This window comes from Diceros bicornis, chromosome 4, assembly GCF_020826845.1.
Source record: "Diceros bicornis minor isolate mBicDic1 chromosome 4, mDicBic1.mat.cur, whole genome shotgun sequence".
Lineage (NCBI taxonomy): Eukaryota > Metazoa > Chordata > Mammalia > Perissodactyla > Rhinocerotidae > Diceros > Diceros bicornis.
The window spans coordinates 53,545,987-53,618,075 of record NC_080743.1 but is presented as its reverse complement, the minus strand read 5'-3'; the positions used below and the strand labels follow the sequence as shown (position 1 = coordinate 53,618,075).

General features: G+C 42.7%; 5 non-coding genes across 5 annotated transcripts; 2 read left to right on the top strand and 3 right to left on the bottom strand.

The window, feature by feature from the left end:
* Positions 1-3,582: 3,582 nt before the first annotated feature.
* On the bottom strand, positions 3,583-3,654 carry TRNAQ-CUG (transfer RNA glutamine (anticodon CUG)). The gene has a single exon. It is a non-coding gene; the product is annotated as a tRNA-Gln (tRNA).
* Positions 3,655-51,199: 47,545 nt separating this feature from the next.
* Positions 51,200-51,272, top strand: TRNAV-CAC (transfer RNA valine (anticodon CAC)). The gene has a single exon. It is a non-coding gene; the product is annotated as a tRNA-Val (tRNA).
* Positions 51,273-57,750: 6,478 nt separating this feature from the next.
* Positions 57,751-57,824, bottom strand: TRNAN-GUU (transfer RNA asparagine (anticodon GUU)). Its single transcript has one exon. It is a non-coding gene; the product is annotated as a tRNA-Asn (tRNA).
* Positions 57,825-62,328: 4,504 nt separating this feature from the next.
* TRNAE-UUC (transfer RNA glutamic acid (anticodon UUC)) lies at positions 62,329-62,400 on the top strand. Its single transcript has one exon. It is a non-coding gene; the product is annotated as a tRNA-Glu (tRNA).
* Positions 62,401-71,198: 8,798 nt separating this feature from the next.
* Positions 71,199-71,269, bottom strand: TRNAG-CCC (transfer RNA glycine (anticodon CCC)). The gene has a single exon. It is a non-coding gene; the product is annotated as a tRNA-Gly (tRNA).
* Between the last annotated feature and the right edge of the window lie 820 nt (positions 71,270-72,089).

The following is a 72,089-nucleotide window of genomic DNA, read 5'->3' as shown; positions in this document are numbered from 1 at the left end:
ATCCATTCACAAAATAAGTTGGCGTTGAGGAATAAAAAATTTAAAATGGAATTTGTAAAACACATGCCCACAAAGGGGACTCGTTCATACCAGCTTTGTTTATAACAGTCCCCAAACTGGAAGCAATTCAAACGTCCACCAAGAGGTGCATGAATATAATTGTGGCACTAGATCATTGACTGCCTGGGACAGGGAGTGGTGGGGGGATTGACTGCAAAGCGGGACAAGAGGACACTTTGGAGTCATGGAAACGTTCCTTCTTCTTGAACAGGGTAGTGGTTACATGGGTGCACCCATTTGTCAAAAGTCATCGAACTTGAAATGGATGCATTGTATTATTTACCAATTACACCCTAGGAAATATGATTTTAAAAAAGTAATAAGAAAAATCATTCCAAATTTTAATGTCTTACTTTAATTTAGCAATAATAATCATCATTATTATTGGCCTTGGAGTGTTCTTTTAGAAAAGTATCTCTCTTGTGGTGAACACTTTGATTGGAAGTTCAATTCCTTCATTTTTGTTTTTGTATCTTTTCCTTCAAATTCCTGCACTATTAAATTGAATAATTTTAAATAAAAAAATAGAATCTATAAGAGCTCAATTTTATAAAAGCATATTTATGTATAGTCTTCTCTCTGTAGTTATACCAAAAATGACTCCATCAATATTTACCTAATGTTAACAAAAGTTATTTTTGAATTTAAGATGTTTCAAAATTTTACACATTTTGTATTTTCTGTAGCATTTGAGTTTTGTATAATAAGCAGGTATAATTTTTGAAAAAACATAGACTAACATAAAAAATAGATTTGAAGAAAAATACGTAAAGACATTAACTAGTTAATCCAGGGGACTGCTTGTTAATTGCAGGTGACTGCTTATCTTCTTCTTTATGTATTTTTCATATTTTTAAATTTAAAAAGTGAATGAAGGAAAAGAACAGAATAGATATGGAAGAGGTGTGGGGTAGGTGAGAGGAAAGGTAAAGGGGAAGAAAAACCCAGTTCCGGCAGGAATTGTGTTTAAGTTGAAGATTTGGGGGGAGCAGCTGTTGGGATATGGAGGATGTTTGGGAGGCAGATGGGTCATGAGGATCTTTAGGACAGTTGTATGCCTGTTACATGATTCCTCCTCAGTGTTTGGTTTTCCCAAAAGAAATATACAGACTTAAATTTCTTGTCAAGCATTTTTACCATTTGTGATTCTCTTTTATTAGGAGCAGTATAAACACAGTGGTTCTGAGCATGTCTTCTGGGGCCAGGCTGCCTTGGGCTCAAATTCCCGCTTTCAAATACCGCTCAGTGGCCTGAGTGACTGGGCAGGTTACTCAACCTTTCCCTGTCTCAGTTTTCTCATACATAAAATGAGGGTGATAATACGATATAGGCCTGTTGTAAGGATTAAATGAGTAAACTACGTGTAACGCTTCTAGACATGCCTGGCACATGGCACTTTGCATATATATAGTCACTGAGCACTAGCTCTTGTATTTTGGGAGTGACACTGCATCAAGACTTGGTGTGATGAAACTGATTTTAAGTTACATCAGTGATACTTTTCAGTGGCTGTGGACCCTCCTAGGGAGAGTGAAGTAATCTTCTCCTTCCAGCTGGAATCTCCTGGGTGGGGAGGATCTGAAAGTTTATTAGCTCATCTCTTCAGCTCATTAAAAGGGGAATGATGATCCAACTCCTTACGTCAACACTGCCCCCAATAAAAATTTATAGTTTTATGGTGGAAGACATTTCTACACATGACACAAAACCCAGGATCTTTAGGGTGATACATACGGCTACATAAAAATTTAAATTCAAAATACCAGACGCACTTTAAAAAGATCATAGGTAGAAAGAAATCATTATTTTTTATTTAGTATAAATTTTTATCAAAGTTACATATGCCCAAAAGCTTGTTATGGAAAACAGTAGCCCCCAATCCCCTCTCACATTTCCTCTCTCCAGGGATAACCACTTCCAACTCCCGTAACCAACTATTTGGCTATCTCCTTATCTCTAAATCAATCCTGTCGCCGCCGGGTTTTCAAGTCTTCCACCCCAGGCCCTGCAGACCGGCCCGCAAAGGGAAAAGGAGCTGGCGCCTTTCCCTACCCGCCGCTCATCTCCGCGGGAGCCGGCGAGGCCCCTGACTCGGCTTCCGCCCACGTGCAAACCGACCTGGCCCTGCTCACCCCTCCGGACCCCACCGGGCAAGGAAACTTGGCGAGCACACAGGCCAGCCAGCAGCTTGGCGATTTCCGGCGGAGCCGGCGTCGCGGGCGGATCGGGACGGGGCGGCCGTCGCCCAAACCCAGCGACCGATGCCGCTGCTGGGGTCGCCCGGCTCCTCTCCCGCCCATGCCCTGCTTTCTCCCTTCTTCTGGGCCATTCTCCGCCCTGCCCTGCCTCTCGCCCTTCCTCGGCTCTCGTGTGCGGCCCCACGCCTCTTTCTTTTCACGTCCTCCGAAGTGGAGCCTCCAACAGACGGCCACGGTTTCCCGTCCCTTGTCACCGCCGAAAGTTCCAGAACAGAAACGCGGAGACGCCCCGCAGCGCCCGGAGGAGAGCGCCGTGGCTCGCCGAGCAGGCCCGTCGTCGCCCTGCCCCGCGCGTCCCCACGGAGCGGGAGGGCTCGGGCGTCTTCCCCGCGGAGCCGAGGCGCGGCGGGACGGAGGGGAGCCCGCGGGCCCGGGGCTCGGAGCTGCTCCGGCTCGGCTGACCTTCGGCCGCGGGCCAGGGAGCCCTGGTCTCCACGGGCGCGGGGATCCCGGGCGCGGAGTCCTGGTTCCCGCGGAGCCGGGGACGGAAGGAGGAGAGTCCCTGGAGTCAGGTTCCGAAGTCGAGTGTGACGGCGGCCTTGAGCGTCCGATGGAGACTTAGGAGCTAGAAATTCTGACCGAAATCTCAGTCAGTTAGGATAGAATAAATGAAAATTCTGACTGAAATAGGCCGTTGAAATAAATTACAGAGCTTCCAACTCAGGTCTCGAACCGCCGACCCCAGGACTCAGTCACCATCGCCAATGGCCGCGCCCGCCGCCGCCTCACAGCGCCTCCCGCGGACTCTTCCTCTCCCGGAGACGACGGGTCCGGCGACGAGACGGGCCGTGCGAAGACCCCTCGTGGTGCGGGACGGAGTGGACGCCGCCTCTGCCTTTTGCCCGCCCTCCCCGAGGCCCGAGGGTGACCCCCAGGAGGGGGTGGCACTGGCTCGGTCGCCGGGCCCCTTGGCGGCGGGGCCGGGGCCCCCGAGGCCCAGCGCCGTGCAGAGCTGCACGGGGCCAGCGGGGGCACCGCAGCCTCGGTCACCCGATACGCCTGCCCTGTCCCTGTGGACCCGGCCCTTCGCAGAACCCGGTGTCCAGGTCCCCGACTCCCGAGGAGGAGACGGGAGAGCGCGGGGGACACGGAGGCGAGGCGCGGCCGGCGGCGGGAGCAGGAGGGAGGCGCGACCGGAGCAGCGCGGGGCCGCGGGGCTGCCTTCCCGGGACCAGACCCTTCCTCTCCCGACAGCAGGACGCGAGGGGGGCGCCACACCTCGTTTGAGGAGTAAAAAACGGCCGTCGTCCTAAAGGGAAGGCCAAGGTCCCACCGAGATTTGAACTCGGATCGCTGGATTCAGAGTCCAGAGTGCTCACCATTACACCATGGAACCCGCACGGGGACCGCCCCTTGCGGCTCCCCACAGTGGGTGGATCAGCGCTCATTCAATGTCCCTAGTTCCTGCCGACAATCCCAAGACATTTCTTCTACTCATCGGACGAGACGAGTACGGTTGACCTGCGTGGGTGGTCGACCGTCTTGCTTCCTCTCGGCCCCTCTCCTTGGATTGACTTCCTGTCACCTCAGAAAATGATGTCAAATCCACTCTTGCGCTTAGGGCCAGGGAAGAGCCCTTGAAGCCTCCCTCATAAACCACATATTCTGCCTCAGTTTACCAGCCTCCTGTCCTGAGCTGAAATTTCTGCAAATAATAGCCTTACGTTCCTTTTCGTTGCCTTCACACTTTTCCCATTGCCCAGAGAGGGCAGATGAGGGCAGGGAAGTCCTCAGGGCAGGACTTGTGACTTCCTGGGTCCCTTGGCCACATAGCACCCATCACATCCCAAAGCCACCACCACCTACTACACATTCTACATGTATACTGGTGTGTCAGCCGTGGAGCGGGATTGGGAGGCAGGGGAAATTTCCTTTTCTTCTTTGTACACCTCTGGAGGTTTTTGTTGTAATTTTTTCTTACAGCAAACATAAATTTGTTAGATTTACTATACAAGATAATCAAGCATGTTTAACGTTCATATCAAACACTCAGAGAAGCCAGACCATACTCACCTGTAGCAACTCAAAATCAACGACATGCTGTGGAGGCCACAAGGCAGGGCTCTGACAGTTACACAGCCACAGACTGTTTTCTGAGAGCTTGGCCAAGTCAATTCCATTCCAACTCTCAACATATTATGACCCGGAAATTGCACGGATTTAAAAAAATGTACACATGTCGGGGTACCAAGACCACTCATTGCTGTGTCTTAGGGTATGTGTACCCAAGTTGTCTTAACAGTGTACGCTGTATTTATGTACACAAAATACCACCACACTAAATAGTTCCATGTATAATAGATATAAATTCATATTATGTCTCAAAATCATAATCTGTGTATTTCATTTCTCCTTTACTTCTTCATTGTGTCCCAAAGCCACCTCCTCCCTTATCCAATACACAGAACTGGAAAATCAGCATTAACAGGAAAAAAAGAAAAAAAAGAAGAAAGACGCTGCTGGCTAAAAAACAGAGTCAGAAAGACGCCCAGTGTCGCTGGAAGAGGTCTTTTGTCCCAAGAGACTGGATGAGGGTTGAATCAAGGAGGAAGGAGGCAGAGGGGCTACCCGTGTTATGGAAAGGAAGTCGTTCTCCTCAAAGTTTGGGGAGGCGGTGAAACTTCCTCCTGGGAAACCAAGAAGATGAGCGGTAACAAACAACACAAAGCATCCTCGGGGAGAACTTGAAGCTCAGTCGAGGTTCATGACTGCAAGGAACAGATATGGACTCTGGCCGAATTAAGAAGAAAAGGAATCTGTCTGAAAGGATGTTGTGAGAACACAGGAGGAACAGGCCAGGAAACCTGGAGAACCGGGCTGTGACAAGGGGCAGGGAGAGAATCGACTGAGGTCAGAACTAGGATGGGTGGAGAGACTGTCCTTGAGGGGCGAAAGCGCCTTGAGCCTGAGAGCCCAAGGGGAGAGGTGGGGATGCGGTGGTGGTGGTGGGAGCTGGAGTGAGGGGGGCCAGTGAACAGAACTACCCCGGGAATGTAACAACTCCTCCTCCTCTTCCCGCTCCTCCTCCTCCTCTTCCCTCTCCCTCCTTCGCCCGCTGTAGTCCTCCTCCCATTCCATTGCACACCCCTCTCTCGTCTCCTCTCCACCTTCCCCGCTCTCTTTCTTCTCGTCCCCTTTCCCCAGCCTTCCCGTCCTCCCAAAGTGGGGCGGCTGAGCGTCCACAGCCTGCTCCTCGGAGTCTGGGCAGCGCGGGCCTTAGGATGACCCAGGACGCCCCCGAGGCGGCAGTGACTCTGTTCCAGCACCACTCGCTTTTGACGTGCAAAGTTTGGGGAAATGTAATTCGGGTGACGTCCTTCCCTTCTGCCAACTCAAGTAAGGAAAAGGCGACCATTCTCGGGCGGGACCACGTCGCCTCCTCGTGGCCACCTCGGGAACGGCGCACAGGGATCCGCGCAGAGCCAGAAGCTGCAGGTACCGGGACTCCAGACAAGGTCAGGTCCAAAGACAACCAAACATGCACAGAGAAAAACATCCTGTAGCCGGAAGGCAAGTAGGAGGAAGCAGAAAGGAAAGGACATTTTTCAGGGGAAGCATTCTCCCACCCCGATCTGTTTCCTATTCCTTAAAATAAATTACTTGTTGAGGTGTAATAAGCGCACTATGGACTGCACATATTAAAAATGTATTTTTTCATAGGTTTTGACAAATATATACACCAGTGAAGCCATCACCACCATCAAGACGGTGAGCATGTCCATCACCCCCAGAAGCTACCTTGTGCCCCTTTGTAGTCCCTTCCTCTTCTCCCCAGGTTACCACTGATCTGCTTTCTGTCACTATAGATTAGTTTATAATCTTAATGGTTTTATATAAATGAAACAATACATTATGTACTTCATTATTTGGCTTATTTCACTCAGCACAATTATTTGGAAATTCGTTCATTTCGTTGCATGTATCAATAACACTTCATTCCTTTTAATTGCTAGAATTCCAGTGGATGGCTGTACTACAATTTGTTTATCCCTTCACTTGTTGATGGGCATTTGGGTTGTTTTCGGTTTTGGGCTATTAAAAATAAAGCTGCTATAAATATCCATGTACACGTCTTAGTATGGACATATGCTTTCTTTTCTCCATCCAGGAGTGGAATGGCTGGAGTCCAGCCATCATGTTAGGTGTATGATTAACTTTTAAAGAAACTGCCAAACTGTTATCCAAGGTGGTTATGCCATTCTACATTCCCATTAGTAGGGTTTGGAAGTTCTAGTTCATCGACAGCGTCGTCAACACTCAGTATGGTCGATCTTTTAAATGTCAGCCATTCTAGTAGGTTTGTAGTGGCATTTCACTGCAGTTTTAATTCTCAGTTCCCTAATGACTAATGATGTTGAGTGCCTTTACAAGTGCTTATGTGGCACATGTCTATCTACTTTGTGAAGTGTTTGCTGAAATCTTTTGCTCATTTTTAAACATTGTGGGTTTTTTTTTTCTTATTACAGAGTTTTAAGAGTTTTTAAAAAATATATTTTGGATACAAGTCTTTTGTCAGATACATGCTTTGAAAATCTTTTCTCCCAGTCTGTGGCTTGTCTTTTCATTCTGTTAATAATGTCTCTTAAAGAACAGAAGTTTTTAGTTTTGATGAAGTCCAGTTTACTGATTTGTTCTTGTATAGATCGTGTTTTTGGTGTAGGAGTTAAAAAAGATTTTTCTCCTATGCTTTCTTCTAGAAGTTTTATAATCTTAGAGTTTATATTTTTAGGTTTCTGATCCATCTTGAGTTAGTTTTTGTATATATTGAGAGATACGGATCAAAGTTCTTTTTATAGATAGACACATAGGTAGATGGATGGATAGGTAGGTAGGTAGATAGGTAGATAGATAGATGATAGATAGATAGATAGATAGATAGATAGATAGATAGATAGATAGTTTCAGCACCATTTGCTCTAAAGACTATCCTTTCTCTACTGAATTGCCTATGCACCTTTCTCAAAAATCAGTTGTCCATATACATGTGGGTCTATTTCTGGACACTCTATTCTTTTCCGGTGATCCATTTGTCCATTTTGATGCAAACATCACATTTTCTTGATTATTGTAGCTTTATAAGTCTTGAAATTCGGTCGTGTTAGCCTTCAAAATGTGTTCTCCCTGGTCAAAGTTGTTTTCCTATTATAAGTCCTTTGCATTTCCATATGAATTTTAGAATCAATTGGTCAATTTTTACAAACAATTTTTCTGGAATTTTGCTTGGGATTTCATTGAATCTATAGATCAATTTGAGGAGAATTGACATCTTAATAATATCGAGTCTTCTGGACCGTGAGCAAAGGATGTCTCTCCATTTATTTAAGTCTTCTTTAATTTCCCTCGGCGATGTTTTGTAGTTTTCAGCACATAGGTTTTTCACATATATTGATTCTGTTGTAACTGGCATTTAAAAAAATTCCATTTTCTGATTGTTTGTTACTAACATATAGAAGTACAATTAATTTTTGTATATTGATTGTGTATCCTGCAGCCTTGCTGAAACAAGTTACTAGTTGTAGTAGATTTTTGTTTTGTACATTCCATTGGATGGTCTGCATAGATGATCAGGTTGTCTGTGAATTAAGGCGGTTTTACTTCTTCCTTTCCAATCTAGATGCCTTTTATTTCTTGTTTCCTGCCTGATTGCACTGGCCAGAACTTCCAGTAAAATGTTGATTAAAAGTAGTGAGAGTAGACATCCCTGTGTTCCTCCTAATCTTAGGTAGAAAGCATTTAGTCTTTTACCATTAAGTAAAATATTAACTGTAGGTTTTTCGTAGATGTCCTTTATCAGGTTGAGGAATTTCTCTTCTCTTCCTAGTTTGCTGAAAGCTTTCATTAGGAATGGATGTTCTAATTTATCAACTGCTTCTTCTGTATTTGTTGAAATGATTATGTATATATATTATATATTTGAAATATATTTTGTATATCATATATATGTAATTATTTTTAGTTTGTCAGTATGTCAATGTCATATGACATTGTCAATTTCATTGATTGATTTTTAAATATTAAAACCATCTTGCATTCTTGAGATAAACCCCAGTTATGAATGAGGCATTATCCTTTTTATATATTGTTGGATTCAATTTGCTAAGATTTTGTTTAGAATTTTTGCATCTATGTTTACGAGGGATATTGGTCTACAGTTTTCTTTTCTTTTCTTTTCTTTTTTTGAGGAAGATCAGCCCTGAGCTAACATCCATGCTAATCCTCCTCTGTTTGCTGAGGAAGACCGGCTCTGAGCTAACATCTATTGCCAATCTTCCTCCTTCCCCCCACTCCAAAGCCCCAGTAGATAGTTGTATGTCATAGTTGCACATCCTTCTAGTTGCTGTATGTGGGACGCGGCCTCAGCATGGCCGGAGAAGCAGTGCATCGGTGCACGCCCGGGATCCGAGCCTGGGCCGCCAGCAGCGGAGCGCGCACACTCAACCGCTAAGCCACGGGGCCGGCCCATAGTTTTCTTTTCTTGTAATACCTTTGTCTGCTTGTGGTATCAGCAGAATGCTGGCCTCAAAGAATGAATTGGGAAGTATTTCTTCCTCTTCTAGTCTTGGAAGAGTTTGCATAGAATTGTTATTATTTATTTCCTGAATGTTTGATAGATTTCACTAGTGAAATAATCTGGGCCAGGAATTTTCTTTGTGGGAAGGCTTTTAACAGAAAATTCAATTTCTTTAATAAATATAGGACTATTTTTGTTTCCTATTTCTTCTTGAGTGAGCTTCGATAGCTTATGTCTTTCAACAAATTCGTCTGTCATGTTATTGATTTTATTGGCATAAAGTTGTTTATGATATTCCAGTATTATTCTTTTAAGGTCTATAACATCTCTGTCCAATATAAATATAATGTGAGCCACATATAATTTTTCTAGTAGCTACACTAAAACCCTTTTACAACCCAGATGAAACTAATTAATGATACAGTTTATTTAACCCAATACATCTAAAATATTATCATCTAGCAGGTAATCAATATAAAAATTATCAATGAGATATTTTACTTTTTTTTTTCATGTTAGCTCTTTAAAATTTGGTGTGTAGTTTACAGTTGAAGTACATTTCAACTCAGATTAACCACATTTCAAGTGCTTATTAGTCACACGTGGCTGCCAGTTACTGTATTGGCCGATGCAGTTCTGCAGGATCTCTATTAATGTACCATCTTTCACTCCTGGTATTGATTATTTGTACTATTTCTCTTTCTTTCTTGATAAGTCTAGCTAGATGTTGATCAATGTCATTGTTCTCATCAAAGAACAGGCTTTTAATTTTATCTTCATCATTTTTCTACATATCAGTTGAATTTTTTCTGCTCTCATGTTATTATTTTCTGCTTACTTTAGATTTAATTTGCTCTTCCTTTTCCAGTATCCTAGAGTGGACACCTAGATCTTTGATTGGAGACCTTCTTACTCCTCTCCCCCCTCAATAGAAGCACTTTGTGCTTTAATTTTCCTCTAAGACTGCTAGGGAATGTATCAGAAAAATTGGGCTTGTTTGTGCTTTCTTTTTCATTCACTTCAAAATATTTTAAAATTTTCCATGTAAACCACAAGGGAAATTCTTCTTTGACCACAGTTATTAAAGAATGTGTTGTTTAATTTACACATATTTGAAGATTTTCTAAAACCTTTTTGTCATTGGTTTCTGGTTATTTCCTTGTTGTCAGAGAACACACTTGGCACAATTTCAATCCTTTTAAAATTTTTGAGATTTTTATTGACAGCTCAGAGTACAGTCTATCGTGGTAAATGGTTCATGTGCAAAATGTATTATGTTGTAGCTGATGGAACATTCCAGAAGTCAAGATGGTTAACAGTGTTGTTCAGGTCTTCTATATGCTTCCTGACTTTTTTGATTATTTGTTATAGTCATTACTGAGATAGGAGCATTGATGTCTCCAATCATGATTTTGGGCTTACCTATTTCTCCTTTCTGTTCTATTAATTTTTTGCTTTATATAATCTGAAGCTCTGTTATTTGGTTAGATACCTACTTTAAATGGTTATATCTTCTTGAAAAATGATCCCTGTATCACAAAGTAATGTCCTTCTTTGTCTCTGTGCAGGGTAAGAATTTTACAACAGAATGCTTCCATTTTCTCCCTCTCATCCTTCTTGCTGTTGTTGTCATCATACATTTCATTTTTACATGCAACATAAACCCCACACTACACTTTAAAATTTTTTATTTTATCCAGTCAATTACTTTTATCTTTTCAAAGAGCCAGCTCTTGGTTTTATTAATTTTTTCTATTGTTTTTTTGGTTTCTATTTCATTTATTTCTGCTTTGATTTTTATTATTTCCCTTCTTCTACTGATTTTGGGCTTTGTTTGTTCCTCTTTTTCCAGTTCCTTTAGGTGCATTGTTAGATTGTTTATTTGAGATTTTTCTTGTTTGTTGAGATAGGCCTGTATTGCTATAAACTTCCCTCTTAGAACTGCTTTTGCTGTATCCCATAAATTCTGGCATGTCGTATTTTCATTTTCATTTGTCTCCAGGTATTTTTTGATTTCTTCTTTGATTTCTTCATTGACCCAGTCGTTGTTCAGTAGCATTTTGTTTAATCTCCACGTATTTGTGGCTTCTGATTTTCTTCCTATAGTTGATTTCTAGTTTCCTACCGTTGTGGTCAGAGAAGATGCTTGGTATTATTTCAATCTTCTTAAATTTATGGAGACTTGTTTTGTGGCCTAATATGTGATCAATCCTGGAGAATGTTCCATGTGAATTTGAAAAGAACGTGTATTCTTTGGTATTTGGATGGAATGCTCTGTATATATCTACTAGGTCCATCTGTTCTAGTGTGTCATTTAAGGCCAATGTTTCCTTACTGATCTTCTGTTTGGATGATCTATCCGTTGGTGTAAGTGGAGTGTTAAAGTTCTCTACTCTTATTGTGTTACTGTCTGTTTCTCTTTTTATGTCTATTAATAATTGCTTTATGTATTTAGGTGCATCTACATTGGGTGTGTAGATATTTACAAGTGTTATATCCTCTTGTTGGATTGTTCCCTTTATCATTATGTAATGCCCTTCTTTGTCTCTTTTTACAGTTTTCGTTTTAAAGTCTATTTTGTCTGATATGAGTACTGCTACCCCAGTTTTCTTTTCATTGCCATTTGCATGGAGTATCTTTTTCCATCCCTTCACTTTCAGTTTGTGAGTGTCTTTAGGTCTGAAGTGTGTCTCTTGTATGCAGCATATATATGGGTCTTGTTTTTTATCCAATCAGCCACCCTATGCCTTTTAATTGGAGAATTTAGTCCATTAACGTTTAAAGTAGCTATTTATAAGTATGTACTTACTGCCATTTTTTAACTTTTTTTTTCTCAGTGTTTTAGTAGTCCTCTATACAGAATTGATGGTCTCTTTAGTTTGACCTCTGTCTGAAAGCTCTACTCTTTAATTCCCCTCCTCCCTCCTTTTGTGTTTTTGATATCATATCTAACCTTCTTTTTGTGCATTTGTATCTATTACCCTCTTATCATGGAAATAGATAATTTTTCCTATTTGTGGTCTTCTCTTTTCCCCTTAAATCAGTCCCTTTAACATTCCTTGTAGCATTGGTTTCTTGGTGACAAACTCCTTTAATTTTTGCTTGTCGGGGAAATTTTTGATCTCTCCTTCCATTTTGAATTATAACCTTGCTGGGTAGAGTATTCTTGGATGTAGGTTTTTTCCTTTTAGCACTTTAAATATATCGTGCCACTCTCTTCTAGCCTGTAAGGTTTCTGCTGAGAAGTCAGCTGATAACCTTATGGGGTTTCCTTTGTATGTAACTTGACTTTCTCTTGTGGCTTTTAGGATTCTCTGTTTATCTTTAATTCTGGACATTTTAATTATGATATGTCTTAGTGTGGGCCTCTTTGGGTTTGTCTTGTTTGGTGCTCTCTGTGCTTCCTGTATCTGGATGTCTGTTTCCTTCCTTAGGTTAGGGAGGTTTTCATCTATTATTTCTTGAAATAGATTCTCTGCCCCTTTGTCTCGCTCTTCTCCTTCCGGGACACCTATAACATGGATGTTAGTGCGCTTGATGTTGTCCCAGAGGTCCCTTAGACTGTCCTCACTCTTTTTAATTCTTTTCTCTTTTACTTGTTCAGCTTGGGTAATTTCTTCTAGTCTTTCATCCAGCTCACAGATCCATTCTTCTGTATCCTCTACTCTGCTTTTGAGTCCCTCTAGTGAATTTTTCATTTCCAGTATTGTATTCTTCATTTCTGATTGTTTCTTTTTTATATCTTCCATTTCTTTGTTGTCATTCTCACTGAGTTCATCTATTCTTCTCCCCAGATCAGTGAGCATCCTTAACACTCTTTGTTTGAACTCTCTGTCAGGTAGGTTGCTCATTTCTGTTTCACTTAGTTCCTTTTCTGGGGTTTTGTCCTGTTCCCTTACTTGGAATGTATTCCTTTGCTTCCTCATTTTGCCTCTTTTCTTGTGCTTGTGTCTACGTATTAGGCAGGTCAGCTACGTCTCCTGCTCTTGGATAGGTGACCTTATGTAAGTGATGGCTTAGGAGGCCTGCAGTGTGCTTCCCTCAGTTCTCAATGTTCCAGGGGTGACCCCTATGTGAGCTACATGTGTCCTTCTGTTGTGGCCTGTTTGCTCTCCCTGTAGGTGCCCAGGGAGGCCGAGTTATGCCTCTGGCCAGCTGTTGTAATGCTCAGCTGCTTGTAGTTGTTGTGGGCCCTTCAGTCTCTTTATCAGGTGTGGGGATCCCCAGCACAGCTGGCTGCAAGTTCTAATACCACATTCCTGTTGCAGTATTTCTTTTAAGTGAGTAGGCCCCCAGTGTGGCAGGTTGTTAGGCTCAGGGCCATTACAATTGCTATAAGCCTCCAGCCTTTAGGTCTCTTGTCAGCTCTCTGAGGATTGCAGCTGGCTGGGGCTGGCCTCAGGCACAGGAGCACCCAATTGTTTCAGGCTTTGGAAGGTGGGGCAAACCCCCTATGTGGGGCTTTGAGAAGCACAAGTCTTCTGCAGCTGACAAGCCCTGCCGCCCAGAGGTCCACACACACAGTCAACACAGTCCTGCCCCGTGTGCATGCCCAGACCTCCTGAAGTGGACCCAGTCTCTCCACGGTGGGAGCCCCACACACTCCACCACCGCCCCACACTCTCCACCTGCTCCAGGGGCATGCCCTGCCCCACTGAAGTGGGCTCAGTTGCCAGGCTGCAGAGAATCCAGTCACCAATCTATGCGGGCCCACAAGTTGCCTGAGGGCTTGTTGTTGGGTGGGGCCAGCCTCTAGGGCGGGCTGCCTGCCCTGGCTGAGCTGGATTAAATCAGTGCTCTAGTGGGTGGGGCAGACCCTGGGCTAGCAGGCCTCAGGGAGAACTCCAATGGCGTCTGTGTCAGCACGCCCACACCAGGCCACAACAATGGGCGCTGCCAATGTCCCAGTCCCTGGAGACGTCTCACCAAGATGCACTCAGGGCCTATTAGGTGAGTTTCTTTTCACTAAAGCACTGTGCACCTTTCTTTCTGGTGATTTTGGGTTGCTTTCTGAAACGGGTGAGTTTGGGCGTGGGCCCTTTATGAGCTGGTTTTAATTTCTTTGTGAACCAGCTTTTCTGGGGGTACTCCCCAATGTTTTAGTATCAGGCAAAGTCAGATATTATGCCACGTGTCTCAATTGTGCTGGATCCACAAAATGCCCACAGCAGGGGCGCTCCTCGGCTCGTATCCCCGCTCCTCCAGGGAAGGCTACGTACCTTTGGGCTGCTCCCAGGCGGTGGTGAAGCTGGCGGCTTGTGAAGGCGGCATTTTTCCTCTCCAGAAGGGAGTTTCTGTCTTTTCTACCTCAATTAGGATTGTCCTTTGTTGCAGGAGTTCCTCTTATCCAGTTTTCAGTTCTGTCTCAGGGGTAATTTTTCCACGAGTAGTTGTGAATTGGCTGTGTCTGTGGGAGGAGGTGAGTTCAGAGTCTTCCTATGCCACCATCTCGACTTCGTCCTCCCAGTCAATTACTTTTAAAGAGATTAAAATTTTTAAAAAATGCCTTTTATGTTTATGGACTTTTTATGTTTACTATTTCTTGTGCTCATCATTTCCCTGGGTAAATCCATACTTCTATCTGGTATCGTGTTCCTTCTGGCTGATGAATTTTGATAGCATTTCTCATAATGAAGGTCTGATGGAAGTGGATTCCTTCAGCCTATGTTTGTCTGAAAATTTTTCATTTCATCCTCATTTATGAAAGATATTTTCACTGGGTATAGAGTTCTGGGTTGACATTATTTTTCTGTTCAGTATTTTCACAGTATTGCTCCAATGTCTTCCGGATTGCGTAGTTTTCAATGAGAAGTCTATCTTATTTTTGTTCAGCTACATGTTTCCTTTTCTCTGACTGTCTTCAAGATTTTCTATTTTTCTTTGGTGTTCAGCAGCTTTATTAGGACATATCTCAGTGTGTTTTCCTTTTATTTTCGTGCTTTGGGTTCTTTGTGCTTTCTAGATGTGGAATTTTTTTTGGTCTTTCATTAATTCTGCAGAATTCTTCAAATATTTCTTCTGTCCCATTCTCTTTCTTCTCTTCCTGGAACTCCATCATACAAATGTGGAACTAGAGAATATTGGTCAACATCTTTTGCACTCTCTATTTTTTTGGTGACTAATTTTTTTCCCTTGCATCTTAGTTTGGTCAATTTTTGTTGACCTATTTTCAGGGTAACTGATTCTTTCCTCTGCCATGTCCAGTCTGCGGGTAAGTCCAGTGAAGAAGTTTTTCATCTCAAAAGCCATTAAAAAATATTACTATCATTTGCCTCTTTTTAATATTTTCCATCTCTCTGATGAAATTCTTCATCTGTTCATGCATGTAGTCCACCTTTTCCACTCCATCGGCGTTTATAGTCGGTGGCATTTTTGGCATTCTGGATGGGACAATTCTTTGTTGCTGAGGACTGTCCTGTGCATTATAGGATGTTTTGCAGCATCCTTGGAGTCCACCTACTAAAGGCCAGTAGCACCCTTTCCAGTCGTGATGATTGAAAATGTCTCTAGACATTGCCAAATGTCCAGCTGGACAGCACAATCACCCTGGTTAAGAATTTCAGTATTAGATTCTTAAACATATTAATTTATAGTATTTTAAAATCCCTGTCCAACTTCTAGGCATCTCATTCTGATAGCTGCTTTATCTCATGACAATAGTAATTTCTGCCTCTGTGTGTGTGTGTGTGTGTGTGTGTGTGTGTGTATGTCTGTGTCTTATAAGGTTTTGTTTGTTTGTTTGTTTGTTTTGGTGAGGAAGATTAGCCATGAACTAACATCTGTTGCCAATCCTCCTCCTTTTGCTGAGGAAGATTGGCCCTGGGCTAACATCTGTAACCATCTTCCTCTACTTTATATGTGGGACGCCTGCCACAGCATGCCTTGATAAGCAGTGTGTAGGTCCGTGCCAGGCATCCAAACCTGCAAACCCCAGGCTGCTGAAGCAGAGCATGTGAACTTAACCACTACACCACTGGGCCAACACCTATAAGGTTTTGTTGAATGCTAGACACTGTGTGGAAAAAGGATAATTAAGAGTTATGTTAACAGTATTTATACCTGTAAGTACTGATGCCTGTTTTTCTGTCAGGCCACTAGTATAGGTGTTTGAGTCAATCAAGCAAGTAGTTGAGCTGGCATTGGATTTTATTGTTGCTCTAGTTAGCTGCTGTGCACCACAGGCTTCTAGTTCCTTCAGCAGCATATTGCTATTACTGTGTGCTGAGTGTGAGACCTGGGGTGCCACAGGGCTTTTTCTGAGTATTTCTGCCCCATTCTCAGCTCTAATATGCCTGCATCATAGAGGGGTCTCTTGCTGCACTCTTGCCTCTCCTCTAGAAGTACATTTGACTGCTTTTGCTTGTTTCTCAGTCCAAGGATCATGGAGGAAAGGGGAGGGTTCAGTTCTCCTGTTTTAGCCTCAGTCTTAGGAAGGCACTGTGTACCAAACCTAAGGACATTTGTGCCTTAACCCCAGTATTTCTGTGATCTCCCTCTTGTGGTAATGAACCTCTGTCTTTCCATGATGGGAAGACTTGGGCAAGAACAAGTCTCCTGCTCCTTATCGAGTAGTAGATAGCTTTTGCTTCTAACCCTGCCCCAGAAGCAGCTGACCTATACCTGGGACCAAGGCTTGGCAGGGTTTCTTGCTCCAATGTCAATGGTAGATGACTTTCGTGTCATATGGGAGAAGTGATCAGGTTTTGTACCTCTAACACAGTGGTGGCTGATCACGATCTGCATGCCTGCACCACTGAGGCAACCTCAAGAGAGTCTCTTGCCCTGTCCCCCCCCCACCACCTTTTTTTTGTGAACTCTTGGTGGAGGCCTGGGGAAAAGACCTGTCAAATGGGCAAAAACCTGCCGGGTATCTGGGCCTCTCAGAGATTGTGAACGGTCGGGATAGCCCACAGTTGGTCTTTAAGAAATGGTTAAAATTTCAGTTATTTTCTTCTTAACAACTTATATGGCTGCCATCTTTCCCTTCCATTATCTGCCAAAGATGAAATGGTTCATGCATGTGTCCCTTCTTGTAGGGCGTTTTCATCCTTTGGACTTCAGTTTACCCAGTGGCCTTGCAACCTCAGCTCTCTGGTGGGCTCAAAACAGGCATGATTTTGTAGATCGTCCAGCTTTTATCCTGTTGTAAGAGTGGAAACGACTTTTCCTTATAACTTTCTGTATCTTAAGCACATGTGGAATTACACTTCTGTTTTATAGAATCCTTATCTTTTCATCTACTTCGGGACTAATTCCCCCTCAGTACACCACATAAATCCCTTTAGCTGATGACAACTTCTTAGGAGGCCATTAGCTGGGGGTAAAGAGCACCTTGAAGATCCCTATCAATTAGCCTAGGCCTATACACTTAGTGCTGAAGAGAAACCTTGTACAGACCAGTTGACATTTATAATTATCATCCACAGCTCTAGTTGAGTTTTTGTAATGGGGATTTTTCTCCTTAATTACCATACTAATCTTTGTACAAGTTGGAGACTGGGGTTATGTTAGGCCAGATTTTCCAGAAGCAGTTAAGATTTGCTGGGATTCCAGTTTGTGGTCAAATGTGGACCAGCAGAGTGAAGAGGACACTCTAGGCACAGAAAAAAAGACAAAGAAACATAATATTACATGGACACACCACACCTTAATCATCTTCAAAACAGTGGTCTCAATGAAAATGGGACTGGGTAATTCAAATACCTGTTTCTCCAAGCACGTGATGGCGAAAATTGGAAAAATTGGCTTTGTTGTTTAAATGATTATGTACTCAGATGGAGTCTGAGGGTACACAGCATGCAGACTCCACTGAAAAATTTGCTAAGATCTGAAGGTGAGGAGAGGATGCAATTATGCAACTTTTTATCTTTGCTGCTTTCCAATTTTTTTTCATGTTGCCTGATCTTGTGGTCCCAGGCCCAGGCTTAATTATACATGTAACTAAGGAAGGCACTATCAGTGTGAAAGACACATGTTCGTACCCTTAAATTTGATAGTGCTTCCTCCAAAAGATATTTTAACTTCCCATTATGTAGCCAAATGAGGTGAATGCAGCCCAGTTACCAAGTATATTTGTCTACTTGGGCTGCCAGGACAAGACGCCACAGATTGGGCGGCTTAAACAACAGACGTTTATTTGCTCACTGTTTTGGAGGCCAGAAGTCCAAGATCAAGGTGCTGGTAGAGTCGGTTTTTGGTGAGACCTCTCTTTCTGGCATTTAGAGAAGTTTGACTTCTTGCAGTATCCTCACAGAGCCTTTTCTCTGTGTATGGAGAGAGATCTCTGGTGTCTCCTCCTCTTCGTATATGGACACCAGTCCTATTGGATTAGAGCCCCATCCTTATTACCTCATTGAACCATAATCACCTCTTTAAAGGCCCTACTTCCAAATAAAGTCACATTGTGGGTTAGGGCTTCAACATAAGAATTTGGGAGGGGACACAATTCAGTCCATAACACCAAGCAACAGAGACAGTCCTTTGATCCTTTACCTGTCAAATCCTATGACATTTGCCTGGTGATGGGTCCAAGTGTTGGCAAAAAGTGTCAGCAAGGCTCCTGTTATTGCTAGTTCTGTGATTAGAAAAGCACACCTGAGCTGGAAAGCATGGCCATACAGAAAAGAGTGTAGGTCACACAGGTAATAAATGGCAATAGGAAGATTATAGCCAACAAAAAGGCTGCTCATAAGTGGGTTGTGATTCCAGGGAAAATTGTCATCATGTGATTTCTGGAAAAGTGTATTTGAGCAAAGGAATAACGCTCTTAGATGATCTCTTTCAGATCTGGCACTGATTACTGCAGGGAGAAACCTAAGGACCTTTTTGTCCAAAAAGACGAATTTGATTCCTGGGGATTTAGGAACACTGCCTGAAATCTCCCAAAGGAGCAAGAGAAGCCCTGCCTAGTGAATCTTCCCCAGCCCTCTAGTTGGAGCTAGAGGATAGGCCTGGAAAGGCTGACTTTGAGCCAAAGAAAAGGTGCAGAGGTGGCCCAACCCAATGATCCTGCGATTAAGACTGTCAAACCCTAAAATCTAAGTGAATCCAGGGTCCTGGGTTAAGTTGATCTTGCCTTTATCAGAATTGTTTACCCAAGTTCAGAGAGCAGGAGAAAAGAGATTGCACAGATCAGAGTGGGTCTGATCAGAGTGGGACACCTGAGGGTCCAGGAAGACAGGAATTCCTGACTAATTGGATGTAGAGTGTGAGAGAAAGACCAGCAGTCAAGGAAAACACTAGGATTTGTTGGCCTGAGCATATGGAAGGGTGGAGTTGGCATCAAGTAAGGTGGGAAAATGCAGATGCAGCAGCTTGTAGGGAGAAATTCCAGAATCCAGTTAAGGGCCCCAGGAACCTTGCTTGAAAGTGTTCTCCCTCCAGCCACCTCTGTTTCTGTATCTGCCTGAATCCCTTTGGAGGCTGGAGATGCCTGGGTCTCAGTGCTTGGCCCCTTGCCACCCTTGACGCCTCCCCTCCCACTTCCTCCAGGCAACCTGGTCCACTCCCCGCCAGGCAACCTTCTCTCCACACGTGGGCGCCTTGCAAAGGAGCATCTCCTGGGCAGTTCTGAGGTGCTGCTGGGAGGAGACAACTCACTCCAGGACTGGGGCTGGTGCACTTGGCAAGCCTCTAGGTATGTCACTGTGTTGCAGAGCACTGGGCCTTTTGTGTGGGGCTCCTTTTTGCAGAAAGCAGGGAGGCAATGGCCTGTGGCAAAGGAAGAGAGGGCAGTTCCTGGGAGCCCAGGCAAGCGAGGCAGTGCCAGGTTCTCCTTGCAAAGGACTTGGTTTTTAGGATTAATTTTGAATTTCATCAATAAAAACTATATGGAATGTGTTTTCCTTCTTGCTATGTGAAGACTTACATAGTTCCTTGATTTTGTCTTAGCCCACAAGCCTGCACTGTTCACTATCTGGCCCCTACAAACAAGTTTGCTGAACTCTGCACTAAACAATGCCCAACACTTCCCAGAAAGGACACCCAGGAATCTCTTTTACACTTCCGCGTCTTGGACGATTGTGTCTTTCGCACTGATATTTTTCCCTTTCTTGGGAACCAATAAATTCCCTTTCCTGGCTTGAGATGATTAGTATTTGGTTTGTTGCCATTTGCAATAAAACATTAATATATAGTAAATAAAGTAAATATGTACTTAAAGTATTTAACTATTAGACATAAATGAAGGATAATATTGATATAGAAAATTGTACTAACTCTGAGCTGAGAAAGAACTTTTGTGATCTGGTGTAATCATCTACCTCTTCTGGGAATACACCAGCATTCCGGATAAAATGCTGATAGAGTGCAATAAGTTTAAGAGTTCCTTCTGGAAGCCCTGCTCAGTTGATTATTAATTTTGGATGGAACCAAATAAACTTGAAGCATTTTCACAAGAAATGTAATTGTCTTTCCCCAGACATTCTTCTTCTGTATTCAGTTTAACAATGATTAGCAACAAATCTTTTCATAGTCTCTATCCATTAAGACAGAAATATTTGAATTGGCTTAGGTATAAACTTCTTCTCTTCAGATAGGCTTGAAATAAACCTTTGACACATGCCCATAAACAAATTGTGGGTGAGACTTTTTAAGCAAAATATTTGACAAAATTGAAAATGAAAAATGAGGGCCGGCCCGGTGGCTTAGCGGTTAAGTGCGCGCGCTCCGCTGCTGGCGGCCCGGGTTCAGATCCCGGGCGCGCACCTACGCACCGCTTCTCTGGCCATGCTGAGGGCGCCGTCCCAAATACAGCAACTAGAATGAGGTGCAGCTATGACATACAACAATCTACTGGGGCTTTGGGGGGGGAATAAATAAAATAAAATCTTAAAAAAAAAAAAGAAAATGAAAAATGAGTCTATGCACGTATAAAACTGCATACCCAATTACAAGCAAAGTACAAAATTGGAGAAAGTACATGTAGCATGTAAAAGAAAAACTGATTCATATTTAGAATAAGTTTTTCAAACTCCAACAAATCAATAAAACCCAAAGGGTTACGTCCACCCAAACTGAAATTTAGGAGTTAGAGATGCTGGGTGACTTGATCTGTTGTTTGAAGTATTTTGTCTTCTGACATATGCAGAGGCTGTAGGTGCCAGAAGAGTCCCACATTGTTTTACTGATCCTCTGGTGATGTTGTTCCTTAAAGGCAAGCACGTTAAGGGCTAATTTTCAGTCAGGTATATATCATAGATTCCATTGCACACTGTGCACTGACAGATGGTGCCTCAAAACTTCAAATAAAAAGCCTCTTCAAGTTCTCTTGAAAGGCAGGAAACACACTCCACTTTCTCCTGCCTGCACAAGCGTACTTATTTCAGCAATTTCCAAGGACTCAAGAGTGTAAGAGAAAAAAATCCTGAAACTTGTTGTCCAAGACAAAATACAACACTTCTCTGTCTTCTCGCAGGTGTTGGGATTGGTTAACATTTCTGGAAATAACCCTTGGAAAATTATGGAGTGAAGGTGAAAATGAGCTTCTCTATCAGAATCCCTCCTTTGGTGTCTCATCAGAGTTTGGGCTCTTACTCTGTGTGCATATTTTGTAATTTGGTGTCTGGTAATTTCCATAGGACAGCAAATGAATATTTCTCATAAAAAAAAACGTGGTCTCTTGTGAAGAGGGTATAATAAACCACTACCAATGGAAACCGTTTATCTCACCTGCTGAGAAAACAAAAAAGAGGAAATTATGCAAAAATCATAATGAGAAAATACCCTGCACCTTAAAGACGTATAGTCTCTCATTGAAAGGCCAATGGTGAGCCCAACCAAAGCAGGAGAAAGGAACCACAGTAAGATACGTCAGATAGGACTGTCAGAACTCCAGGCATGAAGAAAAGATCCTAACAACTGCTAGTGGAAAAAAAGACTCCATAGATAAGGTTAGATCTCAGAATGTCATTGAAATCCTTGGTAACATTATGGTTGGGGAAAAAAAATCGAGGAAAATTACTTTAAAGTTACAAGTTTAGCCACAGCAAAATTGTCAAACATGTGTGAAGGCATATTACAGATGTTAACTTAGAGTAAAATGAGAGCAAAAACCAAGAAAAAGGAAGACATGACATCTAAGAAACAGGAGATTCAAAATAATAGAAGAGAGAAAGGAAGCCCCAGGATGACAGGTATGCAGTTAGCTTAGAGAGCAATCAGAGATGTGAGGAGGATGGAGAACTCCATGTGAGGGGTCTAGAAAAAATTAAAACTGAAGATTCATGTGATATATATGGACAGTTTGGAAAATAGAAATGACCCAGGAGTTCCAAACAGACGTATAAAGAGCTTAAAACTCATCGTTACCACCCTCACAACAAGAAAAGAGCTGAACAAACTGAAAGTCAACAACTCTTCTTAGTTCCAACAGAGAATTGAGGTCACAGGACATGCCAACACCCCCAAAACTGGAGAGACAGGTAACTACAGAGAATCACAAAGTGCCTGGACCAGAAACCACATCACTGGAGCCAGCAGCAGTGGGTCATAAAACTTAAAGAGTAATTGACCACTTGTGCTGGAGCTGAGTGGGACTGGTTGAGAGATAAAAATTCTTGGGAGACCAGCTTTAGTGAGGCTCCCACACTTTCATGAGTTTTATCTCTAGCAGCCTCAACAGGCTGTCAGGGTAAGGATCAGAGAAAAATTCCCTCGTGCTCCTGGAGGGGGTGCTTGGGAGTAACCATTTACAAATACGTCCTGTGCATTCTGTCCTTGAAGGCATGCCCTCAAGGAAAAGTAGTTTACCAGAGCCTAACCAATGTGGGAGAGAGGAAATACCCAATTCTAGACCCCTCTAACCATTCTGTTTGACCTAGGGGGAAAAAAACCTGAGAAGCACTTGTGAAGGTCACAGTCCAGGGGCACAAACCCACTAAAAGATCGAGACCTCAAACAGGACTACAGAACATTTCCCCTCCCCAACACCTGACCACTATATCATTAGGGCTCCTGTATAATAACAGGGATTGCAATGAAAAGAATGACAAGGCTCATATTCTATTAAAGCAGTCTCCAGGAAACCCAAAGACAACAGGGAAGGCAAAAACAAGGACACTAGAGGAAATTTTAGTCTCTGACACCTACAGCTATGACCAATAGCACACAGGCTAACTCCTAGCTAGATAAACATAATACCTCACGCTTAAGGCCTATATACCTCAGTTCCTTTTACCCAATACATCACGTCCAACTTTCAACAAAAAAATTACGGGGCATGCTGAAATGCAAGAAAAACAGTAGGAAGAGTCAAGCAAGCATCAGAACCAGACTCAGATATGAAAGAGACATGGAACTATCAACCAGGAATTTAAAATAACTATGATTAATATGATAAGGGCTCTGATGGAAAAAGTGGACAACATACAAGAACAGGTGGGTAATGTAAGCAGAGAGATGGAAACTTTAAGAAAGAATCAAAAGGAAATGATAGAAATCAGAAACAGATGAGAAGAATGCCTTTGATGGGCTAAACAGTACAGTGGATATGGCGAAGGAGAGAATCAGTGAGCTTGAAGATACATCAATAGAAACTCCCCAAAATGAAAAACAAAGAGAAAAAATAAATTAAAAAAATAGAACAGAATATCCAAGAACTGTGGTACAATTATAAAAGGTGTAACATACATGAAATGAGAATACCAGAAGGTGAAGAAAGGAAGGAAGGAAACAAGGAAGGAAGGGAGGGAGAGAGGGAGGGTGGAAGGGAGGGAGAAAGAAAGTGTATTAGTCAAGATTCTCCAGAGAAACAGATCCAATTGGACCTACCTATCTATGTAATAAAGGTTTGACTCATACAATTATGGAGGCTGGGAAGTCCAAACTCTGCAGTGTAGGCTAGCAGGCTGGAGAGCCAGGACAGCTGATGGTGCAGATGAAGTCTGAAGGCAACGTGCTGGAGAATTCCCTCTTGCTAGGGGAGGCCAGTCTATTTGTTCTATTCAGACCTTCAGCTGATTGGATGATGCCTACTCACATCATGGAGGGCAACCTGCTTCACCCAAAGTTCTCTGATTTAAATGTTAATCTCATCCAAAAAACACCTTCAGAGAAACATCCAGAAAAGTGTTTGACCAAACATCTGCACCTCAGGGCCCAGCCAAGTTGACACATAGAAGTAACCATCACAAGTCCACCCCTTGTCAATTTGACACCCATATGCATTTCCTAACGCCATACTAACATCCAAATAAAGATAATAACAAGGTCATACTGATGCCTAACATGATACAACTACCCTAGGTACAACTGAAAAGCACTCTTTTTCCCAGAAGAGGATGAGTAGTTCTTGGGTGATGTTTACTCTTCTCCTTGATATCCTGTAACTTAAATACTATGATATAAAGTTAACAACACTTAAATACTATGATAAATGGTCAATACATCTTATGTTACATGATGAGGAAATAAAAGAGAAAAGAAAACAGATATTTTATAAGGAAGAAAGAAGGAAGAAATTCTCATGACAATTATAGTCCTTGTTTCTGTAACTGGCCACGTGATCATAGCTGGTATTTATAATCATCTTCTTCCCCCTGCCCATTCTATATTCCCTTTCCCCTCAGCAAGCACTTCAGCTGGTTGTAGCTCTATACCTGGTGAGGTAACCCAAAACTTCACTCCCGAAGGGTCTGGGCCATTTGTATTGGATTGGGTTGTTGTAGTTTTCCATTGAATTTAATCACAGGGCATGGTAATACTAAGAGACACCCTAACAGGTCTCCTGTATTTCAGACATACTCCTCCTTACCTCCATTGTGGAGCAGCAGTTCAATTTCTCTTTGATAGTCGGGATCAATCAGCCAAGTCACACAGTAATTTCCTTCTTTGCCTGTTAATTTAGAGGCATGAGGAACTCAAAGTGGCCACGTGGCACTTCTAATTTCCAGTTCAATGGAATCATTGTGTCTCCTGGTGGAAGCATTCCCTTCTTTGGAACTAAGACTGCTACGCCAGTAGAGCATAAAGTTGTGGGGACAGGAAGGAAAAGGTTTGCTAGTGGGTCGAGAGAGGTAGTAGTGAGTGGTGCCACTCCTATTTCACTCCTTGCTTCCTGGACCAGTGAACCCTGGCGATGGGAAAAACAGCACCACGTAATGGATGCCAGTTCAGAGCATACACAACCTCTTGGAGAGTCTTGCCCAGCCCTGCAAGGTATTGCAACCTAGATGGCACTATAACTGAGTCTTCAATGGGTCATTCCAGTGGAATCTCCAGACAGCTGCTGCAAGATGGTGGTGAACATGGTAAGACTAGTGAATTCCATGAGCATGGGCTCACGGCCACACTTCACATTCTGTGAAGTCAGCTCCCTGATCAGAAGTGTATTAGTCTGCTGGGGCTGCCATAACAAAATGTCATTGACTGGGTGGCTTAAACAATAAGAATTTATTTTCTCACAGTTCTGGTGGCTAGAAGTCCAAGATCAAGGTGGCAGCAGGGTTGGTTTTGGTGAAGCCTCTCTTCCTGACCTATTGATGGCCGCCTTTTCTCTGTACCCTCACATGGCCTTTCCTCTGTGTGTACAGAGACAGAGCTCTGGTGTCTCTTCCTCTTAGTGTAAAGACACCAGTCCTATTGGATCAGGGCCCAGCCAACCTACTATAACCTTAGTCACCGCCTTCAAGTCCCTATCTCCAAATACGGTCACATTGGGGGTTAGATGCCAACATATGAATTTGGGTAGGGGGAGTAGCAGACATAGTTCAGTTTATAACAAAAAGCACTGCTGTGTGAAATACCATGAGGTTGAATAAGGCATTCTGTAACTACATGGATGGTAGTTTTGACAGAAGCATTGTGTGCAGGAAAGGCAAATCCATATTCAGAATAAGTGTGTATTCCAGTAAGAACAAAACACTGCCCCTTCCATGATGGAATTCGTCTAATGTGATCAACCTGCTACCAGGTAGCTGGCTGCTCACCCTGGGGAATGAGGCCATACTGGGGACTCAGTGTTCATCTCTGCCACTGGCAGATTGGGCACTCAGCAGGAACTGTAGCCAGGTCAACCTCGGAGAGTGAAAGCCCATGTTGCTGAGCCTATGCATAAACATGGACACTTTGCTCAAAAGCTCATTGGCTGATGACAAAGTGGCTGAGGAAACAGGCTGACTGGGTCATCCTATCCACATGGTTATTAAAATCCTCCTGTGCTGAGGTCAGAGCATTTTGGTGAGCACTCACATGGGACACAAATATCTTCATGTTTTTCACTCATTCTGAGAGGTCTATCCACATAGCTCTTCACCAGAATCCTTGTCACCAAGTTTCCCATCATGTTCCTTCCAAATAAAATGAACAACCAGGTACATTACTCAAAGCTATGCCTGCTGGGAGGTGTTCCCTTGACCACTGTCCTTCAGGGATGTCCCACAAAGCAGCTGTAGTGCTGTGGCTGTCCACTTTTGGGTGGTGCCTGCATATCATGCAGGACCATCTGTAAACCAGGACCCAGTCTTCTCTTTCTCTGCCCATTGTAGGGAACTCCCCATGAGACCATAGGTGCAGGCTGCGAGAGAGAAGGTAGTGTAGCAGGAGTGGGGACTATGGGCATTTGTGCCACTTCTTCATGGAACTTACTTGCACCTTCAGGGCCTACATGGACCCGATCTCATATATACCACTTCTATTTGGTGATGGACTGAGCCAATCTCATTATATTCATTAGTTTGACAAAAATGTTCTGGTGACATGGTCACCTAAATTCTTGCCTCTTATAAGTGTTGAGTAGGAGTATCCAGTGGTAATATTTTGCATATCTGTTGCCACATCGTGTCATGGACTATCAGTACTCTCTTTCCTACTGTAAATGGAGTCATTACTGTCTTTAAATCTAATCAGCTTAGAGAGGCAATTCCAGAAACTTCAGAACCAATTAAAAGACATTCTTAAGATTTTGTTCCTCTAGAACCACTCTTGATACCAAAAATCTGTGTTCATTAGGGTTATCCACAGAAACAGAATCAGCAGTATGTGTGCAAGGGTGTGTGTGTGTGTGCGTGTGTGTGTGTGTGTGTATAAGATGCAATACATATTACTTTGAGGAAAAGGCTCATGCACTCGTGGAGGTTTGATGAGTCCAAAATCTGATGGAGACTCAGGGAACAGTTGCAGTTTGAGTTCAAAAGCAGTCTGCTGGAAGAATTCCTTCTTGCTTGGAGGAGGTCACTCTTTGTTCTATTAAAGCCTTCAATTGATTGGGTGAGGCCTGCCCACATTATGGAGGGCAATCTGCTTTACTTAAAGTCCACCAATGTAAATGTTAATCTTGTCCCAGAAACACCTTCACAGAAGCATCCAGAGTAAAGTTTGACCAATATCTGGGCACCATGGCCCAGTCAAGTTGACACATAAAATTAACCATCACATCATATGATATTCACCCTGCACAAAATCAAAGACAAAGAGAACATCTTGAAAGAAGTCTGAGGGAAAAAACACCTTGTCTATAGAGGAAGAAGGGTAAGTTCTCTTCAGAAACCATGCAAGCAAGAAGAGAGTGCAGTGAAACATAAAATGTTGAAAGTAAAACCCCCACCAACTTAGAATTCTGTGTCCTGTGAAATTATCCTTCAAAGTGAAGGAGAGAAGAGAAGTCAAGATGGCGGCGTAGGCAGACTCTGAACTCCCCTCCTCCCACAGACACAGCCAATTTACAACTACTCTTGGAAAAATTACCCCTGAGAGAGAAATGAAAACTGGATATGAGGACCTCTTGCAACAAACGACAATCCTAATTGAGGTGGAAGAGGCAGAAATTCCCTTCTTGAGAGAAAAAACACCACCTTCACCAGCCGCAGCGCTTCACGGCCTGAGAGCAGCCCAAAGGTACGCAGCCCTCCCTGGAGGAGCGGGACCCTGACCAGGGTAGTGCCCCTGCTGTAGGTATTTTGTGGACCCAGCACAATCAAGACAAGTGGCATAATATCTGACTTTGCTTGCTACCAAAACATTGGGGAGTACCCCCAGAAAAGCTAGTTCACAAAGAAATTAAAACCAGCTCATAAAGGGCCCACACCCAAACTCACCTGTTTCAGAAAGCAACCTAAAATCAGCAGAAAGAAAGGTACACAGCCCTTTGGGAAAACGAGACTCACCTGATAGGCTCTGAGTGCATCTCAGTGAGAGGTGAGACCTCTCCAGGGACTGGGACATTGGGGGCAGCCATTGTTGTGATCTGGTGTGGGCATGCTGACACAGAGGCCGGCAGATGCCATTGGAGTTCTACCTGGGGCCTGCTAGCCCAGGGTCTGCCCCACCCACTAGAGCACCAATTTAATCCAGCTCAGCCAAGGCAAGCAGCCCACCCTAGGGACTGGCCCCACCCAACAACAAGCCCTCAGGCAACTTGTGGGCTTGTTAAGGGAACTGCCTGGATCCTCCACAGCCTGGTGACTGGGTCTGCCTCTGTAGGGCAGGGTGTGTGCAAGGAGTGGGAGGAGAGTGTGGGGGTGGTGGTGGAGAGTGTGGGACTCCCACCTTGGATAGATTGGGTCAACTTCAGGAGGTGGAGGCGTGCACACGGGGCCGGACTGTGTTGACCGTGTGTGTGGACCTGTAGGCGGTGGGGCTTGTCAGCTGCAGAAGACTTGTGCTTCTCAAAGCCCCACATAGGGGGTTTGCCCCACCTTCCAAAGCCTGAAACAATTGGGTGCTCCCATGCCTGAGGCCAGCCCCACCAGGCTGCAATCCTCAGGGAATTGACAAGGGACCTAAAGGCTAGAGGCTTACACCAATTGTAAGCCTCTGAGCCTAACAGCCTGCCACACTGGGGGCCTACTCACTTAGTAGAAATACAGCAACAGGAATGTGCTATTAGACCTTGCAGCCAACTGTACTAGGACACCCCACACACGATAAAGAGACTGAAGGGCCCACAACAACTACACGCAGCTGAGCATTACAACAGCTGGCCAGGGGCATAGCTCAGCCTCCCTGGGCACGTACAAGAAGAACACCCCACCACAACAGAAGGACACACGTAGCCCACACAGGGGTTACTCCTGGAACAATTGCGACTGGAGAGGAGAGGGAAGCACACTGCCAGGCCTCCTAAGGCATCGCTTATATAAGGTCATCTTTCTGATAGCAGGAGATGTAGCCAACCTACCTAATACATAGACACAAGCACAGGGAAAGAGACAAAATGAGGAAGCAAAGGAATACGTTCCAAGTAAGGGAACAGGACAAAACCCCAGAAAAGGAACTAAGCAAAACAGAAATGAGCAACCTACCTGACAGAGAGTTCAAACAAAGAGTGTCAACGATGCTCACTGAACTTGGGAGAAGAATGGATGAACTCAGTGAGAATGTCAACAAAGAAATGGAAGATATAAAAAAGAACCAATCAGAAATGAAGAATACAATACTGGAAATGAAAAATTCACTAGAGAGACTCAAAAGCAGAGTAGAGGATACAGAAGAATGGATCTGTGAGATGGATGAAAGACTAAAAGAAATCAATCAAGCTGAACAGATAAAAGAAAAAAGAATTAAAAAGAGTGAGGACAGTCTAAGGGACCTCCGGGACAACATCAAGCGCACTAACATCTGTGCTATAGGTGTCCCAGAAGGAGAAGAGTGAGACAAAGGGGCAGAGAATCTATTTGAATAAATAATTGCTGAAAACTTCCCTAATCTAAGGAAGGAAACAGACATCCAGGTACAGGAAGCACAGAGAGCACCAAACAAGACAAACCCAAAGAGGCCCACACCAAGACACATCATAATTAAAATGTCCAGAATTAAAGATAAACAGAGAATCCTAAAAGCCGCAAGAGAAAGTCAAGTTACATACAAAGGAAACCCCATAAGGTTATCAGCTGACTTCTCAGCAGAAACCTTACAGGCTACAAGAGAGTGGCACGATATATTTAAAGTGCTAAAAGGAAAAAACCTACAGCCAAGAATACTCTACCCAGCAAGGTTATAATTCAAAATGGAAGGAGAGATAAAAAGTTTCCCAGACAAGCAAAAATTAAAGGAGTTTGTCACCAAGAAACCAGTACTACAAGAAATGTTAAAGGGACTTATTTAAGGGGAAAAGAGAAGACCACAGATAGGAAAAATTATCTATTTCCATGATAAGAGGGTAATGGATACAAATGCACAAAAAAGAGGTTAGATATGATATCAAAAACATAAAATGTGGGAGAAGGGGAATTAAAGAGTAGAGCTTTCAGACAGAGGTCCAATTAAAGAGACTATCAACTTAATATAGACTGCTATATATGTAGGTTACTATATACGAACCCCATGGTAATCACAAACCAGAAACCTATAATAAATACACAAAAAACTAAGAGAAAGGAACCCAAACATATTACTAAATAAAGCCATCAAACCACAAGGGAAGAGAGCAAGAGAAGAAGAAAGCAACAGAGAAGAACTACTAAAACGCCAAGAAAAAAAGTTTAAAAATGGCAGTAAGTACATATTTATCAATAGCTATTTTAAACGCTAATGGACTAAATGCTCCAATTAAAAGGCATAGGGTGGCTGATTGGATAAAAAAACAAGACCCATATATATGCTGCATACAAGAGACACATTTCAGACCTAAAGACACTCACAAACTGAAAGTAAAGGGATGGAAAAAGATACTGCATGCTAATGGCAATGAAAAGAAAGCTGGGGTAGCAATACACATATCATACAAAATAGACCTTAAAACAAAAACTGTAAAAAGAGACAAAGAAGGGCACTACATAATGATCAAGGGAACAATCCAACAAGAGGACATAACACTTGTAAATATCTATGCACTCAACACAGGAGCACCTAAATATATAAAGCAATTACTAACAGACATAAAAAGAGAAATAGACAGTAACATAATAATTTTAGGGGACTTTAATACTCCACTTACACCAATGGATAGATCATCCAAACAGGAGATCAATATGGAAACATTGGCCTTAAATGACACACTAGAAGAGATGGACCTAGTAGATATATACAGAACATTTCATCCAAAAAGTGAAGAATACACTTCAATTCACATGGAACAGTCTCCAGGATTGATCACATATTAGGCCACAAAACAAGTCTCCATAAATTTAAGAAGATTGAAATAATACCAAGCATCTTTTCTGACCACAACGGTATGAAACTAGAAACCAACTATAGGAAGAAAATCAGAAAAGCCACAAGTATGTGGAGATTAAACAAAATGCTACTGAGCCACAATTGGCTCAATGAAGAAATCAAAGGAGAAAACAAAAAATACTTGGAGACAAATGAAAATGAAAATACAACATGCCAGAATTTATGGGATACAGCAAAAGCAGTTCTAAGAGGGAAGTTTATCACAATACAGGCCTATCTCAACAAACAAGAAAAATCTCAAATAAACAATTTAACAATGCACCTTGAGGAACTGGAAAAAGAAGAACAAACAAAGCCCAAAATCAGTAGAAGAAGGGAAATAATAAAAATAAGAGCAGAAATAAATGAAATAGAGACTAAAAAATAATAGAAAAAATTAATAAAACCAAGAGCTGGTTCTTTGAAAAGATAAACAAAATTGACAAACCTTTAGCTAGACTCACTAAGAAAAAAAGAGAGACGGCACAAATAAGTAAAATCAGAAATGAAAGGGGAAAAATTACAACAGACACCTCAGAAATACAAAAGATTATAAGAGAATACTATGAAAAGCTATATGCCAACAAATTTGACAATCTGGAAGAAATGGATAAATTTTTAGAATCATACAACCTTCCAAAACTGGATCAAGAAGAAACAAAGAATTTGAATAGACCAATCACCAGCAAGGAGATCAAAACGGTAATCAAAAACCTCCCCAAAAAATAAAAGTCCAGGACCAGAAGGCTTCCCTGGTGAATTCTACCAAACATTCAAAGAAGACTTAATACCTATCCTTCTCAAACTCTTCCAAAAAATTGAGGAGGGGAGGAAGCTCCCTAACTCATTCTATGAAGCTGACATTACCCTGATACCAAAACCAGACAAGGACAACATAAAAAAAGAAAATTACAGGCCAATATCACTGATGAACATCGATGCAAAAGTCCTCAACAAAATACTAGCAAATCGCATACAACAATATATTAAAAAGATTATACGCCATGATCAGGTGGGATTTATTCCAGGGATGCAGGAATGGTCCAACATTTGCAAATCAAGCAACGTGATACACCACATTAATAAAATGAAGAATAAAAATCACATGATCATCTCAATAGATGCTGAGAAAGCATTTGACAAGATACAGCATCCATTTATGATAAAAACTCTGAATAAAATGGGTAGAGAAGGAACGTACCTCAACATAATGAAGGCCAGGGCCGGCCCCGTGGCTTAGCGGTTAAGTGCGTGTGCTCCACTACCGGCGGCCCGGGTTCGGATCCCGGGCGCACAGTGACACACCACTTCTCTGGCCATGCTGAGGCCGCGTTCCGCATACAGCAACTAGAAGGATGTGCAACTATGACATGCAACTATCTGCTGGGGCTTTGGGGAGAAAAAAGGAGGAGGATTAGCACGGATGTTAGCTCAGGGCTGATCTTGCTCACAAAAAAAAATAATAAATAAATAAATAAACTCATTGCTTTAAAAAAATAATAATAATAATAATAATAAAGGCCATATATGACAAACCCATAGCTAATATCATCCTCAATGGTGAAAAACTGAAAGTATCCCTCTAAGAACAGGATGCCCACTCTCACCACTCCTATTTAACATAGTATTGGAAGTCCTAGCCAGAGCAATCAGGCAAGAAAAAGAAATAAAAGGGAACCAAATTGGAAAGGAAGAAGAGAAACTCACTATTTGCAGATGACATGATTTTATATGTAGAAAACCCTAAAGAATCCACCAAAAAACTTTTAGAAGTAATAAACAAATACAGTAAAGTTGCAGGATACAAAATCAACATACGAAAATCAGTGGCGTTTCTATATACTAACAACAAAGCAGCAGAAAGAGAAATTAAGAATACAATCCCATTTACAATTGCAACAAAAAGAATAAAATACCTAGGAATAAACTTAACCAACGAGGTGAAAGATCTGTACGCTGAAAACTATAAAACATCACTGAAAGAAATTGAAGAAGACACAAAGAAATGGAAAGATATTCCGTGCTCTTGGATTGGAAGAATTAACATAATTAAGATGTCCATACTTCCTAAAGCAATCTATAGATTCAATGCAATCCCTATCAAAGTTCCAACATTTTTCACAGAAATAGAACAAAGAATCCTAAAATTTATATGGAACAACAAAAGACCCCGAATAGCTATAGGAATCCTGAGAAAAAAGAACAAAGCTGGAGGTATCACACTCCCTGATTTCAAAATATACTACAAAGCTATAGTAACAAAACAGCTTGGTACTGGAACAAAAACAAACACACGGATCAATGGAATAGAATCAAAAGCCCAGAAATAAACCCACACATCTATTGACAGCTAATCTTCAACAAAGGAGCCAAGAACATACAATGGAGAAAGGAAAGTCTCTTCAATAAATGGTGTTGGGAAAACTGGACAGCCACATGCAAGAAAATGAAAATAGACCATTAACTTACACCATACACAAAAATTAACTCAAAATAGATTAAAGACTTGGATGTAAGACGTGAAACAATGAAACTTCTAGAAGAAAACATAGGCAGTACACTCTTCAACATCAGTCTTAGCAACATATTTTCAAGCACCATGCCTGACCAGGCAAGAGAAACGATAGAGGGGCCAGCCCCGTGGCTTAGTGGTTAAGTGCGCATGCTCTGCTACTGGCGGCCCGGGTTCTGATCCTGGGCCTGCACCGACGCACTGCTTCTCTGGCCATGCTGAGGCCACGTCCCACATAAAGCAACTGGAAGGATGTGCAACTATGACGTACAACTATCTACTGGGGCTTTGGGGAACAAAAGGAGGAGGATTGGCAATAGATGTTAGCTCTGAGACAGTCTTCCTCAGCAAAAAGAGGAGGATTAGCATGGATGTTAGCTCAGGGCTGATCTTCCTCACCAAAAAAAAAAGAGAGAGAAAAACGATAGAAAAAATAAACAAATGGGACTACATCAAACTAAAAAGCTTCTGCACAGCAAAGGAAACCATCAACAAAATGAAAAGACAACCTAACAATTGGGAGAAGATATTTGCAAACCATACATCTGATAAGGGGTTAATCTCAAAAATATATAAAGAACTCATGCATTTCAACAAGAAAAAAACTAACAATCCAATTAAAGAATGGGCAAAAGACATGAACAGACATTTCTCCAAAGAAGATATACAGATGGCCAACAGGCATGTGCAAAGATGTTCAGCATCATTAATTATCAGGGAAATGCAAATCAAAACTACAATGAGATATCACCACACGCCCATCAGAATAGCTATAATTAACAAGAAAGGAAACAACAAGTGTTGGAGAGGATGTGGAGAGAAGGGAAGTCTCATACACTGCTGGTGGGAGTGCAAACTGGTACAATCACTATGGAAAACAGTATGGAGATTCCTCAAAAAATTAAGGATACAACTACCATATGATCCAGCTATTCCACTGCTGGCTATTTATTCAAAGAATGTGAAAACATCAATGCATAAAGATACATGCACCACTCTGTTCATTGCAGCATTATTCACAATAGCCAAGACATGGAAGCAACCTAAGTGCCCATCAAGGGAAGAAAGGATAAAGAAGATGTGGTATTTATACACAGTGGAATACTACTCAGCCATAAGAAACTATGAAATCCAGCCATTTGTGACAACATGGATGGACATTGAGGGTATTATGCAAAGTGAAATAAGTCAGAGGGAGAAGGTCAAATACGATATGATCTCACTCATTAAGTAGTAGATAATAACAACAAACAGACACATAGAGACAGAGATTGAATTGGTTGTTACCAGCAAGGAAGGGGGGAGGGAGTAGGGTGAAAGGGATAATTAGGCACATGTGTGTGGTGATGGATTGTAATTAGTATTTGGGTGGTGAACATGAGAACATGATGTAATCCACGCAGAAATAGAAGTATAATGATGTACACCTGAAATTTCTACAATGTTATAAACCAATGTTACCACAATACACAAAAAAAAAAAGTGAAGGAGAAATAAAGATTTTCTCAGACAAATAAAAATTAAGGGAAGTGTTGCCAGTTAAGCTGCCTTGCAAGAAATGTTAAAAGAAGTTCTTCAGAGAGGAAAATGACGTAGGTTAGAAATTCATATCCACATAAAGAAAGAACATTAGAGAAGAAATAAATGAAGATAAAATAAAATCTTTTGTCTTATTTTTAATTGATACAACAGACAATAGTTTGTTGAAGGTAATTATAAAGCAACAATATTGGGTGATTACAGTGTATGGAGAAATTAAATGAATGACAGCAACATTATAAGGCATGGTTAAGGAGGAATTGAGAATAGTCTGTTATAAGAAACTGTACTAACTGTGAAGCATTATAGTGTTATTTGAAAGTTGACTTAGATTAACTGTAAATGTATATTGCAAACTATAGGGCAGCCACTAAACATTTTTTAAAAATAAATATAGTTGACATGCTAAGAAAGGAGAGAAAATAGAATCATGTAAAATACTCAGTTAAAACCAGAGAAGGTTGAAAAAGAGTTGAAGAAAAAAAAAGGGAACAAAGAACAAGGGCAATGAATAGAAACAGTTGGAAATATGGTAGATATTAATCCAACTATATCAATAACCACTTTAAATGTGAATGGTCTAAATACATCACTTAAAAAACAGGGACTATCAGGGGCCGGCCCCATGGCTTAGTGGTTAAGTGCGTGCGCTCTGCTACTGGCAGCCCGGGTTCAGATCCCTGGCGCGCACCAACGCACCGCTTCTCCAGCCATGCTGAGGCCGTGTCCCACGTACAGCAACTAGAAGGATGTGCAACTATGACATACAACTATCTACTGGGGCTTTGGGGAAAAAAAAGGAGGAGGATTGGCAATAGATGTTAGCTCAGAGCCAGTCTTCCTCAGCAAAAAGAGGAGGATTAGCACAGATGTCTGCTCAGGGCTGTTCTTCTTCACGAAAAAAAAAAAAAAAAAAAACAGAGACTATCAGAGTGGAAAACAAGACCCAACTACATGTTGCCTGTAAGAAATGTGTGCATGTTACATGCTGTCACGTCAGCTCTGATCCTGGCTACTCTGTGAATGAGTGATGTCCACATTGTCCTTTCCTCAACAGCCCTATTCAGCTCCTGCAGACTCATGCCTATGGCTTCCTTTATGGAGTCAATCCATAGTATATTTGGTCTTCATCTTTTCTTGCTGACTTCTACTTCTTGTAGCATTATTGTCTTTTACAAAGAATCGTGCCTTCTCATGATGTGCCCAAAGTGGGACAGCCTCAGTTTTATCATTTTTCCTCCAGCAATAGTTCAGGTTTAATTTGCCCTAGGACCCACTTGTTCTTCTTTCTCACAGTCCAGGGTATCCATAGAGCTCTCTTCCAATGCCATATTTCAAATAAGAAACTTACCTTAAATATGAAGATGCAGATGAATTAAAAGTAAAGAGATAGAGAAAGATATACCATGCTAATATTAATCGAAGGAAAACTGGAGTGTTAGTTATATTAATTTCAGACAGAGCAGACTTCAGAACAAGAAAAATGATCAGGAACAAAGAGGGGCATTACATAATGATAAAGGGGTCAATTCTCCAAAAGATATAACAATACTTGATGAGTAGGCGCCTAACAGCACAGTGTGAAAATACGTGAGGCAAAAACTGATAGAACTGCAAAGAGAAATAGACAAATTCGTTTTTATAGTTGGAGACTTCAACACCCATCTATCGGTAATTGACAAATCCAGTGGGCAGAAACTCAGGGAGGATATAGCTGAACTGAACAGCACCATCAATCAATTGGATCCAATTGACATTTATACATTACTTCATCCTACAACAGCAAAATACACTTTCTTTCCAAGCTTACGTGGAACATTCACCAAGATAGACCACATTCTGGACCATAAAACGCATCTCAATAAATTTAAAAGAAAAGAAATCATACAATGTGTGCTCTCAGATCACAATAGTATTAGACTTGAAATCAATAACAGAAAGATAGCAGGAAACCTCCAAACTTTGGAGATTATGCAACACACTTCAAGTGCCACATGGATCAAAGAAAAAGTGTCAAGAGAAATTAATTATTTTGAGCTCAATGAAAATGAAAATACAGCTTATAAAAATGTGTGGGATGCAGCAAAAGTAACGCTTAGAGGGAAATTCATTGCGTTGAATGCATACGTTAGCAAAAAAGAAAGGTCTAAAGTCAATAATCTAAGGTTTCACTTTAGGAAACTCCAAAAAAAAGAGAAAAAGAAAAAATTAAATACAAAGTAAGCATAAGAAAAGAAATAATGAAAACTAGAGCAGAAGTCAACAAAATTGAAAACAGGATGTTAACAGAGAAAAATCAATGAAACCCAAAGCTACTTATTTGAAATGATCAATAAAACTGATAAACTTCTAGCCAGGCTAAGCAAGAAATAAAGAGAGAAGATACAAATTACTAATAGCAGAATTGAATGAAGGACCCTCAGTACCGATCCCAGGGACATTAAACAATAATAAAGGAACATTATGAACACCTCTCTGCTCACAAATTTGGTACGTTAGACAAAATGGACCAAATCCTTGAAAACATAATTTACCAAAATTCACACAAGGAGAAACTGATAATCTAAATAGGCCTATATCTATTAAATTGTAGCAACAATTAATAACCTTCTGAAACAAAGCACCAGACTTAGATGGTTTGACTGGTAAATTCTACCAAACATTTAGGCAAGAAATGATACCAATTCTCTACAATCTCTTCCAGGAAATAGAAGCCAAGGGAACACTCCTTAACTCATTTTATGAGTCAGGCTTTACCTTAATACCAAAGCCAGACAAATGATCCAGGATGTTGAACTAGTCTGGGTTGCTGACCAGCTTCTCAAAATCAACCCTAGAAGATTTATAGAAGCAAGAAGGAAACATGGCTTACAGCAATTATGAAAGATTATAAACTTCCATAGAGATGGAAGGCTATTTTGAACTAGTGTGTGTGAAAGATTGGTGTTCAGAGGTAGCAGAGAGAGGACAAGATGGAGAAAAGCACTTTAAGTTCTGCTCTTGCATCTCCCTAACGTGGCTCTGGGTCAATCATTTCTTATCCCTTCAAGAAAGAAATTAGCAGGGGCACTTACTCAACGTGCCAACGTGGCACCTGCGATTTGATATCTGGGACCCACAAAAGCTTTGCTGAGGAAAGTAGTTGATGAAGACCATGTGGACAAACCAGATGATCCCTGGGCTTTCGCTTTCCAGAGTCTCCTGCTCCAAACCTCCAGAGCTAGTGATTGTCATGGTCTCTCCCAAGTGCTGCTTCCTCATAAGCATAAAAATGATCCTCTAAACAGAAGACTTCCCTGGTGGACTATAAAACAAACAGGGGTGATAAAAATGATTTTCTTGTATGTGCTTCTCTCTACTTAGAGCTCATCCTTAATTTTACAAGACCACCAAAAGACTGAGGCCTACCTCCACAGGAAGGCTTGAGGCCAGTCTACACAGTTCCTCTCATCTCTCTATGGATTCCTCCCACAAGTCTCTCCCTTCCCTGGGCCCCTTACCTCTTCCTCTCCACAGGGGTGTCTGCCCGGGCTTGTGGTTTCTCTCCTTTTGGCAATTTCATTTCTTGATCCCTACTGCATAGTGAGATGTGGCCCAGTGGTCTGTGCAAGATCCAGTACGTGAATAGTGACCAGATGGCTCTTTGGATTCCAGGGATCCAGCAGGAGAAAGAAAAAAGTAACACTGATTTTAGGCCTACATATGCAAAACCTCAGAGACCCATCAGACACACTTGCGCTTCAAAGACATAGTCCCTGCAAAGTTCCTCTTTACACAAATTCCTTGATGTCTTCTACTTGGAAATAACCCGAGGGGTTTTAGTTCCTATTTCCCCCCTTAATGTCGAGGCTGTTCCTGGGCTGTTCCTGGAGGTCAGAACCTTGAAACCACCTAAATTGCCTGAGCAATAGACTGTTCAAAGTAAGATTATTCTGCACACTGCATTGTGCTGGGAATCGAATCTGGGTCTCCAGCATGGGAGGCGAGAATACTATCACTGAACACCAACACTTCCCAGCAGCAGGGAACACTAGCTCAAATCAGAAAGAGTCACTGGAAGGACTTGGGAAAAATAGCTCCAAAATAGATGTTCTCAGTGTCGTTTTTGGAGGATATATCAACGAAAAAAAAGGACACCCACAGCAAAGCCTCGCATAGCAGATTTACGTCAGGCAACACCATAAAGTTTTGGCATTCAAAATACCAGATTTGAAAAAGCCTAATTTTGAAGTAGGCTCTTTACAAGTGGATGAAACATCCCTGTAGAAAAGCATCAGAAATCCATCCAGTTTCTTCTCTGCTCCATATCTGGGGTGGACCGATGGAAAATTCATTTCCTCACTTGCTGACACATTCTCTTTGCCCTCCCATTGCTTGGTGCCTTCCAAACCCTTTCCTCTCAACCTAGATAGGAACACCAGCTCTTTTCCCCAAGCAGGCATTCAAGACCCAGTGACAGTTCAAACAGCTGGACTAGTGGGAATATGTCTCAGTGACTCAAGAGGATCCGAGTGATGATTGAGTTTCTCTCCTTCCTATGCCCCTGTTGAGTCCCTGAAAAAGGGAAGGATAGAATGTTGCTTTTGAATTCTTAGGCCTTACAGAGACCTATACAAGAGTGAATAAATGAAAATTTCACTCCAGGATTTCTTCCCCTCACCACAGCTTCTGTAGCCACCTAGGGAGGCCGATTCAGGGAAAGACAATTAGAGTAGATTCCATGAAGATGCTAGGTTTTTCTCCTGTCCTTTAAAGCTTTCTTGGCTCTTTACCTTTGTCTGATATTCATGTTTTCACTCTTTTATTCTTTTGTTTACAATTAGTCTGGCACAGAGGTATACTGCTCTTAATATTTAACCCTTTTCTGTCTAATAAACTGCTGTATCTGGAATTTAGTTTTATATCCAATCTGAGAAGGTTGGGTCCATTACAATTAGCAGATATTAGTGTGTTGTGTCGGGGATTCCTGACGTAGTCTCATTTCCACCACTTCCCTTGTGGTTTCTTTCTTTTTGGTTTTTATTTTCTCTTTCTCTGGAGGGAATAGACAAATTACTAGTGTATATGTATTACATCTATTACTTGTCATTACTGCCCCAATTAGCTTAAGGATGGTGATAATCACTTATATAAATGTATATATTAATTTAAAATAAGAAAATCAATAATTTCTAGAAAAAATATTTCACTACACATGCCTTAATTGCGATATTTCCTTGAGGAAAAATTTTGCTGCTGAATTTGTAACATGTAAAAATAAAAGATTTAGCTGTAGATTAAATTAATGGTTTTTATTGCTTGGTACAAAAAAAAAGAAATGAAGTTGATAACAGAGAGGAATCTTAATACTTTTCAACAGTTTAAATAATTTAAATACTTGATAATGGCACTGAAAAGGTTTACGTCATGTTGTATTTTTTATTTATCAAGGTGACTCCTTACAGAAAGTAGAATGGTTTAATAATTTTGATTTAAAAACTATTACATATTTTCTTTCATATTTTCTCATAATGTAGAAAATAATGGTAGCATAATATTCTAGTATATTCAAGTCTTGGATTTATTTCAGCTTGAAAATGTTAACTAAGTTGGACTTCCTAAATTTCCTATATTGGTTGTATTGGTCAAATAAGGGAACATTACTTCCAATAAGCATTTCAACTGATAAAATTTTAAGGCTATGTGTTCAAGTAAATTAAATATACCAGACAGTATCTTTAAAAGTGGATAAATTCTTATAATTCTAGAAACCGGAGAACTCAATTATTCCACTTACAATTTTTGGTAAATATTTTTAGGCATTCCAATATATGATTCCAACATTCTCACGTTCCAACATGTCAGTTTAATTTACAATTTCGAGATCTATAGTTAACTTTAAACCTTTGATTCTTATTAAATTGATTTAGTTAATGAATAATCTTTGATTGCCTGCAAATTCTCTCTCTCTCTCTCTGTCTCTCTCTCTCTTTCTTGTTTGGCCTAATCTCTTGATTCATTGACTGACAACAAGAATATAACTTTACTTGGGGAGTGCTGTTGTTTGCTGAGTTCACATAGATTTCTATATTTTGTGGGTATGTGGCTGGTGCCATGGATATTCTCATGTGTTCTCTTGACTCTCTGCAAAAGTTCGTAGACAAGTTTGTTGTTTTCAGTGTTCTGACATTTCAAAATCGTATACTTTGGTGTTGTGCACTCCACAGCTTCTCAAACTGCCACCCTCATAGCCTGTTCAACATGGATTTTTTGCATGGTACTTGCTTCTTCTCACAGCAACCACCAAAATCCAGCTTTGTAAAGAAATTATATCACTGGAAAATATGTAGCATAATTTAATGTTGGCGAATTGTACTGTATGTAGCTATCACCTCAGTGAACCTGACCCAAAAAAAAAAAAAAGGACTAACAATTCCAAATGTTGGCAAGATGGGGAGCACTAAAACTCTCATTTGTTTCTGGTAAGAATATAAATAAGTTCAACAAGGTTGCAAAAATTTTTGGAAGTATCAGCTAAGGGTCATACATACACAGTTGTATGCTGTGGCCCAGAAATTCTACTTTTAGCTCTATTCCTTAGACCTGTGCTGTCCAATATAGTAGTTATAAGCCACTTGTAGCCATGAACAGTAGAAATGTTGCTAGTGTAACATGTTGCAATGATAATATTTTGATATAGTAGGTCTCATAAAATATTTTTAAAGTTAATTTCATCTCTTTCATTTTACTTTTTAAAATATATCTACTAGAAAATTTAAAATTCCTGTCACTGGCATTATATTTCTATTGGAATGGGCTGCCCTAGAGAAATGTGTGACTATGTCCACCAAAAGACATATCAAAGAATGTTTGTACTGATTCAAAATATCCTAAACTGGAAACAACTCACGTGTCCAACAACAGTGGAATAAATAAATATGTTGAGATATATTCATACAATGAAGACACACAGAAGCAAAGAACTACATGAAAAACATGGATAAATTTCACAGACATAATGTGGAGTGAAAGAAGTCAGACCCATGCCCCTCTCCCACAAAAAACCCAGCACATACTTTATGATTCCGTTTATATGAAAGTAAAGGGCAGGAAAAACTAACCTGTATTGGTAGAAGTCAGTGGGTGGTGAGGATGGAGATCACTCTGTGAGCTCTTGCGTGGAAACAGTCATGAGGAAGATTTCCAGGGTCTGGAAATGTTCTACACTTTAGTCTGGGTGCTACATCAGTAGTTATTCAGATGCGTTTACATTGGTAAAGGTTTGAACTGTACACTTTTTGTCCTTTATATTTATCATGCCTCAACAAAGAAAGTTGAAAGCCACGTGGTTATTGCTAAAGTGATGTTGATACTTATTCTTCTGGTTTAGCCTAGGCTAGGATGCAAAGTAAGTTCAAAATATTTATTGCTGTCCTCAGGTTTTTGACTTTCGTCCACCATCTGATATCTGATAACATATATGTTGTTCACAACCATTACTCTAAGCTGATATCCAACTGTTAACACTGTGTCAAAGAGAGACTGAAGTGTTCATGGTCAACTTTCCTCTTTTATGAATAATTATGACCCAAAGTGGGGAGAGATTAAATTGAGAAATCCTGGTGATGAAAATAGTACAATTAGGCTTAACCAACTCAGAGGTGCCAAAGGAAGGACACTGGCAGGTGTTACACAAAGAAAGTAGCCCCATTCACTCTGAAGCTAAACCTTCAAAAATTTTTGGACCATCTATAAATAGCCAAAATTGTTTACCTGATGAATTTGTCAGCTTTACTGGAGCAAGCTATGAGATTAGCTGTTTGATGGCTTTCAGCTCATCCGTTTACCAAGGAAAAGAAAAATAGAATTATGCATTCCCAAGCTATCTGTATTTTTTCTTTCTCCTCTCTTTTCTGTCCCTTTTACAAACTCTCTTTTTGTCTTTAAGGACAATATTCTAATAACTGTTTCCCATTTTTATGAGTAAATGTGTGACATAACTCATTCAAAGTCTCTTATTTACTACTAATATTTAAATATAATTTTCATATTAACGTCTGTATACACATCATAGGTAGCTTTGAAATATATTCCAGGGTGGACACACTTCCATGGAAAATTTAGACCTTGAACCATTGGAAGACAGGCCCTTCTAAGCTTTTAAATAAAGCCAGTTCCCCATTGGTGTATAGTTAACAAACCCATTGTAATTCTCTCTGTGTCTAACCCTCTTTGCTTCATCATTCTGGTTCTTGTGTCTCACCCTCCGCTTCTGGTGGATCTGGGAAACCTCTTGTGCTTTTGCTTTGCTCCAGGGTGCTCTTCTGCTCTCAGGAAGGACTTGGAAATGAAAGGTAATGGCATCCAGGTTGAAGCCCCTGAGGTACCACAGCTTTCCTGGGCTTGGCCATTTGCCTCCCACTGAGGGTCAAGACCTCTCCACCACTGTTCAAGTCCTACCTCAAAACTTTTTCCTTTCTTGTCCTCTAGGGCATTGTTTCTGTGACTTCCATTCTTATACTGCAGTCTTGTCTGTGCAATAGAGAAATTAGCCTTGCAAAATTCAGTAAAGTGTGGTTCTCGGGAATCAAACGCAGTGTCCTGGGGACGGGACAAAACTTCTACCACTGTCCTGCAATTGCTGACATGACCATGTTACTCCTACATCACGCAATCCACACAAAGATTGTATAGCTCTTTGTGGTCTCCCAACAACCAGAGCTTGGATACACTCACTTGCCCCATGTCTTCAAAAACATAGAAACTTCTCAGGGCACAACATTTGGACCAAGACAGTGCTACACCGATGTCAGTCAAACTTGGGAGGGAAGGTGTGAGGCCACCACTTGGGTAGAGCTCTGTGACCAGCCAAGACAGCCGAGACCCCATCTGTGAGAGAGCAGGACTGGCTGAGGCTCCCAAGCCCTTGGTGGAGGTGTGGGGATCTAATGAGGAGGCAAAGGCAGCAGGAGAGATGGCCCCCGGGCTGAACTGACATTCACCTGTATCTAAGCAGGTGGAGAAAGCCATTCAGAATTGTTAATTAAGTGTGAGATCTTATTAAATTTGTTTATTGCTACAAGGAAATAAAGCAGATGATTTTATAGTAAAACGGTTATTCTCTAGACTGCGCTGTCCTATACTGCAGCCACTAGCTAAATGTGGCCATTCAAAATCAAATTAGTTAAAATCAAGTAAAAAAATAAATAAATAAAAAACTCAATTTCTCAGTGCTGGCCACATTTCAAGCACTCAATTGCCACATGTGTCCATCGGACCCTGTCTTAGACGATGCAGATCTAGCTCATTCATCTATCCAGTCAGTTAAACATGAGATGTTTTATTTCAAGTTCCTGACTTCTTGCTCAGCATGAAATTCCTTGTAGGCCATTTATTTGATCCCCAGTGCCAGCAGCTCCTAGGTCTGTAGTGATGTCTAGGTGGTCCCTGAGCTTTGATTGAGAGGAGGACTTCAGTGTTTCCCCTTGCGGGGTAAAGAACTATTCCATGCCCTGGCTTTTGTGGGACCGTGGTACACTGGGCATAACAAGGGTTTTCTTACATTGATCACTCCAGCCCCGGAAATGCTCCAGGTTACTCCAAAGGCTGCCGCTGCCCAGCCCTCAAGGGAATTCTTGTGGAAGCTCATCTGCTCTGCTTATTAGCTCTGTTATTAACTATATCAACACTGTTTTTTCACCTTTGCCTAATTTTATAGTTGCATCCTGCTTGTGGCAATTCATACTGGTGTTTCTGTTGTAATAATGATAAATAATTAATTTTAAAAATAAATTTTCTACATAAAAATGTAAATCAATGCACAGAAAATATTAGGTAGTTAATGACATAGGCACATGGATATGGCTAAATGTTAAAGTGCTATGTTCATTAATGAACTTTGAAAAACATGATTTGGGCTCATTTTTATGGCACATTCCCACCCTCCCCCTTGCTACTCCAGGAGCAATCTGTCTTGCTCTAAGTCAAGAAGGTGGGAGTGCTCAGTTATCCCCTCTACACTTTGAACACAAAAGGCACTGTCACTTTTTTCTGTGAGCCCCTCTCGGGAACTCCCTTGTTCAGACCATTAAGAAGAGTCAAGGCCTTGATGTTGGTCTTAGAGATAATTTTTTGGATTTGACACCTAAAGCAAAGGCAACAAAAGTAAAAATAAACAAGTGGGACTACATCAAACTACAAAGCTTCTGTACAGAAAAGGAAACCATACACAAAATTAAAAGCCCACCTACTGAATGGGAGAAAATATTTGCACATCATATCTCTGATAAGGGGCCAACATCCCAAATATATAAAGAACTCATACAACTCAACAACAAAAAGACAAACAATCTGATTAAAAAATGGGCAGAGGATTTGAATAGCCATTTTTCCAAAGAAGACATACAGATGGCCAATAAGATATGTGAAAGGATGCTCAACATCACTAATCATCAGGGAAATGCAAATCAAAATCACTATGAGCTGTCACTTCACACCTGTTAAAATGGCTATTATGAAAAAGACAAGAAATAACAAATGTTGGTGAGGATGTGGAGAAAAGGGAACCTTTGTGCACTGTTGGTGGAAATGTAAATTGGTGCAGCCACTATGGAAAACTGTATGGAGGTTCTTCAAAAAAATTAAAACTGGAACTATCATATGATCTAGTAATTCCACTTCTGGGCATTTATCTGAAGAAAATGAAAACACCAAGTAGAAAAGATATAAGCAACCCCACATTCATTGAGGCATTATTTAGAATAGCCAAGATAGGGAAACTACCTAAGTGTCCATTGACAGATAGTGGATAAAGAAAATGTGCTTATATATATGATGGAATATTATTCAGCCATAAAATGGAATGAAATCTCGCCATTTTCAACAACATGGATGGACTTTGAGGACATTACACTAAGTGAAATACGTCAGACAAAGAAAGACATGATCTCACTTATATGTGAAATCTAAAAGAAAAAACAAAACCCCAATTCAAGCTCTTAGATACAGAGAACAGATTGATGGTTGCCAGAGTCAAAAGGTCCAAACTCCTAACTACAAAATCAATATCATGAAGACATAATGAACAGAATGGTGACTATAGTTAATAATTCTGTATTGCATATTTGAAAGTTGGTAAAAGAGTACATCTTAAAAGTCCTCATGACGAGAAAACGGAATTCTGTAACTATGTGCGGTGACAGATATTAACTAGACTTATTGTGGTGATCATTTTGCAATATATACAAATATCGAATCATTATGTCATACACCAGAAATTAATATAATTATGTGTGTCAATTACACGTTAAAAAAAGTTAAAATTATAAAAAAAGAAGAAGAATCAGGCCCACAAACACTTCTGGTTAGGAAGTGTGATTGCATCATCCCTGGAGCCTGAAGTCTGTTTCTGGGGAAGACTAAACGGTTTTGTTTGCTATTTCTCTTCTTCTCTATTTCATTAATTAGTCCTGAGTGTTTTTCAGGCCCTAGTTTTAATCTTCTTTTTCTCTTCAATATCTTGGAGGTAGAGCCAGAAGGAGGGGATGCCAATCTCAGTGAAGTCTTCCCAGTTACCACTGAGCATGATGGCCAAGAGCAAGGGCTCTGGAGGCACACTGCCCGGGTCTGAGTGCTAGCTCTCACCCTCACAGGGCTGGGACCCTTGGGAAGTAAGCTCAGCCTGTCAGTGCCTCAGTGTTCTCCTCTGCAACAAGGGATCTTAATAACCTACACTCTCTCAGGGTTGTTACGTGGACTAAATAAGTTATTAAACAGTAAAGCACTGAGGAACCATGCTGGTCACACAGCAGAGCTCCGAGGAAGCTGTTATTATTGTTATTACTATGTGCTTCGTTTCTACTTCTAACTGCACTGCTGCTGACTTTCAACATTCCCCAGAATAAATTAGGACCATATTAGCGACCAGCGTCTGAAAAACTGGTTACTTGGTGACTTTGATGGTGATTTAATTGACAGTGAAGACACTGCAGCAGGGGACTGGATCCAACTTCAGCAAATTCTTGGACCTTAGACAGATATGATGATTGTTTAAACACAGTAGACAATCCTTTGCACGTGCTTCTAGCAAGAGCTTTTAATATCCTGTCACACTTACCATGAGTATCATAAGAAACATCCAAGTACATCCAGTGATCCCATCATTTTGTTGTTTTATTTTTTTTGGTTTTGTGTTATTTTTAAGAAACCAAAGGAGGGAAATATAATTTCCCTGGAAGTGTAGAAGATGTCTTCTTTCAGTTATGATGGAGTGTTTGTAGCAAACCAGCATTCACCCTGAAGACAACTAGATAAGGTCAGGGTTAAAGAAATTCTGTTTGAAGTCTTTGGAGAAATACCAATGCAGCTAGGACCCACAGGATCAGCTCCAGAGAGAGAGAGGAGCTCATTGGAATGAAACTACCTCTCTACCTTTCTCCCTCAGGGCATTTGCCAGTTCTTGGTGAGGAACAAGAGACTGAGAAGCTGGGAAGAGGGCACTCGCTAAGAGTCAGAGAAAACAGCAGCACTTTAAGTAATCTCATGGATCTGGAGAGAAAAGAAGAAAAGAGACATGTGGAGCTGTCCAAGTATTCAGACTTGAGGAGTCGAGATCCTGGAGTGAGTTGGTAAGTGAGCTGGATGCTTGGTACAGGATTTCCCCTGAAGATATTTGCAAATTAAACAATGTGCATGCAAGAGACTACAAAAGCAAGGAGGGTGTGGCTGAAAGAGAGTGGAATTTTCAGCAGTATCGCGGTGCTCAGGGGATAAAAATTGAATTTCAGGACTCATAAAGAGGAGGGGCCAAGGAAACACCCCAAGGTCTCAGGTAGGAACCCTGGCGGTGTACAGCATAGTAGTGTGAGCAAACTAGCTGTAAACTGACACTTCCCATGAGTGCAAACAAGCTGCAAATCAGCTTATTCAAGGATTGGATTGGACTGAGGTGATCTGCTCATCTGCTGTCTGCTGGGGGAGAGGGTGAATAATCTTCCGAGAAAGCTGACATCATTCAAACTATCCATCATTTTTCACACAACAAGTTCTCCATTCAATCACTATATTCTAGGACTATAAAGGAACAGTTGCAAGAGGAAAAAAGCAAACCATAGAAATTGACTCATAGGTGATTGAGGTATTGAAGTTATCAGATAGAAGAATAAAATGATATGCTTTAGCTTTTTAGGAAATAGATAACATGATAAAAATTTTCACAAGAGAAAGAGAATCTATTTTAAAATTCATTGGAGGGCCCGTGGCTTGGCGATTAAGTGAGCGTGCTCCGCTACTGGCAGCCCGGGTTCAGATCCCGGCCATGCTGAGGCCGCATCCCACATACAGCAACTAGAAGGATGTGCAACTATGACATACAACTATCTACTGGGGCTTTGGGGAAAAAAAGGAGGATGCTTGGCAATAGATGTTAGCTCAGAACCGGTCTTCCCCAGCAAAAAAAAAAAAAGAGGAGGATTAGCACGGATGTTAGCTCAGGGCTGATCTTCCTCACAAAAAAAATATATAAATAAATAAAATAAAATAAAAATCATTGGAAATTATAGAAATAAAATATGTAATAGTTAGCACTTGAAAAAGTCAATAGATCAGTGTAATAGCAGTTTGGACCCACCTGAAGAGAGACGACTATCCTGAAAATATGTACGTAGCAAGAAACTCTCCGTAGAGTTTAAGCATAGAGAGCTAAAAGGAATAAAAAATAAGAAAAGAGTGTAAGAAAGACACGGTTACATCATAAAGTTCTAACATAAATGTAATTAAAGTCTCAGAGGTTGGAGGAGCCAGAAAATGGGACAGAAACAATATTGAAAGATATTGTGGATAATTAAGGAAAAACCAGGATGATCTATCAAACCACCTGTGCAAGAAGATCTATGAACTCCAAGCAAGGTAAGGACAAGCAAACCACACCCAAAACTGCTGAACACCAAAGACAGACGAAAAAAATCATAGCAGCACCCAGAGGGGGGAAATCCTCTTACGCCATCCAAAGGTTGGGAGCTGAATTCTCAGCAAAAACAATGAAAAAGATCACATTATTAAAGGGCTAAAGCAATATAATTTCCAACCCACTAACCACTGCTAATCTCTGACAGAATATCTCTCAAGGGAAAGTGAGCTGAAGACCTGACCAGATAAGCAGCAGACCCTAACCAAAGGAAATGCAAAAGGTAACTCTTTAGGCAGAAGTTAAATGATCCCGAGGGAAACGTGGAAAATGAAGGACGGAATGAAGAGCAATGGATAGGTTAAATATGTGGTTAAGCCAAATAAAATATTACTATTCAAACAATAATAATAACGTCTGTGTGATTTAAAATATATGTTGAAGTAAAATTAATGCCAATAACTCAAAAATCAGGAGGAGAGTAAATGGAATTAAGATGTTCTGAAGTTCTAGCATTGTCTAGGAGATGTAAAAAGTTCTAATTTATATCAGAGATTTTTGCACAGATTTTACAGAATACATACAAGTAATAATATATATGTGTATATCAAAGTAAAACCAAGAATTAAAACAATTATTCTTTTTGAGAATTCTCGAGTTTCAAAAAGATAAACTATTTTTGATGTTTACAAATATAAATGTAAAAAGTATACAGTGAAATGTGATAAACGTATAAACTTCTGTAACTATCAGCCGGACGAATGTACAGAACATTTCCCTCAACCCAGGAAGGTTCCCTTCAAATTTTCTCAAAGAGTGAACCACTCTTCTGTTCTGATACTTCCTGGAAGTGGACTTACACAGGAGTATCCGAAAGTTACATTAATAACAGATGTTTTAGGAGTTGAAAAGCATTTTATTGATAGGCATTTTTTGCTGAACGTACTGTTTGGGGGGGTTATCCATGTGATTGCCTCATCTATAGTTTGGTTGTTTTTGCCGCCGAGTGTTAATCCCTTAATATGAATATACTACGGTTTGTTTATCATTTCTCCTGTCCATGGACATTTGAGTTTTATCCAGTTTTTGCCTGGTGTAACTGATATTGCTATGAACATTTTTGTAGAAGACGTTTTGAATGTATGCATTCATTTCTCTTGGGAAGTAAATAGAGGTAACATTATTTGGTAACAGGGTAGGTATATTTTCAACTTCACAAGAAACTTCCAAATATTAGGAAAGTGGTTGTGCTAAATTACAGTCTAACCACTATCACACAGTCAGGTCATCCACACTCAGATGGGGGAGGAGAGAGAAAACAACTTTAAAAATCTATTTCTGGAGGTTTCTCTTCTTCACCTTGTTTCCAGATACTTAATGGCAGCTATGAAGGTGGCTGTGGTCACACCAAGTGTCATCACCAACCTACTCAAGTCTGGCAGCAGAGTCATGAGAGATACTCCAAGGCAGCCCAGCCAAGTCTCAGACTCACAAATGCCAGGCAGGAATAGATGCCCATGAAATGAGGAGGGTCAGGCCATCCCTCTCTCCCCCGTCATGGCTGTGCCACTCTTTCGCTCTGTGCCACTAAAAACGGTTTCTTGCGCTTGCTTTCCATCCCTCCATTCCATGGCCTAGATTTTACCGGCCTCTGTTAGATGGTCATGCCCACAGGCCTCTCTCGATGGCTTTAAAGCAACCCAGGCAGGAACTGGTGGGACTCCTTTTGCCCAGAGGATACCAAAGAGACCCTCTTTTGTCGAGAGGACAACAGAGAAGCGCTAAGGCGAAAGAGCTTGCGAGGAAAGAGCGCTCAGGTCCCGCGCATGGGAGCAGAGGGGAGGGCGAGGAGAGCGGGTCCTAGCGTTCCTGGGTGGATTCGAAGCACCGGTCATTTGCCCACAGCCGAGAGCACTGACCTCCGGGGCCGTGAAAAGGCCGCCGAAGCAAGGATCCGCAGCCCAGGAGGGACGGCGTCTACACTGCTGGGCCGCAGGGGGCGCTTGGGGCTCAGACGCCTAACCTAACCTAACCTAACCGCCGGCTGCTGCAGCTTCCGGGAGCCGGGATCAGCGGGGGCGGCTCCTGCACAAGGGCGCCTCGTTCTGGAAGTGGAAACCCTGCGTTTGATCTGGGATCCCGGAAGTCAAACTGTGGGGTCCCAGGGCCCTCGCTTCGGGGGTAGGCGCGGAACCCTGAGCCAGGGCCTCTCCGGAGCCGCAGTCTCCTTGCCTGAGGGGTCGCTGGTGCTTCCCCGGGCCTTTTTCAGTCAAAAAAGTGGGTGTCTAGAATGGTTGTGGCAGGACCTACGGTTGTCATGGACGTCGTCAACTATCAACACCAGTCGTGTTTCCGTAGTGTAGTGGCTATCACGTTCGCCTCACACGCGAAAGGTCCCCGGTTCGAGACCGGGCGGAAACAACCTGTTTTTCCTGAAAGCTACCTTCAAGTTTGAAAAAAGAAAGGGGGGAGAGGGGAGAGCGGAGGGGAGAGAGGAGAGGAGGGGAGGGGGGAGGGGGGAGGGGGGAGGGGGGGGGAGGTGCAGGCTCAGCTATATTTTCCCTTCACAAGAAACGTAGAACTTCAATTACAACGTGAAAGCCTACTCAGCACTAGAAAACAGGCCTTGTTTTTTGGTCTGCTCTGAGTCAGATTGGAAACTGGTACACAGTCAGTCCAAGGAGAGCACAGGACTAGGCTGACTTCAGCTTACCTTTAGATCCACAAATCCCCTAACGTTCTCGTCTATCGCCTAAATCTTCTCTACAGGCTGACAGCTATCATGTCTCTGAAAACCAAGAACTTCTTTCCTGTGAAGCACGCTTGGCTTTCCCCGACCCCAGCACACTTGCGGAGCAGGCTGATTTGCGGGACGGAGCAAAAGAAAACGAACCGAAGACTGCACTTGGGGCTCCAGACAAAGACACGTAGATGGAGTCTCATGCTCCACTGATTGAGCTGGTCTGGGCACCAAAAGGAGCCTGTACACGTGCTGTTATCAGGAGAGCCCCTCGAGCCAGTTCAGAGATCAGCGAGCAGACGGGCGCTTCTCCTCACTCCCTGAGAACCGAGTCCGCACCTTACTCAGAAGGAAACCGAGGTTCACAAAGAGAGCATGTCCTTGGCTCTGCCGCACACAGTGCTGAAGCTGGACTAGAACGGAACACAGACCAGTTTCCTTGTGGTCAGGCCTCAGAGCCCAAAGCGTCGCCCAGGCTGGGAGAGGTGAGGGGTGATGAACTGCGGAGTAAGAGCTGGGAGCCTTGCACAGCTGCATTCAGCCCTGGGCCGCTGGCAGTCGCCTCTACTTCTGCTCTCTGGGTCTCAGAAATCCAACCTTTACTTTAAGAATTTTCATCTGGAGAGGCCAAATTAGAGTCTTGGTGTGATTCCCTGGTGGTCTGGGGCTAGGATTTGGCGTTTTCACTGCCACTCCAGGATTGATTCCTGATCAGGGAAGTCTCTTAGCACTCTCTCTGCAGGCAGGAATCTTCCTCTTCACCCCCAGAGGTGTGGTGGGCCTCAAATTCCAGATGCAGAGAAGAGCCTCTGTGCAGAAGCCAAGCCACAGGCGTGAAGGCATCTCCCAGGCTGCGAGAGGTGAGATGTGATGGGCAGCCTGCCCTCCTTCTCCCTTCATCTCAGAATCCTAATGTCTCACTTCCAGAGTTTTCATCTAAAGAGAACTAGAGACTTACTTGAGTTCCACTCTCTCCTTAAAAAAAAAAAAAAATGCAAACGTTCAGAAAAGTTGCAATAGTAACATCCTATTTTTTCACCTAAATGCACCAGTTAATTTCCCACATTTGCTTGCTCACTCTCTCTCCACATACATGATTTCCCACATCCTTTGAGAGTAATTAAAGAAATCTCAAGATCCTTAGTGGACTGCTGTTGCTCCTTTCCTTCGGCAATGTCCCTTGAACCAGCTGGAGGACTTTTCCTCCAAGGCCAGGGGAGGGCTTTGTCCTCTGAAGGAGGCCCCTCTTGCCCTTTCAGGAACCTGACACCTGTTCCACCTAAAGGATAGTGCAGGCCAGGCCTGCCCTGCACTTGTAGGAACAGATTAGGTTTTCATCCCCCAAGCACCCGCTGCCCTCCAGACCCCTCCCTGTTGCTTTGGCAGGCAGTGGAGTTTTGGGTCATTCTGAGCTCTAGAACTGCCTGCCTCTCGAGGGAGACCCTTCAGGGAAGTGCAGCTGTCCCCTTGGCTTCTGCCTGCCTCTCTATGCCCTGCTGGGATCTGAAAGGGTTCTGACCCAACAAAAAGGTAGTGGGAGGATGAGGGGAGCAGGAGGAAAATGCATCAGAGGGAAGGGGAGAGTTCTCAAGAGTTTTCCAGAATTGTGCATCTGGCACTGTCAGATAGGTGGCTGCCCTGTGACAATGGTGCTTAGTCTTGTCTTGACCTGGTCCTGGCCTCAGTCTGAGTCCAAGCAGACAGAGGCATCCTGATTTGTGCTGCATACCGAGCTGTGCCTCTCCCCAAAGTGGGGTAGTGACTGAGCTTCTATTTCCAGGATCCCAGTGGAGTCCAAAGCTGCTATTGATGGGTTTTTTTCTTGCGCTTCCTTTCTTGCTGAACCTGTGACTCAGAAAAAAAAGGTTTAGCTGTAGATAAATTAGTGGTCTCAGTACTGGGTACAAGAAAAAAATTCAAGTTGATAGTAAGGATGAATCTCAAATACTTTTAAACATTTTAAAGAATTTTAATAAATGACATATAATGGAATAGAAAATGTTTATGTCATGTCACATTTCTAAAGATGATTCCTCATACGCATCAGACTGGTTTAATAATTTTGGCCTAAAAACTACTTTACGTTGTCTTCCAGATTTTCTAATAATATAGAAAATAGTGGTAGCACAGTATTCTAGTTTATACAAATCTTGGATTTATTTTCTCTTCAAAATCCTAATGGCACTGAACTGCCTAAATTTCCTGTATTGGTTTACTGGTCAAATAAGTGAACTTTAATTCCAACAAATATTTAAATTTATGAAACTTAAAATTATATGTGTAGTAAATTAAATATACCATATAATATCTTCTAAATGGAGATTAAGACTTATAATTCTACAAATCATAGTCACTCAATTATTCCACTTGAAATTTTTTTTTTCGCCTGTGAGGAAGATCAGCTCTGAGCTAACATCCATGCCAATCCTCCTCTTTTTGCTGAGGAAGACTGGCCCTGGGCTAACATCTGTGCCCATCTTCCTCCACTTTTATATGGGAGGGCACCACAGCACGGCCTGACAAGCGGTTCATCTGTGAGTGCCTGGGATCTGAACCCAGGCCGCCAGCAGCGGAGCACGTGCACTTAACCGCTAGGCCACGGAGCCGGCCCCACCACTTGCAATTTTTGAGTAAACATTTTTAGGTATCTAATACATGGTTCCAACATGTATTTCTTTATTATGTTTCAGCTCAATTTGAGATTTTAAGCTCTACAATTCTAAGCTCTCTGACTGATACTAGATTAAGTTAATTAATGTATAATCTTTACCTAGATATTTTCTAATTAAGATAGAAATAACAGAGTCAGCCCTGAAGGTCTAGTGGTTAAAGTTTGGCGCTCTCACTGCTTCTGCAGCCCAGGTTCATTTCCAGGTCTCGGAACCACACCACCCGTCTGTCATTTGCCATGCTGTGGTAGCGGCTCACATAGAATAACTAGAAGGACTTACAACTAGGACATACAACTATGCACTGGGACTCTGGGGAGGAAAAAAGAAAAAAGAGGGATATTGGCAACAGATGTTAGCTCAGAGTGAATCTTTCCCTGTAAAATAAAAAGATAGAAATAACAAAACACTATGTTAATATAATGCTACTGCATATTTTTATAGATTATAGAGTGACCATATGTTAACAGGTTAAGAGGATCTGTGGGAACCCTTAGGGGATGTTGATGAGCTTGGCCATGACTGTCACTTTAAGAAGTGTAAACACATGCAATGTCTGCTCCAGGAAGTAAGGAGCTGTCACTGGACACCTGCTGTTTTCCTGAGGTGCTTGTTTATTTAAAAAAATAATAATAATGCTGGTTCTTAGTTACACCTTCTAGATCTAGAGTCATCCATTTTTCCATTCTTTGCTGTGCTTCTCTGGTGGTACTCACCTCTAGTGCCCCTAGGCCCAGGCTGGCAGAAGCACTTAGAAAGGACATGAACCAGTTGTACTCCCATGTACCTGCCCCTTTTTGATGCCTTCAAATGTAGGCACCACAGGGCAGGGACCTTCAATTTGCTCATGATGCAGCATCTCTCCCAGAGCAGGGCCTCGCACCTAGTAAATACCTAATAAATGCTTGATGATTGAGGGCATTCTAATGCAAGGTCCTGGAAAGCTGAAAAGGAGAAGAAAGTGGGTAAGGTTGGGGGTAGCCTAGAGTATGAGGGCCAGAAAGACAGACAGACAGACAGACACAGACCCCATGTGGAGAGAAAGAGAGAGAGAATGTCCAAGAACCAGATTTAGTGTGTAAAAGCCAAAGAGGTCTTTTTGCTCAAGAAATTCAACAGAAGAACCAAGGGAAGGTGAGCCAACAACTCTAAGAGTCCAGGTCTGCACAAGGTGCATAGTCAGGTGCAGGATTCTGTTGTTTTCTATAATTTGTCTCAAATGGGATTATTACTGCTTTCAGAGAGTTTCCAGGCTAAGCACGCGGAGGGGGATCTGAGGCCAACTCTTTGGATTGTGGGCATGAAGCTGAGTATCCACAGAGAGCAAGTCAGCTAAAGTTCATAGGATAAAGATCTAGTGATGAGAGAGATGGACAGAGAGAGAACCCAGGCATATGGAAAGGGTCTCAGCAAATACTGATCAGGGCATGCTTATGAAGAAACTGCCTGAGGCCAAGGGAAGCCACTTCTGAAAAGATCATGGAACAGTGCCTGGTGTACACACAGCACAGGGAACAGCACTTGCTCCCACCAGCCAGACTGGACTACTCATAATTCACGGGCCATTGGGAAGAACACTCAGGAAGGTCTTGTTTCAGCAGTGGGAATAATCAGCCCTAGACTGATCTACCTAAAAAATCAAAAAAGCAAGATCCAAAGGGATCAAACTATTTACAAGTCACTTAACTGTACCCCTGAACATAACTCAAGAAGGTTTATAGGAATACCAAAATAGCAGGGACCCATGAAGGTAAACTTTCACAATGTCTGGCATCCAATCAAAGAATGCTAGGCGTGCAAAGAGGCAGGAAAACATGATCCTTCATGAGAAGAATAACTCAATTGAAACTAAACAAGAGCTGACATGATGTTAAAATTAGCAAAGAGGACTTTAAAACAGGTATTTTGAATGTGTTACATATGTCCAAGGAGTTAAGTAGAAATGTGGAGCATATACAAACGGAAGAATCAAACTTTAGAGATGGAAACTATAACATCTGAGATAATAAATTCACCAGATGGAATTAACACCAGATTAGACTTTGCATAAAAAAAATTAGAGAATACAAAGCCATGAACAATTGAAAATATACAAAATGAAACTCAGAATAAAAAGAATTATTTTAATGAACACATATCAGCGAACGGTAGGGCAACTTTAAAAGGCCTAATCTACAAGTAATTGAGTCCTGAAAAGACTAGGGATGAAGAAACAATTTTAGAAGAAATAATGACAGAAAAATTTCCAATTGTAATAAAAATTATAAACCCACCAATCCAAGGAGCCAAATGAACACAATGAATGAGCACAAGAAACATGAAGAAAACTACATCTAGTCACGTTATAATTAAGTTGCTCAAATCCATTGAAAAGGAAAAAATCTCCAAAGCAGCCACAGGAAAATGACACAGTACATACAAAAAGCAAAAATAAGGATTATATCAGATTTCTCATCAGAAGCAGTGCAAGTGCGAAGAGGGTGGAGCAATATCTTTAAACGACTGAGGGCAAAAAGTCAACATGGAATTCTATGCCTCCACCCCCCAAAAAGTCTTTCAAACATGAAGGTAAATAATGACATTTATGGACACACAAAGGCTGAAAGACTTCATCACTAGCAGATCCACGCTACAAGAAATGTTCAAAGAGTCCTCCAGGAAGAAGGACACTGATACCAGATGGAAATCTGGATGTACACAAGGGATGAAGGACAAGGGAAATGGTATCTGCATGGGAAAATATGCAAGATTTTTCTTAGTATTTAAATCTCTTTAAAAACATGAGACAGATTAAACAAAAGTAATAACGATGGATTGTGGGGTTTACAACATATGTAAAGTAAAATGTGGGACAACAATATCATAAAGGCAGGCAGGGGAGAAATATGAAGAGGTATGATAGCACTTGAAGGCAGACTGTGGTCAGTTGCCCATGTATGCTGTAAGTCCTAAAGGAGCTGCTGAAATAACAAAGAGTTATAGGTAATAAGCCAACAAAGGAGAGAAAACGGCATCATAGAGGAACCATGTAAACACCATGATAGAGCAATTGCTCTTCCAGGACTCTACCCTATAGAAATACTAGCACAAGTGGCCAAAGATATGTGTACAGGAGTGCTGACTACAGCATTGTTTGTAACCATAAAGTCATAGAACCAACACAATTTTAAAAGTATATGGAAAGGGTTAAATAAATACTAGTCCAAACAAATGATGGAAGAAACTCCATCGTTAAAAAGAATTCAGAAGAACGACGATGTATCTACTCTCATAAAGATTTCCGTATTCCCAGAGACCTGTTTTCCTCCCAAGCTCTCTGCGAGGATCCGTGGTGATCTTATTTATAATCTTGACTTAGGTCCCCCTTTTGTGCACAAGACACAGAGAACAGGAGGGTGTTAGTGGAGGAGGCCTCTCTCCGCCTTTACATGAGAGGATGTGCAGAGTAGCAACAATTGCAAACGCTTCTATAATCCAAAAATACAAGACTCGTCCCTGGGTGGGCTCGAACCACCAACCTTTCGGTTAACAGCCGAACGCGCTAACCGATTGCGCCACAGAGACACGCAGAAGCCCTATTCTCGCCCCCAACAGAGAGCAAGCGTTTCTCCAACGCTAGGCGGAGCCACCCGCTTTTGCAGGACAGCGGCGCAGGCTCCAGAGCTTCGGAAAACCGGCCAGGTGGAGTCGACTCACCGTGTCCATCGCCTTGGAAACCCGTGCGTTGGGTGATTCCGAAGGCCCCGCCTTGCTCCACACCTGCCTCAGAGGCCAGCGCGGCGGAGACGCCTGGGGCCGCGACCCCCCCGGGCCTGAGCTGGGTGGGGCCCAAGGGAAGCCGAGCGTCCCATGGGCTCCGGTGATGGCTCTTCCCGTTTGATCCGCTTTCACCCAACTGTTTGCGCCGCTGGCGCTCCCCTCACTCCACTCGGCTTGGCTGCAGTCGGTGGGGGGAGGGAACCGGAAAGAGAGGGTAGGGGGCTGTGGAAAGGAGAAAACGGAAAGAGGAGGGAAAGAAAAGGGGGAAGCGTGGACCAAGACAATGTGACTTCCCAGGAGGCCTATGCAAAGGCTCGGGCCGGATTTGGGGAGATGAGAATTGTTTTTTTATTTGGTTGGGTTTTTTGTTTGTTTGTTTTTATCATGTATCAGAATTGAGAGGAACGAAGGGAGGGAAAAACGGAGAGTGTACATGGAGGGGAGAAGAATAGGAGTTCCTCCAGTTGTGCAAGAACTAAGCAATGTAATTGAAATGATACGTGAAAATGCATAGGGCAAGGGCGGAGGTTGTCCCTGGTACTGTGGCGCGCCGTGATTGTATAGTGGTTAGTACTCTGTGTTGTGGCCCCTGCAACCTCGGTTTGAATCCGAGTCTTGGTACTGTTGTCGGTCATACCTAGTATTTTGCTTTTACTTTCTGTTGAAACCCACACGGGGGTGCGCCCCCTACCTGGGTGCCAGAGAGCAGCTCTTTCCACCGGCCGCCAGGTCCGACGAGGTCAGGAGAAGGGAAGGAAACCCTACCGCGCGCTAACCTGGGCACGGGGACGTTCTCCATTACTGTGTCTGAACAGAAGTAAACTGAAGTAAATGGTTTATCCTCAGTGATACTCCAAAATAGGAGCTTCCTTGATGCCCTAACTGCTCAGCAAGGAGGCTCAAGTGGTACAAGTGGTGAAAAATGTTGCTTCTGTGTTACTCAGAATCTAAATGGTCTTAAAGACCAGATAAAATTTTTCATCAGGTAACACCTCTTCCGTAGACCTGTTTAGCTGGTTAAACCTTGGATCCTGGGAATCTTTGCTCTGGGGACTTTTTCAATCCTTGGCTATTGTTCTCCTCAGAGTCATCATATTAACCTCTCTGGTGCCGCGTATCCTCTCAAGGATTTTAAATGCCTGTCGGCAGCCCCTCACACGCCAAATGGTATCCATCAGGATCAAACAGCTGGAAAAACTAGACAATAACCTGCATAAATTATGATAATGGTGACTACAGGACCCTCAATCCTGCTGACTCAGCTAGGGGAAACAACAAATGTGTGATTCTTCAGCCTGATGACATCGACATTGGTAACTGAGAGTAACATTAAACCGGTGGAGCAGGCTGAGAACAAGACCAAAAGGGGAAAATTGTTAAAATCAACCAGAAATCGAGATCAGACTTGAAAATTTCCTGAGCAGACAAACCAGTTTAGTCATACAAACAAGTTAATTTAGATTATTTTGCAAAACAAGTGGAACTTAACTAGGGCCACTTCTTGTTAATGCCTCTGAAAATCATAAATGAAACTTAAACTGAACCCCCAAAATTGATATAAGGTAATCACTTTTAACAAACTCTGTAAGTAGTAAAATGCTTGTGTTATAACCAGTCACTGTGAAGAATGAACAGCCACTGCCTCCTCACGGTGTGAGCTGCTTTATAACGATATACCTCTGAGCCTCATTCCATATTCGGTTTGAGTGCTCCCAGTTCCCAAACTGTCTTTTTGTGTACAATAAACTTTTACTAATTACTATTTCAGTGACCCAGTGGTTTTACTTCTGCTAGTTCTGAACTTTTGGCAGTGCCTTAACATTTTCATCCGCCAGATTGGGCAAACCAGAGAACTCCACTTCATACTGTTTTTGTCATAGAGTCCCACTGAGGGTCCCCAACTTGCTAAACTGATCTTCCAGTGCCATGTTGCAAATCCGAGGCTGAGGGAGAGCTGACTTTTTCTGCTTATGAAAGAAGAGGAGGAAGAGGCAGCTTTACAGAGAGGGGAAAAAATAGGCTGGAACCAGAAAACCGATTTTAGCATCTGGCGCTGGATGTCATATTTTAGAGAAAGAGAAGACACTGATGAGCGTGTCCAGGGAAGAAGAACTTCAGTGGAAACAGCGGACACTTAAGGCCATTCTATGACCTTTTCCATTTGTTTATGTATAATTCTTCTTCCCCCTCTTTGTAGAAAAGGCACAGGTGAGCTTGATATGTTTGTTGTGGGTTTTTGGAATGCCCGCTTAAATAAAAATGCCTACCGTGTTTCAAATATTCATCCAGGAACCTACTAGACTTCTCTTAGATTCCACCAGCTGTGCATTAAGAGTAGAATGGACCCAACGTGGGGACTCTACCTGGAAAAGTGCAATTAAACTTAGGGGGGTGAGAGAGGAATGTGACGCTCTCAACACTAGTTGCTTTCCTTGCTGCAGAGGTTTTTGCGCATGCTTCACACTGGATGGATCCTTTCTTCAAATGAGAGCAATTGGGAAAATAAAAAAGTACTCAGTTGCATCCACAGAAATCTTGGGCAGGGAAGTTCAAGTACTAGGAGCGAGTGGGCGGACTGGGGATTGCCTCCTCACCGGTACCGGCCTATAGTCGTCCGCTTTGCCTACTTTGGCAAGCTGGAGACGGGACTCCACTCACCGTCAGCAGTCACGGGAGACCGCGGTTCCGGAGGAGGTCGGCTTCTCGGTAACTGTAGATCCCGAAACCTCGTAGGATTTTTCTTCTCTTCCCTTTAGTCTCTCCTCCGCCTAGGCAGTAAGAGAGGCTCCACCGCCTTTCTCTCAGGTCAGGACCCTTTCTGGCTCCCTCTACAGAACTGAAGTGGGCAGGTAGTTTCCCCGAGGTGTCCCTCCGGGCCTGGTTGCCCCAGGACGTAACCCCCGGCGGGCGGGACCAGGGGTGGGGGGCGGGGCGGGGAGCCCGGAAAGCTGCGTGTGGGGGTGGAGGTCGGGCACCGCGGGTGGGGCGCCACAATCAAACCTCATTCTTCCCGGTGGAACCGCGCACCTGCTCCTCGGGGATGCCGGGAGAAGCCAAATAAAGTGACCCCTAAAGCTTCTCTGTAGGCTGAACCGAAAGAGGTGTGAAGTTCCGGAAGGGGCAAGAGGAACCTCACGGAGCGGAACCAGCCCTCTGCCTGCCTGGCCCGCGTAGACAGGCTCAAACGAGGCTGATTTCGTTGGACAGAACCAAAGAAAAGGCCTACTGACAGAAAACCCCGCGATCTCGAGATGGAAGTCTCAATTCCTAACGTCCAATTGAGCCAGGGCCGAGAGTTGAATCGGCCCCTGCACCCTGATCAAGAGAGTCGTCTGCACTCTCTTGTTCCTGATCTGATCTCCTGGTCTCCTGATCAGAGACCAGGAACAGGAGCGACTGTGCACATCGCTGGTTCTCACCCCGGGGCGATTTGGGCCCCCGGTCCCCAGCCCCCAGGCCCCTAGTGTGACACTAGGCCTTGTCTGGAGACATTTTTGATGGCCACGCTTGGGGGCAGGAGAGACGGAGGGTTTTCCCCTGCCATCTAATTATCAAACCAGGGATGTCACTAAACATCCTGCAGTCCACGGGGGGAGCCCTCCCGCACAAAAAATGATCCGACCCTACTTATCAACACTGCCGAGGTTGAGAGAACCGGGTGTAGATCAACGTCCCACACCTGACAGACGAGAAAACACGAATTCCTGACTGATTGGATGTGGGGTCTGAGGGAAACTCCTGCGACGGAGAGAACGCCTAGTTTTTTGGCCTGAGAGTATGGAAGGGCCGAGTTGGCATCAACTAAGGTGGGAAAACTGCGGGTGCAGCAGGTTGCAGCGGGGAGATCCGGAATGCAGCTGAGGGCCGCCTTGAAAGGAGACTTGCTCGAAAGCGTTTTCCCTCCAGTCGTCTGTCTCCCTCCCTGCATCCACCTGAGTCCTTTCGGAGGCCGGAGATGCCGGGGTCTCAGTGCTCTGCCCCTTCTCACCCTGGGCGCCTCCCCTTCCACCTCCTCCCCGCCAACCTCGTCCACTCCCCGGCTCTGGCGACCTTCCCTCGGGTCTCCAGAGGCAGTTCTGAGGTGCCGCCTGGACGAGGCAGCTCGCTCTGGGACTGGTGGACCTGGCGGCCTCGGGGGCGCCCGGTGCGTCGCCCGTGAGCTCCTTTTTTGGAGAAAACAGAGAGGGAATGGCTTTACGAAAGAATTTCTGGTAAAACGGGTGACCCCTCCCAGAGGCCCAAGGCCTCCCGGAGCGCAGATAAAAATGTCACTCGTCAGAAGTGAGGAAGAGAAACGCTAGCATTCAGTTCCCTGGTGGTCTAGTGGCTAGGATTCGGCGCTTTCACCGCCGCGGCCCGGGTTCGATTCCCGGCCAGGGAATCATTTTGCGCCATCTGTCTTCTGTCCCCACGCACGAATCTTCCTCTCAACTGCTGACGTGTGGTGCCCTGAGCTCCTCGCACCGAGTCTTCCACTCCCACCGAGGAGCTAGCTCTGGGAAGGGAGACAATGGCGGGCCGCTTCTCAGGGCACACCGCTCTCGCTCATCTCCACGTCAGCCGCCCGCAGCAGCGGCTTCACAGGGCTGCTAAGCATCCTGCTCAGGTTTACACAGCCTGCAGAGGTTCAAATCCCCGCGGGGCTGCACCCGAGCCCGCGCTCCTTGCTGCCCCAGCGACGCGGACCAGGCTGAGTTCTCTGTAACGGAGACGAGGCCGAGCCGAGCCGGGCCGTTGGTGCGGACCCCGCAAATGGGCCGGTTGCCTGAGCCTCCCCAACCCAGTTCGCAGGTAAAACGCTTACAAGGCCTTCGGAAAGAGGTGGCTGGAGGCGATACCCACGCGGGTTGAGGGGAAGGCGAGGGCTGTCCCGTTTGTAGATCAAACGGTGGAGGGAGCTGGCGTTCACTCACCCAACAAAGGCAGCACGTGAAATATGCACAAAAGGGAAAACTGTCGCTGCTGCCATAAGCAGAATGCAGGGGTCAAAATCGGCGCCAGAATGTCAAAACAATGGTACCACAGTCAAATCCCACAATTTCTACAACGGCTGTTGCATTTAAACTGTGTAGACTCCACCAGACACTGCGCACGTTCTCCCTTTTCCCTTCCACACTCGCTCCGAAAGCCTATTGGGATAAATGTTGCGTCCACTGTAAGGCAAAAGGAGAGCGAGAGCCTGGCGGTGATGTGGACCCAGCTACAGAGGCAGCAGGTGGAGCTTGGAGTATGGAGATGACACAGCGCAGCGGCTGCCGGTAGGTCGGTGGGTCAGTCGGTCTGGAGCTGCTGCTGAAGGCAGTCAGTCTAGTGGGCCCCGAGCATGGATTCTCTGTGTGTGTGGCGTGGGGGACATCACTTGAATTCCTCTGCAGAGAGCAGTTTGGAGGAACAGCGAGGGCGGGGGGGAGGGGAGGACACGACACTGAAGGAACACTGGAGAGATAATGGGCTGCACTGTGCTTGCGGGGCATGAGCTCCTACTTACCTGGCAGGGGAGATACCTTGATTGCCACTGGTGGGTTACTCAGGGTGAGGCTTCTCCATTGACCCCTGCACTTTCCCCACACGTGGGAAACTCGACTCCAGAATTTGTTAGTGGGGAACTGTGCTCACGCTCTCCCCTCACATGCCCTGGCTCACCACAGACTTGAGTGTTGTTTCCAGCTCTCCTCGGGACATGGAGAACGCCTGCATGGTACTCCTACTGAGCCTCACCAAGCCTCACTGAGATCTTTGTCTTTACATGTTAAGTTTGGTTCTTGGCAGAAAGTCCTGGCTCTCCATGTCTGCGCACCATTGCCGCCACGGAGTGGGGCTCTTTGCTCTCCAGGCCAAGTGGTGTAGGGCAGGGAAGATCCTTCAGGCTCATTCCCATGGGTTGAGAAGGCATCTCCACAGTCTCTTTGGGGACAGGATGGAAGGAGGCACCCGTTCCTGGAACAAGGAGGACCGAGGCCTGGCTTCTCATGGAAGCTCCTGGGCCCAGCACACCCTCTCCCTGCCTGGACTAGCCAGCCACTTCTCATCTCTCATCCGGCTTCTCCTCTCCCTCCTTCTCTTCCACCCCAGGTAGGTTCTCAGGGACAGCGAGGCCCCCCAGCCCACAAAAATGACCGGCCCGCCTCTCAAGTGCTTGGGGAGGTAGTTGGATCCATGTTCTCGAGCAACAGGAGGAGAGAGAACCCACGGCGGTAGAGGCAACCGGTTCCCCAGCTGTTCCTCTTCCCTCAGCCCATTGAGGGGCCTGGCTCAAGGGCCTGGAATCCTTGCTCCTCCACGAGGGGCCTGTGTTGCACGAGGCCCATGTTGCTGGCCAAGCTGGCTTCTCTCTCATTGCTCCTCAGGGACCAGCAGCAATATCCTGTGGGGTTTGCTCTTAGAAGAGACACCCGGGAAATGCTCCAGCAGAAGCTCGAACTCTGCTCACTGGACCACTTCGGAGTGACGCTTCTGTCAGTCCATCCTTCCCTTGAAGGGCCTTGGAGAGAGGAGAAATGATCTAAGATGTACTCTTCAGCACCTCTTTTGAGGCAAGAAGAAAGAGGGTGCGTCTTCCCAGAAGGCGGCCTGAACGTCTGTGGTGGCAGAAAAGCTTGTGGAGCAAGAGCGCCCTCTCTCTGCCAGGGTTATCCAGCTGCTTTGGACATCTCACTTGGCTCACTTGGCGGCTCCTCCTTCTCATCCTCCTCCTGATCTTCTATTCTGGTGTCCCTTGAGCGCCTATCTTCCTCTTGCACCTCAGAACCTCTCACTTTCCACCACAGATTACACATTTCCGTGGGTTGTGCTGAACTTCAAATAAGGAAATGTATGTAAGGTGTCACAAATGCTCAATAATTGTGATTTATTATTTTTATCAGTAACGTCATCTGAATCATCAGATTGTCTAACTCTTTTTTAACAATTGCACTTTCTTGTCTGAATATATTAATACACATTTAAACATTACACAATCTTTGAGTAATAAATTGGTTGGGCTATTTTATTATTAAAAATAGTACTGCAAGAGAATATTCTGTATTGCAGAGATATATTACACATATATTCTTGGCAATTCTGTGGGATAAATACTGTCCTCTTACCCATCCTGTAGCCAACCTATCAATGTTAAATATCTTTAACAAAATTTTGCCGACAGTCAAACCCTCGAGGGCAAATTTCCTTAGCTTGTTACCATCTCAGTTCAAAGATTCTGGACAATTGGCACAATATCCTGGATTAGCTGAAACTGAGACATTTTTTTCTCTCTATTCTATTTTCTTTGTCTGTTTTCTTCTGTTCTTAGGTCACAACTTCCTAATAAAATGGTTGGCAACACAATGTAAGTACATCACTGTTGCTTGGGAAATGTTAGTGCTTCCATTGTTCACATGCTGATCTACCCAATATTGTGCTTGGAGCCAGGGAAGAAGAGATCTGCTTTGTGCCCCACTCTGGCCCTCTTCTGGCAATGCTTTCTTCCATTAGGCAAGGATTATGCGGAGCCAAGAGAACAATCCCACATGAAGCCCATGTCCTCCCTCCCCCATAGGCCTGTCCATTGTACAAAGAATCCCAGAGCCCCTTACCCAAGTGTCTTTTAGCCCATGTGTAAGGTTTCTGGATCTTTCTTCCTTGCATTATCAAACTGAGGGGAAAATGTACCCTTTTTTTGTACTCAGACCTAGGGCTTGTGGGCAGTGTGGCATCAAGAGGCTGCTTTTCAGAGAGATCTAGTGGATAAAGCATGGATATGCTGGAGGTGCAGAACACAACCTGGTTCCAGCAGGCCAGAGGGCAAGCTTAAAGAGATGTTCTCTCCATGCTTCATTTCTCTGGTGTGTCACTCCAAGAAGTCCAGGAATTCTAAATTCATCCTTGCCATCCAAGTGATTATAAAGGTACAGTTTTCAAAGTAAGAGAATACAATCTATTTCAATTTAAGAGGTTTTTTTCCCCTAAGCTTGATTGGTAGCTTTAAAAATATAGACTAAAGGTATATGGGAACCTTGCCACTAATATTTGCATGTGCCAGTGCAAAAAATAAAAACAGAGGCATCAAAGCTTCTTACACTCTGAGGTAGATTGTGAAGATCACTTATTTCATCATCTGTTCAGGATCCTTGAATACCAGGAACACAGATGCTGAGTTTTAGTCCCAAGCTAACTTGCGAAGTCTTATAGGAGATCCTCACCACGTTAAGGTGGGACCCCAAAGTCCTAAGCCCTCAGGGGTAAGGGTGATCTGATCTAGTCCTGCCCCTTCAAATCCCAGGACTCTTTGGAGATGGCAACTTGGCAATACAAACAGTATAAGGAAAAGGAAAGTTTAAAAAGTCCATGAGAAATTGTGGCCACAGACATGACCTCTAGTGGATTTAGCCTTGAGTACACATAGCCTGAGTAGTCTGGGAAACCTTAAGACACTAACTTAGTGTAGTGTTCCCCAAATGGTAACAAACCCCAAGAGCCTGTCAGAGGAGAGTATGTTCATCCTAGGGCTGTAGAGGTGCCCACAAATAACATTTCAAGAGAATCAACTGGTATCTAGAATTCAGTTATAAAACATAAGAACAAAATCTCATGGATCTGGAATTTTAGAAACACTTCCATCAATCCTTGTATCAAAGCACACATGAAAATGGAAATTAGAAAATATTCTGAATCAAACAAAACTGAAAATACTACATATACTTCATAAGGTGCAGCTTGATGGAAAAAATAAGAATAATAAGAAGTTTTCACACATTGAGGTGTATGGGGAAGCAATTCTGCTTTAAATCTGATTCAGCATAAAACTTGTTTTTCCCAGAGCAGGCTGACTTATGGCCCACCGAACATGCATTGTACGTCTGCTTCAACCATTTTCCCAAAGCAAAAAACACACTCTTTAAAGATAGGGATGTAATGTCTCCCTCTTTCTGATGCCAATACCAGAACTTCTTTGAAGATAAGCTTTTCTTCCCATAAAACTAAGATCAAGTTGACCTACTCTGTATGTGCTAAACTTTAGCAAAACATCTCCTTGTGACTTTGGGGGGGGCGGGGAATTGTATTCCTGTCATGCTTTATGTATGTTCTTTGCTCTGAAATGGTATATAATCATGCTGTAAACCACGCTTCCCTGGAGTGCTGTCTTCCGAAGAGAGTACTTCTAGGCTAGTCCTCAGCTCAATAAATATCATTTGCCTCAACAAGCTAAAACATTCTTTAGAGGACAATACACAGCTTTAAATGTAAATTATGAAAATTAGGGCTGATGGCTAATGAGCTAAATCTCCATCTCAAAAAGTTACAAAAAGATAACCACCACCACAAAAGCAGATAGGAGCAGAAATTATATATAAAAGCAGAAATTTGAAAATTAGAAATAAATTTAAAACAAGAAAAAGTAGGTGGTTGGCTTTTTGAAGACTACTAAAACTGATAAAACTAGTAAGAGGGAAGAAGGAAGTCGTTACTACTGAACTCGTAGATATAAGAAAACAATAAATGAACATCATAAATACATATATACCAACCAATTAAAAATTGTAGAGGACATGAACATATTCTAATCATGATTTTAGGGGGAAAAAATGGACTAGTCCTAAAAGCATTAAATTTTTTAAATCAGAATTCAAAAATCTTCCTGCAAAAAAAGCTCAAGGACCAAAAAAGTTCATTAGAAGAGATGACTCCCAAGCAAATTCTAAAAGAATTAAAAGATAGCACATTTCTCCAACTTATTTTATCAGTTTAGATCGAAACCAAAAACCCAAAAAAGGCAATGTGAAAAACAGAAATTACGAGCCTCTCTTATTGATGCATATAGCTGCAAAGATTCTTTAAAATACTGAATCCAGCAATATGTTAAAAATATATCATGACAAAAATTGGTCTTATACTGGGAAAACAGTTGATTATCATTAGAAAATAAATTAATCTAATTCACCATATTAACATCTTAAAGGAGGAAAATCATAATCATTAAAACACAGACAGGGTGTTTGAAAAAATTCACCATCAGCTTATGATTTTAAAAAACCTCTTAGCATAATAGGAATAGAAGAGAATAGCCCTAATCTGCTAAAGGGTAGCTTGCAAAACAAAAGCAAACAAAAACTCTTCAGCATACATTATAGTTGGTGATAAAATACTGACTTTCCCCCTACCCTTACCAATCAGGAACCATCAAGAATCAGGCAAATAGGTCTACTGTGACCACTTCTCTTCACCACTGTGCTGGAGAGCTTAGCCAGTGAGGGAAGGCAAGAAAACCTAGAAAAGGTTTAAGAAGTGAAAATTAAAAATAAATACTATAAATATTTACATATATGAAAGGTAAACTACCAAAATTCTTAAGAGAATTGAGTTTATTTGGTATATACAAAAATCAAAAAATCAGAGAAAGTGAGCCAAATTGAGGAATCAAAAAACAAAAGTTATTTAAAACATTATAAACATTCAACAATTATAGCATATAGTTCAATCACATGTACTGGGCAGGGATAAGGGGGAATGAAACATGATCCCTACATTCACTGTAACCAAAATCATTTCAATGTGGATTAAGCACCTAAATGTGAAATGAAACGTAAAGTGATTTTAGTTGGTATCATATAGCAGAGTATTTCCATCATCTCAAGGGTAAGCAGGGATTTTAAAAATAAGACAAAAAGACTAATTCTTAACGAAGAGACTGATCAATTTGACTATATCAAGAATCCCTGTTCATCAAAACACAGAATAAAGAGTAAAAAGACAAGTCACAATTTGGGTGAATGTATTTGTAGTTGGCATAATCAACTGGTACTGAAGACACTTAATGAATTCTTACAAAACAAGAAGAAAAAGACAGAAAGGCCTATAGAAAATCACCAAGGTCTTGGGGAAAAAATAAAATCTTACAAGATAAAATCCAAGTGGCTAACAAACACGTAATGGTGCTCAAATTCAACAAGGGATATTAAAAATGAAACCCCAGTGAGAGAACATTATAGATGGACAAAAAAAAAAAGGAGAAGAATTAAGTGAGAGTGTGGGATGAGGTAGAAAGTTATGATCTGGTAAATCATGGCAGGAATTGATTAAAGGACTAATACTATCTTACTTCTTCATCTGTGTGTAAGCTACACAGGTGTGTGCATTATAATCATTTGTTATATTGTACAATAGGTTCTGTGCATTTTACTTTATATCTATTACACATTTTTCCAACTTTCTCACCACACACAATGAATCTTCTGGCAGAGAGAATGTTGTTGAGATTCCAAGATTTAGTTTCAAGAGAAAGGCGTGGAGATTACTCTTCACTACAGCCAAGGACAACCCTATGGAGACAGGCCCGTGGAGCTGAGCTTTAGGATGATGTGAGCTCAAAGAATACTCTACAGGAACCAACCTGTAATTGAAAATAAAAGCTAAATCCCTTTATTTGTATTATTTGAATACTCTGAAAAGGCTATAGGCCAAACCATAACTATTCAAATCTCCCCTTTGTTTCGCCACTGCTGATTTCATAACCCACAGCTCCTCTTTCCTTCCTCTCCTCCAAGCTCTCCAACAAAATTCTCCCACTGTCCTTGCCTTGTGGGTCATCTGCGCGATCTCACCTTCCTCCAGCTTTTTCATTGAAGGAGAAAGAGGAGGAGGAGAAAAAGGAGGAGGAGGAGGAGGAGAAGAGGAAACGGAAGCGGAAGCGGAAGAGGAGGAGGACAAGGCTGAGGAGGAGGAGGAGGAGGAGAAGGAGGAGGAGGAGGAGGGGAAGGAGGAGAAGATGACCTGAATATGCAGGAAGCTTCTCACAGGCCAGGAGTGGGTAAGGAATAGCGTCAGAGGCAGATTTTATTTTCAGCAAACAGTAAAGGGGAAATTGGAGGACATTACAGTCTTTGAAAACTTGACTCTATCGCGTAAGTAATCCAGCATTTTCCTTTACATAGATAGAACTCCTACTCCTCCCAACCCCCACCATCTAAATCCTGATTTCTGTGTTTAGAGAGAAATATTCAAAAACAAGAAATTGTGTATCACAGTTCAGAATTTATTCACTAAAATTTCAGATTTCCAAGAGAATTTAAAAATAAAGAAATGAATAAAACAACTTCGACGGTTCCAACATAGTACCGCCATTGTTTCATACTCAAAATGCAGAAAGACAATCTCAGAAGAGGGAAACTCTTGAAATTGAATAAATCAAGTGTATTTTTAAAACAGAAAGAATAAAAACTCGCAAAATGTCACTGATGTTCGATTTGAAACTACAGTTCGGTAGGGGAATCCTCCCACGATTTTTGGATGAAAATTAATCACCCGTAATGTCTCTAACGTCGTCATCCCCGCCGCCTCCTCCCTCCCACCCCCCAGCCGCCCCCCCCCCCACCCACCCAAATCGCAATGCTTTCGAAGGAGCGTGCAAGTGGCATAAAACAAAACCGGATAAACAGCTCCCAGATTCTGTAGCTCGTTTTCCCTTCTTAAAAATACAATTTTCGGGCTCACACCTGTTGACACACATTGCCAGATACACGGAATCCTTCCCTGAACACCGATGGGCCCACGGGACACGCAGAGGCGCGCTGGCTGACGACGTTAATAAATTCGATTCACGGTGTCTGGTGTATAGACCCCAGGGACCTCTCGCCACCTCTGCGCGAGGCCCCCTCTCCGCAGCTCCCCTGCAGTCCACGCGGGTTCCTCTCCACACGCCTCCCCCGCCACTGGGGTGTCCTCCGGGCCCCCCGTGGCTGTTCTCCTTCCGGGACCGTCATCTCTTGATCCTCGCTCCACGGTGAGATGTGGCCCAGCGGTCAGCCGAAGGTTCCGCACGCGAATCAGTGACCTGATGGCTCTTTGTGTTCCTGACATCTTCCAGGAGACAGGCTGAAAGTAACAATGGTCTTAGGTCCAAATATTCAAAATCGCAGACCCACCGGAAATACTTTTGGGTTGAAAGATACGAATTTGCAAGCAAGGTGGTTACTATGCTGCAAACCAAAACCTACTCCGCATACGCGAGAGCCTCATGGCCCCAGGCGAGTCCCAGTCTAGATCGACGCCTTACTGTGCTCTGCTCAGAACTGAATTATGGCTTATTAGTTCTCCTATTCCTACTCCTGGTGGCCAGAACCACGAAATAACCAAACTTGCTCGTACTACAGGCAAGCAAGGAGGAGGCATGAAAGGACACGGTGGATAAAACAGTATTAGCCTCAGTGCATTGGCCGGGAATCGAACCCGGGTCACCCGCGTGGGAGGCGAGAATTCTACCACTGAACCACCAACGCTTCCTGCTGCTGAGGTCCAGGCTGGATCTCCAGAAAGATCTCTACAGAGACTGAAGGCTGAGAGGTGGGGAAACAAAAATTGCTACAATAGCCTTACACAGTTGTCTTTGGACAGAGCTAACAAACAGGCACTGGAAGCAAAGGCTTGGGGAGGAGACTGACTTACATAAGTCAACAGCATAAAGTGGGGACATCCAAACTAAAATATCAAAATATCTGTTTTTGTCAGCTCACACCCCACAACTCTGAAAAAGGCTCTTTCCAACTGTATAACAGACCCCTGCAGAAAAACATCGGAAATTCATCCAGATACCTTGTTTATAATCCTGAACCACCAACTGTCAACCTCAAACTGTTGCCTTAGAGAGTCTGAGAAAGTAATCTAACTTGCTAGGTTAGGTAAGTAAAATTCTAATCCAGGGAAGAAATATGAAGCAGAAGCAGAATTAGATTGAAATTAGAAGAAAGGGCCAGAATCAAAATAGAGATGATAAATACATTTTGGTCAATGGAATTAGTTCTTTGTAAATTTTTTTTGTACAATAATAATGACTCGGTCTTGTAATCACGATAACAGTAGTATGTGTCTGATTTTTAAGGTGCTCAAAGCATTTGGATGGATGTGTGATAGATCATAATTATTAAAATATTAATTAATATTAAGTTTGCAATCAATATTTAATTGTTTGGAAGGATCTAATCTCCTAAATTGAACTCCCTGTTGTGCTGAGTTTTAGCATTTATGACTCTGAGATGCATATGAAGCCTAGGCTTTAGTGTATTTGTTATATAAGTAGCAGACTAAGTTTTCAAAAAATAT